We start from the raw sequence: 72,089 nt of genomic DNA, 5'->3' as shown, positions 1-72,089 counted from the left end.
TGTTCAGTGCAGGATTAAGAGTGGCTAAGTACAATTTCAAATAAGAGGCAAGCCAAGAGACTGCAAGATGATTGGCTCAGTGGGTTAAGGTGTTTCCAGGGCAAAAACTATTGTTGGAGACATAGCTCAATGACACATACTTGGCACCTGAAGGCTCTGTGTCCAGTCTTGGCACCACACTAGTGATGATGATGACAATGATGATGATAAATAACTATCATTTAACTTAACTTTAAAACTATAATTTTTTGATTGAGTATAGTGGCACACACCTGCAATCTCAGTATGTGTGAGGTAGAGACAGGAGGCCCAAAAAAGTAAGTTCATCTTCAATTACATATAGAGTTCGAAACCAACCTGAGCTACATACAACCCTAACTCAAGAAATCGAAACCTAAAACAAAATAAAAACAGAAATTTATATGCTAACTTTTAGTACAATCTATATGTTTATAAAAATTGTGATGTATGACAGGCAGATCTGGGCCCAGGGGTTCTGCTCAAACTTCTGCACCAACCAAGGACAATATGTGCAGTAAACATCGAACCCCCACTCAGATCTAGCCAATGGACAGGACACTCTCCACAGTTGAGTGGAGAGTGAGGACTGACTCTCACATGAACTCTAGTGCGCCATATTTGACCACGTCCCCTTGGTGGGGAGGCCTGGTGGCACTCAAAGAAAGAATAAGCAGGCTACCAAGATAAGACTTGATAGCCTATGACCATATAGTGGGGGAAGAGGTCCCCCTCAGTCACAGACCTAGGAGAGGGGAATGGGTGAAAGCAGGAGGGAGGTACGGGAGGATACCAGTGATGGGATAACAATTGAGTTGTAATCTGAATAAATTAATAAAATTAAAATAAAAATCATAATGTATCAAGTTAAACATGTGAGTAATTTATAGTAATATTTATTTTTTTAAAGTCATCCATACTAATTTTGAATCATTCAAATTGCATTTTTCAACAAAAGTAGAAGTATTTGGAAAAAATTAACTTCTTTTAGATTATGAGAATTACTTTCATTGAGCTTAACTTTTGATTTTTTTGCTCAATATGAGAAAATCTTTTAACATATTCAGCAGCTAGAAACCTATTCAGATATCGTTGACATTTTAAACATTTGACAAAACAATGAGCTAATTTCAACAAATTAACTATTGTATATAAAACATATCATTGTAGTTCTCAAAGCCCACTGTGGAAGTTTGGGGATTACACTGGGGATTTTTGTCCTCTTGGCATGCATCAGAATCCTTTGGGAAGAGGGAACCTTAAGCAAGAAGATGCCTCCACCAGACTGGCCCGTAAGTAAACCTGTGGGGCATTTTCTTGATGAACGATGGGTGTGGGTGGGTCCCGAAGGCAGTGCCTCCTCTGGGAAGGTGGTCCTGGCATTAAAAAGTGGGTTGAGTATTTCAGGAGAGGATGAGGAAGCAGTGTTCCTCAGTAGCGTCTCCTTCACTTCTTGCCTCCAGGCTACGGCCCTGCTTAAGTTTTTTGCTCCGACTCCCTCAGTAAAGGAGTATAACTTGAGAGCTATAAGATGAAACAAGTCCCTGTTTCCCCAGGTTGCTTTAGTCATGGTATTGTCTCACAGCCATAGAAACCCTAAGACAGGAATCATACAAAAGTATGGGGATCAAAACCCCCAGAGCAGCCAAGGCCGGGCCTGCAGCACGGTTTCACTGAAAGGTTAGGTCAGAGCTTGAGAACTTGTCTAGCATGCTTGAGACCCTGTGTTCAGTCCCCATCACTTGAGGAAAAAGAGTTAAATACTATGGAATGGCATCTTGGCATCAGTCAGGACGAAGTGAGCATTAAATGACTATAAAATAAGGTGAATAGCTAAGCTTGTTGTTGTTGTTGTTGTTGTTGTTTTCCTTCTTTTTCTCCTCCTCCTCCTCCTCCTCTTCACCCCCCCCCCCCATTCTCCTCCTCCTCCTCTTTCCTGTTTTGCTCTGTTGGGGGCGACTTCATCCTTCCTGAGACGTGATGGTTTATAGTCATCTGTATCATGCCTTTTCCTAAAATGATCCTCCCACAACTCTGCACGCCTTCTTGCCCCCTCTGATTGGCTGAAAATGCTGCCGAGAACGTCTCTGAACAAACCCAGGCACTCGCCTCCTTTCAGTGCTTTGAACTGCTCTCAAAATAAAAGAGTTACAGCGCTGATAAATCAACCTCAACCTAGTCCTTACTTTGCTGTCATCGCCTGAAACATACTCTAGTCCTCTCTGGAGCCCAGATGCCCGAGGCTTCCTCACACCAAATCATGCTGAGCCACGAGGATGCTACACCTGCAGTTCTGTTTAAATGCTTCTGGGTTTTCCTTGCTGACTTTAAAGTAGTTTCTTTAGACTTTTGCTGAACTAAATTTGCTTTTAATAAGCTGGTCTGGACCTGCCCTGCTTTTAGCAGCACTCATCACACTGACATTTACTATTTATTTGTGCTGCTTATTCATTCATCCGTTCCTTCACCTTCTGATTTTCTGAGACAGGGTCTCATGATGAGGCCCTAGCTAGCCTGGAATCCACAGTGCCCATATTCCTGCCTTCTACGTTTTTGAGAGCATAACACCCAGCTGTGCTTCAGAGAGCTGTAAACTTAGTCATTTCTTTTCTCACCCATGTCTCTTCACTGACTATCAAAAACTGCTACACAAAAGTGTCTACCGAATTTGCTGAATACAGGCAAAGTTGACTCATGACATTTTACATTACTCATTACATTACATTTTAAAGTGTCTGCTAATTCAAAGAAGTGAAATGTCAGTGGCAGCCGTACCATACCAACCAGCGTAGTAAACTAGCATAATCGGTAATACTACTAGACATTGTGTTTTCCTTAAATTGTTTTCCATTAATCTTAAAATGTCAATTTAACAAATTGTAGTTGACTGAGCGCTACCGCACTGTCACCTCAGAATGCTATCATGTGTAGGTGATGACAAAACTGCTCTGTGTAATTTCTCTCTGATATTTCATGATACATCATGGGAACTTGCAAGCCCTTAGAAACACCATTGGGACTCATATGCACAGTGCAATTCTGCGGTCCCAGACAACACAGGATTACTTGGTGGGTGCGGGGACCTGTAAAATGTGCTGTGCTGGCCTTTTGTTTCCCAGTCTCTGCTGTGCTGCAGGCTGTGGATAATGCCCTAGCACACAAGCATTGCAGGCAGGAGCAGACCCCACAAGCATGGGGTGTGAAAGCAACCACTAACTCTAGGCATGGGAAGTGGCCATCATGCCCTTACAGTTCAAGGGTTCTGTGCTGCCCAGGCTGAGGGCTACATAAAGTACCAAAGAATATTACAGGTTTCGGCCTGAAATTTGCAGCCTAACTCTGCTCCCATCATTAACCAATTGCATAACTTCAGAAAATGCATTTGCCATCCATCTTTAGACTAGACTAGATGAATGGGATTTGAAGAGTCCCACTGTTGCTTAGGGTATGACTGTGTAACATAGGGATAGAAGAGTGTGCAGAAATAAATATGGCCAAAATGTGGTGGAACATCGGTTGAGATTGCCAGCTTATTAACCTACTATTACTGTGATTATAAAGTACCTTAGGCTTGGTGTCTTACAACCACAAATGTGTCTTGTCTTTCAGTTTTGCTGGTCAGTTCAGTATGGCTCCACTTGGGCTAAAATTAAGCTGTTGGTTAGTCTGATGGCCTTTCTGGAGAGTCCGGAGAGATCTGTTTGAATCTCTTTTGGCTTCTAGAGATGATCTATGCTCCTAGGTTCATGGTCTCATTTATACACCAGTGGGTTGAGTTCTCACATGGAATCTTTCAGGGCCTCCCCTGGAAGTCAGATCTTCCTTTTGACCACTTCACCTGGGTGCTCTCTCTCTCTCTCTCTCTCTCTCTCTCTCTCTCTTTTTCTCTTCGCCCCACCCAGAATAGAAACTATAGCAGTGATTCTCAACTTGTGCGTCATGGCCTTTACCTCACATATCAGATGTTTACATTATAATTCATAACAGTAGCAAAATTACATTTATAAAGTATCAACAAAAAAAATTTTATGGTTGAATGTCACCACAACATGAGGAATTGTATTAAGGGGTTGCACCATTAGGAAGGTGGAGAACCACTGGCCTACAGTCTTGAGCATGCTAGGCAAATATTGTATTATTGATCTACATCCCCAGCCTCTAAGAATCTATCTTATTAGATTGGACTTTCTTGCATAATCCATGAAAATGCGCTGTCTTAGATCCTTACCTTAACCACACCTGCATAGCCCTTGTCTTCCACATGAACGTCCTGGAACCTAGGACATTTGGAGATAATTGTTCTGCCAACCACAGCTACTGTATTGCCACAACAGTTTCTTCTTCTTCTTCAAAAGTAGGATCTCAGTGTTATTTAGTTTCCTTTGATGAATTGGATGGAATGGAAGTGAAATGATAAAGTGTAGGCTCTGGGGCCTTCCATAAGGAGAGGAGGCATTGCTTCCCCTTTTACCCTTTTGCTGCCCCAAATGTGCATATGCAAGATGAAGATGGATCTAGCACTCAGCCCATGATCCAGAAGACAATGATGATGAGCGTGACCGGGTGATGAGAAGGCAGACTACCCCATTGGTGGTGGAACCAGTGTGTCAGCACTGTTCTAATGCTAGGAAGGAATCCAGCTCCCCTTCTCCTAGTCACAATGATCTGGGGATTAGAGTTTTCAGCCAAACTCAGTCTTCTCGAATGCGCAGACTGCGACGAAGCTGACAAACTAAAGTACAGACAGTAAGAAGAGTGAAGCGTCATGAGAAGAGACATGGGATCTCCCCAGTCTTAGGCCAGTTAATGAAGGAGAAGCCATGACTATGTGCATGGCCACATGCATGGCCTCAAGAAAGGTATGACTGAGCCAGATGGGTACATGAGGATTAGGGAATGGGCCTTCATCAGCCTTTCCCACAACGGAGGCTCTGGCATATCAAAGTTCTTTTCTGCAAGCATTAGAAGAACCAAGATTTAATTTAAAACATGAAAATAGTATTAGTTTTCACTGAAAATAAAACAGATAACCTCCCCCCCCCATCTCAATGGCTTAACATAAAAATTTCTTATTTTTCATTCAGCCTACATAAATCTCTTGGTTAAGCAGGGATCTCTGCCATTTCAGTCATGTGGGAACTTACCCTAGAAGATGCTCATCTCAGAATGTGCCTCCTTGCTCAAGGCAGCAAGCAATAGGAAATGGAGTATTGAGGTTTGAATGAGAAGTGCCCTCTATAAACCCAGGCATCTGGGTCCTTCTTTCCCAGTTGGTATCGGTGTTTGGAGAGGCTTGGGAAAAATAAAGCCTTAGTAAAGGAAGTATGTCTCTGGGGTGGACTTTGAGAGTTCACAGCCTCACCCCATTTCTAGTTTGTGCTCTCTGTTTTGTCCTTGCATTTGAAGATGTGAGTTCTCAGCTTCCTGTTTCTGCCATCGTGTCTGCCACCTGCTGCCATACTTCCCGGACATAAAGGACTTTATCCCCCTGGAGCCATAAAGCACAATAAATTCTTTCTTGCATAAGTTGCTTTTGGCATTTTTATCACAGCAACAGAAAAGTAACTAAAATATACAGTGATTGTACGGTGGCTCTCAGGGATTATGTCACCCAAGCAGTGCTGCTCGTAATAGCAAAGAGCTAGAAACGTGCCAAAAGTTTGCTTTTGGATAAGTGGATGATTACTACATAACATATTTTTATAACAGAATATTATTCAGTCTTAAACAGGAAGTAAACCCTGTGATGCACAACAGCATGGACAGACAGGAATACTGTGCTAAGTAAAATAAGACAGGAAAAACAGAAATAAATACTGTATGTCTCCATTTATACAGGCAACCTAGAGTATTACAATTTGTAGAGACAAAAGGTGGTTATCCAATGGATAGAATCATGATTACAGAGGACTAGGAGGTAGAGTGGGGACAGCTATTGTTTGGTTTCCATTTTGCAAGATGAAAACACTCTGGAGATTTTTTGTGAAAGCATGAAGCAGAGATATTTGGTGAATGGTAGGCACAATTATCAACCTTCTCTTTTGGGTACAAATACTTCTTTCTTTCTAGTACATAAAATATTGTCACTCATTCCTCTTACTTGGAGAGACAACTCACAAGTCCCAGACATGGGACAATGCACAGGTAGCTTCTACGACAGGCCTACGCATATCTTCACCCATTGACCCACAGTTCCGTATCTGACTGGCAAGGAGTTGCCGAATGCCAACTCTGGAGATGAAGAATGTTCCTGAATAGTCCACATATGTTCCTAGAAGGGGCTGGTCATCCACTGACCTCCAGGATTTTAGAGTCATCCCTTTGGCAAGGATTTAGTTTGTCCTTGCTTAAGGTGGTCATGGAGAACAGAGAATATGCCTGCCTTAAAGGTTGGACAGCTTTACCAATGTGTCAGGATGCCAGGTATCACTTTAAGTCTCAGAGAAGCATGGTCACATTTAGTCTTCTAATGGTGTAACTGTCCTACAAACTTATGCTTCCTTGACTCTTTACCCACTTTCTAGATATATTTTTATATTATTCTGCCCCAATGTCTGTGTTTAGTCTATTATGACATGCCCCTTCCCCCTGCCATCTCCAGCTCTCGTTCTTTTTATTAGCAATGGTACTCCTGAACCACTGTATGTAGTTTCAAGTCATCTGTCTCAACCGAATGGCATGGCAGTGCACCACAGCCCAACCTGTGATCATTGATCTGATTTTTGCTGAGTTTTAGCATTTGTTGCTCAAGCAGAAATTGTATCTTTGATCAATTGGGCATGAGAAGCAGTTGTCTTTTCCAACCCTATGAAGTCCCTGAATTTGCACTTTCTAGTCTCTTTCATCTCTCTCTCTCTCTCTCTCTCTCTCTCTCTCTCTCTCTCTCTCTCTTTCTCTCTTACTTTGCCCCTCCTACCCCTCTCTCCCTCCACCTAGGCTCTCCCACTGTCTATTCCTCTCCCTGTCTCAATCTCTCTCCACTTCCATACAATAAATCTCTTTATACCTGATCTGTTGATTGACATCCTTTATATTTTTATATAACACTCAGCCCATTGCAGGTAGTGCCACCTGTCAACAGGCAGTCCTGGAGTATAAGAAAGCTGGCTGAGCAAGCCTTGGGGAGCAAGCCAATAACCAGAACTCTCCCATGAGTTCTGTATCAGTTTGTCCCTGGAGCTCCCCCTGCCTTGACTTTCCTGGATAATGAACTGCAAGCTGTGAAATGAAATAACCCCACCTCCAAGTTGCTTTTGGTCATGGTGTTTATAAAAACAATAGAAACCCTAATTCAAACAAGTGGCTTTGTTTACCACAGGCACTCAAGGGCACACAAGCTAGAACATCTCTCTATATCATCTTCCACGGTCAAGGCTTCAGTGGGAAGGAGTGCAATCCATAGGGTGTAAATAATTGATAAAAAGTTCTATAACTCAGTGATCCACTCTATCCAATGGAAGGAGATGTTTAGAGAGCTATAGAATAGCTGGAAGACCTAAAGAAATAGACTCCAGATTAGAAGGAAGCAAAACCAAAGAAACAGATTGTAGGTAGCTGAAAACTCTCCCAAAGTTACATGTCAGATCTGATCGTCAAAGGAAGTTAGACCTCCTCTGCAGTCCTAACTTTACAAATCACAACACTGTCTCAATTAAGTCATGGTGGTGCATGCCTTTAATCCTAGCACTTGGGGAGGCAGAGGCAGGAGGATCTCTGTGAGTTCAAGGTCAGCCTAGTCTACAAAGCAAGTCCAAGACAGCCAAGGCTACGGAAAACCCTGTCTTGGGGGTTGGGGGGCGGCGGGAGACACTATCTCTGGCCTGTAACAGGCCTGCTATGCCTGCAGAGAGTGTTTGTTGGGAGAGCTGTGAGGCTAGTGCCTAGGATCTTTACTGACACAGGAAAGCATGAAGCAGTCAACATATAGATGGAGCAAAGGCAGCTGCCTATAACTTCCACTTTCTAATTCTCATGTAAGCGTGTCTGGTTATCCAAATGCAAATCACACGTGGAACCCAAGTTGCAATAAGGGACCCTAGCATCTGTGGTGTAACAAAGATGACAGCGAACAACTGTCCAACACCTTCACCATTTGAAACACAGCACTGGGCATCTATGAGTCCTGTTTGCAGACATCCATCATGTCTTTGCTTTTTTAAATTAACGAATTTACTTATCCACTTTACACCTCAGTCGTTATGTATTTGCACAAAAAAAGATCACATAATACCCCATCGTCCTGCATCATTTTGCTCTTCTATATTAGTTAAAAATAAATTAAACTTGTGTTTAGAAAAATAAAGAAATGCCTGTTTGCCATTTTACCCCTGTCTATTCTGACTTTAAAAAGAGTCCTGTTCAATATATAAAACCAGGCTCCCAGAAATTCAGGAAACATTAAAAGTTTCTGACTCTTTTTCGTAATCTAACGAAAAGTACAATATACTTTCTTCAACAAAATATGTAAAGTACTATGTTTCAGGCAAATTACATGCCCATCCCTTTCCGTCTTTCCTGTACATTATAATGTCATTGAGCAATTGTTTTCAGATATACACTTCGCTAACACCATGTACGTTTAGCAACTTTGATGAAGTAGGGTGTCCAGTTTCCATACACAGGAGGTGGTGCGCTCCTGGGTAGTGCAGAGCCGGGACAGAAACTCCGAACCACATCTTTCAGGACTTGCATTCTTAATCTGCAGTGCTCATCTCTTTGGACATCAGATGACTCCTCTACTTTCAGACACTGTTAGCAACTTCCAGGATGGAAAAAGCCACAGAACTAAGGGCACAGAACTAGCCAACTGCAGGCCGTGTTTACACTAAGGCCTCATGGCTTTTTGCATACATTTCATTACCACAAGCCTTGTCACTTAGCAACCTGTATTTGCAGTGGAGCTGGGGACAAAGGCCTTTGTTTTGTTTTGGCCAGAACAATTCCCAAATCAGACTTCATTTAGAAAAGAAGTTTATGTTGTGATAAACACTTTTCTTCATTTTGCAAAATAAAAGTGCCATGGAGATTGCCCAGCTCAACTCTTGCCATGGTATCTTCTGCTACTTCCTCCAATCCTTTATGAACAACACCAACTGATTTGTGGGCAGACACAGGCTCCCTGAGACCCAGGAAGGTCTTTAAGCCTACTGCAAGGTCAGATCTACTTATAAAGGAAAGACTCTTCACCCAATGAAACACCCTACAAAATGTCTTTTTAAAAAATAGCTTAAAATAAGTGGTTTTACTCACTGTACTCTGGTGTGTGTGTGTGTGTATGTGTGTGTGTGTGTGTGTGTGTGTGTGTGTGTGAAGCATGTGAAAGTTAATCTTTTAATTTAATTTTTGTCCATCTCAGTTATATCAACATGGCTTCAATTGACTTTTATTTTAAGGTCTTTCCCCACACACAACCCAATATGCTTTCACAGTTTGTTTTTGTTTAGGAAACTGGACCAATTATTAAGACAGTGACAAAACCAATGCTCTCCATTGTCACTTGGAAGCTTGGCTAAGTTCCCAACAACTGCTTCTGTTTTGTCATTGCTGTAAGGCCCACTTAGGTTCCAAGATGTTAACTAATACGATCTTAGTTAGTTAGTCAAGTTGGGACTTGAATTCACACTTGTGACTGCAGCCAATAAGAATTTTTATCAGCAGGCTTCCTGGCCAATGGGTTTGATATAATAAATTCAAATGCAATGTTCTACTATATTGCCAGCCCTGGAAACTGTGATATATTAATATTAGAGACGTTCATTTGATTACAATGCTACAACTTGGTTATTATGCCCTACGTACATTCTCAAAAGCTTAAAATTACTGCCTTATAAATATGTTTAGCCTTGTTTTCTGAATATGATGTTATTACTTTTATACTTTTATAAGCTATGAACTTTTTATAAACTAAATCATACAGGAAGCTTCTGTGTTCTCTCTTTATGGACTATGTTTATAATTTTTAAGGCTCCAACTTAACAGGGATGAAACCTAAAGTCCTATTCTTTAATGATTAAGATATTATAAATAATCAAATTCTTTAACATATTTTAATTCATGCTAAGAACCAATGTGATTGATTGAGCTTTATTTAGACTCTTAAACATATTTTCAAGGTCAAACATAAAATAAATTCATAACATTCTGCTTTGTGTTTATAAGGTATAGTTTAGAGCAGATAACTAAAGACAGACAAAGATTGCTTAACTCAAAATATACTAACCCTCAAGCTTGTAAGAGATATGTTGAATATGGCATTTAACATGTGTAAGTTTATTATTATAAACAGAGATTTCCAAATCCTAACAGTGGTTCCCCAAGGATTTCAAGAAGATTTGGACACAACAACAGATGGATTATAGTGTGCAAATCATTGGGCAAGACTGCCCCCAATGCCTGTGGACATGAACTGTGTGGACAAAGTGGACACATGGAGAGTTATTGTCTGACATTGGTGAAAGCAAGTTGAGGTCAGACTCTACCATGTTCTTCCACCAAAAGAGCCTCTCAACCTCTGTGCCTAATGGCCAAACTGCCTCTGTCCATGGCTCCATGAAAATCACAACAGCCTGGGGCAATTGTCAAGGTAGTGAACTGTGACTAGTCATCTCTGTCATTTTGATTGACAAATAGATTCATTTAGGACAGATTTATCCTTCTCAGGTCTCTGATAACATTGATGGACAAGCTAACGTTAGCTTGACAGCTAGAGAACAGGTAGTTAGCCCCTTAGTCTAAAGCAACCCATCATGTTACTTTATTAGTCAATTTATTAGCTAGCTAAAACTACTAGATACTAGATCTCTCAATTAAAAAGGCAAAAAGGTTTTCTTTATTCACAGACTTCAGGTTAAAGATACACAGGCTTCAGATGCCTTCTCAGTCCTCTTCAGATACAGGGGACCAGGACTTAAGTTTCACTTCTAGAGATACTATTGTCAGGTCTAGATAGTCTGCCTTGTCACCAGACTCAAACTCCAGGTCTCAGATATAACCTTTTACCATTATTTTGGCTAAAGGATGGTGACTTCTCATAGCAACTTCACCTATGTTTCATGGTAACTAATTAAATAGGGATACAGAAGTTTAAATGAAAAAGAAAGCTTCTAAGAAAGTATCTGAGGGTCTTAGAAGGCTTTTTAAGGTTAGTAAATGCAAGTTATGAATGTTAGAGGGTTTAAAAGATGATTTAAGGTATCCTGAATAGATAAATGATTCTGATTTCTTCCTGTTTCTATGTTACTGTTGTATTGAGACCGCCTAGATCTTTGATGTTAATCAGTGGAGCTCTTATTAATTACTCTATCTATGGTTAAAAAAAACATTTTACTATACGATCCACTATCATAGTTCCAAGCTTAAGATTTTTAATTTCCTTTGGTTTGTATTTTAAGTATATACTTAAAAATGGTTCTCATTGTGCTTGAATTATATATACCCAGTCTTCTAGAATGTGTACTGATGCTGAAAATTGAGATCAAGAGAGCCTTTGCCCTTCTGCTCTACAGGAGGTTTCTGTCCTCCCCATGTTACCATTCAACAAATGTAATATATATATATATATATATATATATATATATATATATATATATATATATATGCCTTCAGCCTTTTCTAAGCTCACCTCAAACAGTATTCATGCTTTCAACCCAAGGTTTCCCCCCCCAAGCCTCTCCTATGCTATAATAGAAAAATGTGTGTCTACTGCCTTTTCCACAATGTGTGTTTCAGCACAACTTGCAAACAATGGTGAGGCTAACATGTCTAAAATTTATCTCCCTTTGTAAACTTAAAATGAGTCTTGCAAGCTATAGAGCTAATGAGCTGCAGGAACAGAATGCACTAATTTCATCGAGTCAAACCTTGCTCTTGGGATACCTTGACTGGTCACTGACTCCACTCTCCCCATGGGAACAGTTCATTCACTGTCCCTCCAGGCTCCTCTCTGGGATGCTTTATGGAGAATTGCAAATCCCTACACCCACAGTCACTTACACATAGTAAAGGTTTAACTATGAAGTAAATAGTAAAAGGAAAAAAAAAACTTTATAAAATGAACTTTAAGGATTCTCAAGCTACCATTCACTGCTGGGTTAAAACATATGTGTGTATTATCTTATAGCTGGGATTTGTCCTAACCTGCAAAATCATTTTGTTGCCTGGATGGACTTTGGCCTAGCATTTCACAGTTAGAATAGCCTCTAACCAAGCTGAATACCATCTCTAGCTACCTTATGATACTTGGAGAATATTTTTTTTAATTCTCATGTCCTTAAGTTAGGTTTTCTTTTATCTTTTAAATTTAATTTAGCCCTCTTTGCTTATACGAAAAAACAGAAAATGGTGGGTTTGGTTTGAAAGGCAAGGTTCCTGCAGTAACAGGGATGCGCTGTTGGATGTCTTTTGCCAACTCCAAGGGATTCTGGCATTTAAAGCAATGCAGGAGATATCTGAAATGGGTAGGAATGCTCACCAGCTTACAGAACAGGGTGTGGTTCTGTTGAGAGTGGGCTGGCAGTGATAGCAGCCTCAAAGGATACGTAATTCAACCAGAGGTCTTGGCATCAACTCTTAACTAGTTTTTGGCACCTCTGGTCTTTCCTCTCAGGGAATGGGAGTCATATTTACTTGACTGTGTCCTCATCACAAACTTTGTGGTATTCTCTCTGCTAACTTTTTGCTCCTTTAACCAACTGGCTCTTTGCATAGTGCACGTAGAAGGCGATGTTTTAAAAATATACCTCAGTCCCTGGACTTGAACCCATATTTCTGTATGGGTTCCTTATATGAGAACCTAGCCACCAAGCATGTCTAGTTTATGTTCACATAGTCATTTGGGATCTACAAATTGCAAATTAATTACACCCCTGTGAGTTCAAGCAGCGTTAGGACCAAGGAAAAGTAAACATACAGAGATTGAACCCAAAAGGGCTTACGGGTGGGAGAGATATTTACAAACACATTTGAGAAGTTATCTACACATGTGTTAAATTGGCTCAAAGTCAGGGGTGAGGTTGGTTTCCTGTCACAGGGTCACAGAGAATCCTGGCCTCTCTTGCTATTAAGAGCTACATTTATTTCTATAATGGTTAACATAGTCACACTATGAAAAGATATGACTTGCAGGAATTTTGGGTTAGGAACCCTTTGAAGATGTGGGGTCAGTGAGTTGCCTGGAATGGTTACTGGGAAGACTAAGGCACTTTTAATTTGGGTGTGTACAGGTTTTAGTCACTCTTCAGGTAAGGAAGAGGAAGAATATGGAAAGAATGGGTACCAAGCAAAGTTGGAAAACATAACTCAAGATGAGGTCTACAAGGACAGCTTCACTCACAGAATTTTCTTCCCACTTTGCAAGGATACTAAAAAGTCAGAATGATTTGACATATACTCTTTCACTACCTATGATATCCTAAACAATCCCCGATAATGACTATTCTCAGAGTTTCCACATTGTATTAGTTCTAAGTCATTACCTGTAGATGACATGTAAGCCAGATGAGACATCATTTCATAAAGACATTCATAGGTATATGTGTATATATATATATATATATATATATATATATATATATATATATATATATATATAATTCTACATATCTCTATGAAACTTAGGAGCCAAACTATGTATTTGTCTGAGACTGGCTTAATTCACTTAATATAATTGTCCCCATCTGCATCCCCAAGTGTAAATATTCATTTTTCTAAAGCATTGCTTACTTTGACCAGGAGCAGCGCATTTATTTTCTGTTAAGGCCTTTCCTTCCTTTTCCCTTTCTCATCCTCTCTGCTTTTCCTTGATGACAATCATGGCACTACAAGTGGTTTTGTTTTGCTGTTTTAAGAAGGCTGATATAAGGATATTTACGATCTCAACAGATCTGAGTAGAACAGAACAAAAGGGGTGTGCAAAAATACAATTAAATTTGTTTTTTTTTAATTTCCCTTTCTTTCTTCTTTAGGCAGGAGCTCCCTTAATTCATCCATCATCTGTCTGAGCTCATGAAGTATCCACATCCTGTTGAGAAGCTTTTGCTGTCATAGAGGTTGATCATCCAGAAAAGCATTGGAAATGCTCTTTGCAATATACCCAAAGACACAGGAGTGCTTGCCTCTTCCCAGGATGATCACTTCTGCTATCCCACCTTTGGCAAGTTCTGCTCCCTGTATCTCTTAACCTGGAATTCTAGCTGCCTATCAAATCATTCCCTTTGCCTCTTTCTTTACCTTCTCACTCCTTTCCCCAGTCTCCACAGGTACTAAAGGCATAAGGTGTGGTGGCGAGGAGGGTACCAGTTCCCTTGTCCTGCTTACACAGGTGCCGTCCATCATCAAAGGGAAGACGGCCACTGTCACTTACAACTGAAGTTGTTATTTTCAGCACTTGTGAATGAACTAAGAGGCTCAAACACTCAAGGTTGTTCATAATCAATTTTTTAAAATTAGATGTATTTACTTTATGTTAGGTGTAAGTGTTTTGCCTGCATGTTTGTGTCTTGATGCCCTTGAAGTCTGAGAAAGGCATCTGATGTTCCCCCCCTCCCCCATGGATCTGGAATTATGAATGATTGTGAACCACCTACCACGTGATGCTTGGAATCAAACAACCCGAGTCCCTTGTAAGAGCAACCAGTGCTCTTAACCACCAAGCCATCTCTCCAGCCCCACCATCGGCTTCCCAGCAAGCAAGCTCCAATTACTTTGCAACTGTTTTAGTGTGAACACTAAAGAGTAATCATGATTTTGTATGCTCCTCTTAACTAAGTATTTGATCTTTAAGAATATTAATGAAAGCAACCAACTTTGTGAGTCACTCTTCATTACCTGAGGGGGAAACTCACCTTAACCCTAACATGGACTCCTTTAAGTCTCCATAACATAAAACAACAGGGCAGGGGGTGTGGCTCGGTGGTAAAGTGCTTGCCTACCCTGTCCACATCCTATGACAAATCAAAACAAAAGCACAATTCAACCCAGAATACATTCCTATGCTACCCAGCATCTTTCCCACACATTTTACCAAAAAATCTTTCCTGGCTTCTTTCCTCCTCCTCCTCCTCCTCCTCCTCCTCCTCCTCCTCCTCCTCCTCCTCCTCCTCCTCTTCTTCTTCTTCTTCTTCTTCTTTGTTTTCAACTATCAGGCACTTGGCAAGTTAACTTTCTTCCACGATGTATTCATTATGAAATATTAGTTTAATGGTAAAATTATGAACTTCTAGGTTTTCATGCAGTTCTAAAGTAATGAGTTGATCTTATCTTAGTTCTTTTGAACATGTTGCCATCCACTGAATGCCATCAAAGACACTGGGTACCATGTCGACCAGAAGACTTCTCTCTCACTGAAAATGGCCAACTATGAAGACTAATAAAACAAAAGCAGCAGGAAACTGAGGTGTCAGGAAAAGACAGACATACCATGAGTTTGTAAAGATGCACCAAAAAAAGAAATTTATTCATTACCTCTCAAGTTCGCAAAAATAATTCATTTATCCTAGATATTAATAAAGATGAAGTCTGCATTAAAATGAATTGCCCTCGTGATTTGGTTTGATATTTACTTGCAGCCTCGCAGCCAGTCTCCATGTGAGCAAAGTAGATCCCATCTGACATAATGTAAGGCTTCAGTGCACTTTCCTGTGATGTGCCTTTTGCCTTGTAAATGATTTGACATGCCAGCCCTGCTTAGTTTAGTTTGCTTTTTCTGTAATTTCATGTGAATTAAGTCACTGAGTCTAGTTTCTTGCCTTGACTTCCATTTAGCATTTTGCTTTTGTTAGGCATCTGATCAGGGACGGCTCGTTTCTTTTGTTGCAGAGTAATGCTTCCTTGTATGGTGTTCATGACTTGCTCACCCATTCACTAGTGTTTTCTCTGCAGCTGTCGAGATGATCACCTTCCTTATTATAGTAGCGTGCTGGTTACACTGATTATTTTCAACCATTGACTGAATTCTGTGTTCCCAAGGCTAACTCCGAGCCAAGCCCATTGCTGGAGCAGCTGCAGTGGTTATGGATTATCTTTTTAAATGTTGTTGAACTTGATTTGCCAATTTGTCTGTGTCTTTGTGCCTATGTTTATGAAGGGTGTTGACCTAAATCCCCGCCCCCTCTCTCTCTCGCTCTCTCTCTCTCTCATCTTTCATCAGCACAAAACTGGTCTTATAAAACAATTTTAGAGATGCATTTTGCAGTTCTTTGTGGAACTTTGAGAAACATTACACTATACATAAAAGGTGGCAGATGTCACTTCAATGTCCATACTTAAAATATAAAGCAATTTGTTCCTATCTTTCTAGACTTCCCCTTAATTTCTACAACAAACATATATCCATTTTCATATATAACTCAATAAGAGGCTGAATTTGTATGTGACTTGTAATCACGGGTTTGAAGAAAAAAAATAGGCCAAGGCATTTATTTTTACTAGAGGTGGGACTGAGACCCTTAGGAACTGTTAATACTGTGACTAGACAGAAGAGCATCCTACCCTGCATGAACACCCACTACAAGCTTTTATGAATAACAAATGTACAAAGTAGCCTGTCCCTATTTACATCATAAAGTTAACATGTCAATGCTTAGCTTCTTTTCTATACAGGTGCGCACTGCTCTAATCCAAAGAAGGCCCATGAAACAATAAAACTCCAGGATAGTGTGGCCTGAAGGATACTAGCTGAACTGGGCATGCTCAGTCGCCGGGCAGATATTTTTTTCCCCCAGTGAAGTGGAAACTACAACTGCGCGTACCGAGTGAACGGGGGTGGGCGTGCCCTCGTGGAATTTAGAAGGTTCCCTCAGCCAATGGAGCCTCGCAGCCGGCTGGCAGGGCTCGCCATTGGGGGACCTGGATGCGAGCGAGTGGAGCGCCGGGGGAGGAAGCGGAGGTGCAGGTCGGAGCCGAGCCCTTTGCAGAAGCAGCTGCAGCGGTCAGGCAGCATCCAGTGGCGTGCCAGGCGGCCCAGCCCGTTGCTTTACTTTTTGCTACACCAACGTAGTCATTATGCCGAAGAGAAAGGTAAGTCCTGCCGAAAAAACTGCTCGCAGGCCCTCGAGTGTGCTCGGAGTAAACCCTCTTCGCTGCGATGGAAGCGGCAGTGCGCATAGTAACTCAGGCACTGGGCACCACTGCTGCCCGCTCCTTTTGCAGATGCCTGTTGCAGACCTCACTGGCCACCCCTCGCCCCCCCTCACTGAGCTCCGAGTGTCACTTTCCCTCCAGGGACGTGTCCTCCCCTCTCTATCAACTCTTGGTTGGAATGGTTTCCACCTCTTGCCCGCAGCAGCCAGGAAGGTGTCCATCCCCCTCGTAGGAGTTTCCTCTTGGCAAACTCCAGGTTGTTCTCGGGGTGGAGGGGAAGTAGTGTAAGGAGTCTCCCAGGCTAGGGAAATCGAAAACCACAGAAGCAGTCAGAGGAGTCAGGCGGGGTCGGGAGTGTCCCTCGGGCCGTGCCCAGGGAGTGCGCGATGCTGGCATAAGGCCGGAGAGGGAAAGCCATGTTTCCCTACGCCAGCCCTACTGCGCCGCGGACCCGTATGTACCCACTTCAGTGTCAATCACCAGCCGCGAGGGCGGGCGGAGCAGTGCGCAGCGCCTAGTCGGCGGCAAGGAAGGGGACTGATGATAAGCTCGCTGACCCTGCCAAGGTCAGGGGCTACCAAGCGGAGGCCGCTATCCCACCCACCACCACACGCTTGGCCAGGCAGGGAACCCGGGTCATTTTAGTCTCTTTTTTCCTCTCTTCGTCGCCTCTTGTGGGTTGTGTCCCCTGAGCGCAGGGACATCATGAGTTAGACGTGGGGTGGCACAGCTCTCTCAGGGTGGGGCTTCGACTTATCATTGGACCGGTAAAGGAAGGGCGGATATTTTTTACCCCTCCCTGAGAGAACCGATGTGTGAGGACTGCTTCCTAAGAAAAAAAAACCTCATCACCTGCCCAGCTTGGCCATTAAAGTTGAAACTTGATTCCTATAACACCCCAAGATTGTGTGTGGTTGCAGTATTTAAAACTAAGCTGTAAATTTTTAGAAGCTTTTGTTTTCTTATATGTCGTCCCTAAGAAATTGATAGTACCTCCAGTCCTTTTAATTGATTTTTTATTACATTTATTTATTTTGTGTATTCATGGGAGACGCTGGCACCCACGTTGCAGTAGTGGGTGGGTTGTGGGTTGTGAGAATCGACAGCAAGTTGTCTTTACTCCTTGAGCCATCTCCTGAGCCCAAGCATTTCCATTCTTTAAGAGATAATCAATCATATTAATTAGAAGGTTTTTATTAGTGCTTAATGTGACCCTGCTCTGTGACTCATACTGGGTGGAGTCTGATGTCCGTTCTCTCGTTTAACCTTATAATCACAGAACTATTTTAGACTCACTAAGCGGGGTCTCAGACGCGTTACCCACCATTTCGTTAACTATTGGTTTATAGTGGAGCCGCTGTTGATCCCAAAGGCCGTACTTGCCACCGTTGTTAACGCTCTTCATTGGGAGACAGGGTAAGAGGAAGTTAGGAAACCCAAGGCCTTGATGTTGAAGAAGCTCAGGGCATGTTAAGAGTAGGAGCACTTGAGACTCGTTGTTCAAGCTTCATGCGGTGGCAGCATTGTTTTCCCAGTGCTGTGGTACTAAATGATGTCACTGTTTGCAGCCTTTCAGCTGAGGTTACTGACGAGTTGGGACTTCTGGCAGAATCAGAGGAACTCGTTATCCAGAAGTGAGCTACAGAGGGAGTCGGGGGTTAACTCTTTTCCTGGAAATTATTAACGTGTTTGGAGGAGCAACAGATCACATGGTCCCTTTATGAAGACCGGCTCCTAGGGTGGTGGATGGAACTTTCCCCAGTGAAACCATCACTCTTTCCATCACTATCCATCTATAAAGGGAAGGAAAGAATTAAGTAGAAAGTGGCATGATGTTTTACTTCTCTGGAAGGCAGGGCCTGTGTATGGAATTAGTGAACAGTCAACTCTTCAACTAGGGGCAAACCTGTGTACACACAGCTGTGGTGGGGTCCTTCAGAACATCTGAGAGAGCCTCCTTCATTAACAGGAAGTCATTTTACTGAGATCCGGAGGCCAAGCGCCTGCCTTGGTACCTGGGCAGGGACAGAAACACACACTGCGTGGCTGTGACAGCTATCTCATCTAGTAGTCGTGCCTTAGAGCTGCCTGGTGAAGTCGTGGGAGCTCCTTGAACTCATATTAGATACCACTGTCCCCAGATGAAGCCTCTACAGCTATGCAAGAAGGGATCTGGAGGGATCTATGCATAGTCCCTAGAGTTCTGTAGAGCCAGGTAATTGTGGAAGGATTTACATACTGTACCACTGTATTTCCTTAACTAAATAACTACCTGTTCTGCTTTGTAAATTAAATTGTGGGGGGAGGGGAGCGAGAAGAAGAGGAGGGAGGGAAGGAAGGGAGGGAGGGAAGGAGGGAGGGAAAGGAGACAAGCATAGGGGCAGTAATGAAAGTCAGAGGTCCAGTTGTCAGTCTTCCCCTGTTGCTCTCCACCTTAGTTTTGGAGACAGGGTCTTTCACTTAGCCTGGAGCTCATTGATTTGGAATGACGGACTTTCTCTAGCATTAGACACCTGTCTTATATGAGCGCTGCAGATCAAATTTGAGTCCTTATGCTTGACCCACTGAGCCATCTCCCCAACCCATTAATCAGCTTCAAAAGCACCCACATCATATTTTCCTTATCATCTCTGCTCCTTGTTTCATGGAAGGGTTGTTTAATGAGCTTCCAGGTTCTGCAGAGCAAGAAGTAGTACCGATAAAGTCAGTGGAACATCTGAAGACCTAGCATTGTTTAAATATTGTAGGGACACACTGTTTGTTCTCTGGGAGTTTATATTTAATTCAGTGAGGTAATAAGATTAGCAGACAAAAAGAAGTTGACTGATTTTTGGGCTTATATAGGTTACAGAATGTGCTGTTCAGAGTAAAAAACCATAGGATAGATAAAAACACAGATTGAATTTGTGCTAGCTGGTCTTGAAAAAGTGTGGGTAGGACTCAAGGGAAAAAATCAGAATCATTTTCTGTAACCAGGCATTTGAATGCCTCTTCTTATTATATCTTAACATGATTAGTCCTCAGCTGCTTCAAGGCCACATTATCATCCATATAATTATAAGCTATTTATCAGACATTTCTTTGTAAGGTTTATATATACATATATGTGTGCATATTTATTAGTAACATTGAACCAAGTTTAAATGATTGCTGGTTTGTTTGTTTAAGCTGCACAGTACTTAACATTGTAATGTCTTTCTATGATTTAAATAAAATTGTTTTCTGTATTATATAACGGGTGGTGAGTGAGCAAAATCTCACAGACACGAGTGGTATTGGGACAATGACTGACAGTTCTAGACTGTTCCGCCCAAACATTCACAAATGTCAGCAGCAGTCATGTTGGGATTGGATGATCTATATAGAAACATTACCAGCAAGGCCTGGATTCAGTCCTGGCCTGATCAGCAAACACATTTTCATGTCCTTTTAGTGTTTCCAATTCCGTATCCCTAGAATTACTGTTTCTGTAAGGCAATATCTACAAAATAGAGATGGAATGCACAGTGGCGTCTCTTTCCATTTGAGACTCAAGAAAGAAAAGTCTGTTCTTTACTTTGTTTATCTATGTGGGAGTTCCCTGGTATGTGGGGCACTTATGTATACTACCTATCGTATCATCTGCAAATAGTGATATTTTGACTTTTTCCTTTCCAATTTGAGTCCTCTTGATCACCTTTAGTTGTCTCATTGCTCTAGCTAGAACGTCAAGTACTATATTGAATAAATATGAAGAGAGTGGAAAAAGTTTTGCCTTGTTCCTGATTTCAGTGGAACTTCTTTGAATGCCTCATTTAATTTGGTGTTTACTATAGGCTTGCTATAAATTACCTTTATTATGTTTATGTATGTCTTTTGTATCCCTGATCTCTCCAAGACTTTAATCATGTAGGGGTATTAGATTTTTCCCACAGACTTTTTCAGCATTGAATGAGATGATCTTGTGGTTTCTTCTTTCAGTTTGTTTATATGGTGAATTACACTTACTGTTTTTTTGTATGTTGAGCCATCCTTGTTGCTCTAGGATAAAGCCTACCTGATCATGGTGGGTGATCTTTCTTATATTCTTGGATTCTGTTTTTGGTTTTGTTTTCTTCTAAAGTATTTTATTGAGTATGTTTGCATCTATGCCCATAAGGAAAATTGGCCTGTAATTCTCTTTCTTTGGAGCTTTTATGTGGTTTGGGTATCAGGGTAAGTGTGGCCTCATAAAATGAATTGGGTAATGTACCTTCTGCTTTTATTTTATGGAGTAACTTGGGGAGTATTGGTGTTAACTCTCTTTGAAATTTCTGGTAGGATTCTGTGCTAAAATAGCTGATCCCTGGAATCTTTTGAGTTGGGTGACTTTTAATGACTATTTTTATTTCACTAGGGATTATAGACCTATTTACATCATTTATCTGACCTTGATTTAACTTTGGTAAATGGTACCTATCAAGAAAATTATCACTTTCTTTTAGGTTTTCCAATTTTGCGGACTATAGGTTTTTAAATTATGTCCTTATGATTCTCTGGATTTCCTCAGTGTCTGTTTTTATGTCCCCATTTTCATTTCTGATTTTATTAATTTGGGTATTCTTTTCTTTGTCTTTTAGTTAGTTTGGGGAAGGATTTGTCTATATTGGTGATTTTCTAAAAGAATCAACTGTTTCCTTGATTCTTTGTTTTGTTTCCATTTTATTGATTTCAGCCGCTGGTTTCACTATTTCTTGTCCTCTATGTCTTGTCCTCTTGGGTGTGTTTGCTTCTTTTTGTTCTAGAGCTTTCGGGTGTGCTGTTAAATTGCTACTATGAAATCTCTACATTTTTTTTTTTACATATAAACATTTAGTGCTATGAACTGCCCTTTTAGCACTGCTTTTATTGTGTCCCATAAATATGGGTATTCTGTGTGTTCATTTTCATTGAATTCTAGAAAGTCTTTAATTCCTTTCTTTATTTCTATCTTGACCCCTTATTTCATTCAGTAGAGAATTGTTCAGTTTCCATTAATTTGTAAGCTTTCAGATACTTCTGCCATTGATGATACCCAGCTTTATTCCATTGTGGTCTGATAAAATGCAGGAAGTTATTTCAGTTTTCTTGTGTCTGTTGAGACTGCTTTGTGTCTAAGTATGTGGGCTATTTTAGAGAAAATTTTATGAGGTGCTGAGAAGAAGGCATATTCTTTTGTGTTTGGGTAAAATATTCTATAAATATCTGTTAAGTCTATTTGGTCTGTTAACTCCAGTTATTTCTGGGTAGCCTGTCCATTGGTGAGAGTTGGGTTTTGAAGTTTCCCACTATCAATGTATGAAGGTTAATATGTGACTTAAGCTGTAGTATTGTTTCTTTTACAAGAGTAGGTGCCCTTATGTTTGGGGCATAAGTATTAAAATTTGAAATATCATCTTGGTGGATTTATTTCCTTTCATGAGTATGAAGTGTCTTTTCTCATTTCTTTCAATTAGTTTTGGTTTGAAATCTGTTTTGTTAGATATTTAAATGACTACTCCTGCTTGCTGCTTAGGTCTTATCTGCTTGGTATATCTTTTTCCATCCCTTTACCCTAAGGTAATGTCTATCTTTGATGTTAATGTGTGTTTCTTGTATGCAGCAGAAGGATGGACTCTGTTTTCAAATCCATTCTGTTAGTCTGTATCTTTTTATTGGAGAATTGAGACCATTGATATTGAGAGCCATTCCATGATTTTATCTTCCCTTTGCATAAAGAGCCCAGTAGGAGAATGTGTTGAAGGTAAAAATAACTAAAATGCAACCAAGTTTAGGTTCCATTCAATGACTAATGATTGTTGATTCATACTATTTTATTGTTGCTGTTGATGTGGGAGGTGTGTGTGTGTGTGTGTGTGTGTGTGTGCGCGCGCACGTGTGTGTGTCCTAGTGCGCGTGCGCACACGCACATTCCACTTTTTTGGTTGTGAGATTATTTATTTTCTGTGTTTTTATGTGTGTAGTTAGCTTCCTTACATTGGAATTTTCCTTCTAGTACCTCTGTAGGGCAAGATTTGTAGATAGATATTGCTTAAATTTGGTTTTATCGTGAACATCTTATTTTCTCCATCTATGGTGATCGCAGTTTTTCTGGTTATAGAAGACTGGGCTGGTATCTGTGGTCTCTTAGCATCCCCAGGAAATCTGTCCAGGCCTTTCTGGCTTTTACAGTCTCAATCCCAATAGAGATTGAGAAGTCAGGTGTAATTCAAATAGGTCTGCTTTTATATATTACTTATTCTTTTTTTCTTGCAGCTTTTAATATGTTTTTTTTTTGTTCTATATGTTTATTGTTTTGATTATTATGTGGCAAAGAGACTTTCTTTTGTGGTCCACTATTTGGTGTTCTGTACGCTCCTTGTATCTTTATAGACATCTCTTTCTCTGGGTTAGGAAAACTTTTTTTTATGATTTTATTGAAAATATTTTCTGAGCCATTGGACTGGATTCTTATTCTTCCTTTATTCCTAGTCTTAAGTTTGATCATTTCATCCCATCCCAGATTTCCTGGATGTTTTATGTCATGGATTTTTAAGAGTTTGTGTCTTTTAACCATCTACCCATTTCTTCTACCACATTTTCAGTGCCTGAGATTCTCTATAACATTTCTTGTATTTTCTTGGTGAAGCTTGTCTCTGGAGTTTCTGTTCGCATTCCTAAACCTTTCATTTCCAGGTTTCCTTCAGTTTGTGTTTTCTTTATTGATTCTATTTCCATTTTTAGGTCTTGAGCAGTTTTATTCACTTCCTTCAACTGTGTTTTCTTGGCTTTCTTTGAGGGATTTATTCACTTCCTCCAGTTGTTTGTGTTTTCCTCCATTTCCTCAAGACATTTATTCATTTTACATTTAAGGACCTCTATCATCTTCCTATGGTTGGTTTTAAGGTCTTGTGTGTGTGTGTGTGTGTGTGTGTGTGTATGTGTGTGTGTGTGTGTGCGCGCGCGCACACGCTTCCGTTCTGTTAGGATATTCGGGCCTGCTGTGGTAGAATGGCTGGACTCTGGTAGAGACACATCGCCCTGGCTGCTGCTGATTGTGTTCTCACACTGGTGTCTAAACATCTGAGTTTGGGATGATTATAGGTCTATGATTTGCAGGGTTCGTCTTTGGTGGAAGAGTGTTTTGTTCCCTGGTTTCTGTTTCCTCTCTGGATTTTCAGAGTGTGATGGCTGTGTGTTACTGGCCCGCCAGGCTGGTGTGTTCAGAGGGAATGCCTGCTGGCATTGGAGGCTGACGGGGGGGTCAGGAGGAGATGGAAGACTGCTGTACTGTCGCAGTGCAAGGGATGACCCTAAGGACTAGGTCTACGGGAATGAGCAGCTGCTTTGAGATTTTAAATAGTTTTGTTTTGTTTTGTTTTTGGGGTTGTTGTTGTTCTTTAGTGGAAAAGCCTACTAGCATTGGGCTTGTCAGAGGGGAGGCATAATTAACAGAAATCAAGGTTTCAAAGTGTGTCTTTCAAAAGACTGTCACTATTATAACACCAAAGATGGAAACTATAGATAGAAAAGCGGGTCAATTTGACTACATAAGGAAATAATTTACTGGTATGAAAATTATTAAAAATTAAAAATTTGTGAAAAAAAAACCCCAGGAAAATATTTGTACCGGGTAGCACTGAAAGAAGTTTGCAACCTTTAAAAGAGAGTCCCTAACTTGTCTTTATAGAGAAGATAGGTATTGTTATAGGAAAAACAGGCTCAAACACAAATATTTACTCTGGAGGCTGTTCAGCAGTAAAGACAACTGCTCATGGGGAGGACCGAGTTTGCCTCCTAGACTCTGTGTCTGGCAGCTCACAACCACCTGTAACTCCAGCACCCACTGGTGCCCTCTCCTGCCCTCTGTGGATATCTGTACTCAACATGGGCACACACCCATATACACATAGTTAAAAATAAGTTAAGTCTTTAAAAATATACATTTACTTTGTAGCCTGGCAAGGCCACCCTGCCAGGGGGAAGTGATTGCCAGAGTACATGCCCGAAGTAGTCGCTACTCTCCACATTGTGGGACCCACAAGGTGACTGTGCTACTACATCTGAGCAGAGGGTCTAAGTCCACATCATACATGGTCCTTGGTTGATGTATCAGTCTCTGTATTGTAGTGTAACTATCCTGTATTATGTGGCTAATATCCACTTATGTGTGAGTTTACACCATTCATGTCTTTCTGAGTCTGGGTTAACTCACTCAGGATGATCTTTTCTAGTTCCATTTGCCTGAAATTTCAAGATTTCCTTGTTTTTAATAAATGAATAGTATTCCATTGTGTAAATGTACCAGTGTTTCTTTATCCATTCTTCAGTTGAGGGACACCTAGGTTGTTTCCAGATTCTGGCTATGACGAATAAAGCTGCTATGAACACAGTTGAGTAAATGTCCTTGTTGTATGGTGGAGCATCTTTGCAAAACAAGTTTAATTTTAGATATAATGGTATAGAATTCAAATGTAAGATTATTCTTCACACACATTATATATATTTCTACTCTAATGTGAGGTACTGTACCCATATAACTCAATTATAATACAAGGTTTACTTCCAATAATTTGCGAGTGCTGTTGCAGGCTGTTTTGGATAACTAAGTTATACAAGTTAGTGGTTAGTTGATCAAATCATGGTCATATCAATTACTAGTCTATTTTTATCACAAGAATATACATCTTAGGTGCAACAGATAGATATGACACTATAGAAAGATAAGGTAAAATAGTTAGATAAGGTCTTCAGAAACCTCAGAGACATACAGAATATGGCATTTTAAAAGGCCAACCTGGTCTACAAAGTGAGTCCAGGACAGCCGGGACTGCATGGAGAAACACTGTCTTGAAAAACCAAAAACCAAAAACCAAAAAAATTTTTTTATTATTTTAAAGGTTCATTGACAATGAGACAGGTTAACTCCTGGCAACACTCAGCATACCCCAAAGAGAATGATGAGCATCAAAGAACCTCCTCACGGAGATGGCTTTAAATGTGGCAAAGAAGCCACTGGGCAAAATATCCTCATTCCTACCACAGATAGAATTCTGTCTAAAAAAGGGCAAGCTTGGATGCAGGCAGAGTCAACAGCCAAGACAGGATAAGCAAGTCCTCAATAGTTCCTGCCTCACAAATATTGAAGGCTGAAAATGATGCTCCAATGTTATAGAGAGTTTTGTGTGACTGTTCAGGCCGTAAACTGTCTCTGTCATCTTCTCATTTTGTAATCTGTTGACCTGTACCCCCCTCTATACTCAAGTAATCAATATTATTCCTTCTCAAGTCTCTGATCAGGTTGAAGACCAGATAGCTTAATTTTACAATTAAGCTTAGTTGTTTAGGGGCTAAGATGTTTTTAGGTCTAGATAGATGTTTTAAGTTGATAATGACGAGATATGATAGAAATTGATTTACATTCAGAATTTTAAACACACCAAGATAGGAAAGATGTTTTCTTCAAGGCTGCCAAACTCTAAGAATGTAACATTTATATAATTTCTGATTATTTCATAATTCTTCTTGCTGCAGATAGTTTATTGTATATATGTGTAATAATATAAATGTACATTTAAAAAATAAACATTTAATTTAAAAATTATTCTTAATATATATTACATATATATCTATATATGTATATTATATACATTTATATTGTGTATGTATACATGTATTAGAAATCAGAGATATGGGTATGTTCTCAATTGAGGATGTAGTTTTCTTTACATAGTGTGCCTTTAAAAAGCATGATTCCCACTGCTGAGATAGTACAGATTCCTTACACAAAGATTTCTTGAAAATGGTTTCCTTACTATAGAGTCCATTCAACTGGCGTGCACAACTCAGTGATTTTTCAGTAAATTACAGAACTGAGCAATCGTTCCCATTACCCGATTCTGCAGCTCAAAAAAAAAGGGGGGGGGGGAATAACTCCTATGATCCCTGGGCAGCTGCTTTTTCTTTTATAGTTGCCTTTTCTGATACTTCATATGAAAGAAACTGTGCAGTATTTAGTGTTATGTTTCTGATTTGTTTAATATTTTTTTAGGTTTGTACATGTGGTAACACATATCAGGACTTCACTGTTGTTTTGGATACATTGCCTTTTTGCTCATCTTTCCAAAAGCTGAAAAGCATTAAGATTGTCCCAACTGTGTCTACTATAGATAATTCTGCATATATTTGTATATAAGTCATTGCATGGATACATAATTTTTATATTTATTTTGGGAGTATTTCAGAGAGTAGAAATAAATGCTGAGTGTTTTCAAAAAATCATATCTCATGTTTTAAGAACCATCCAGGTGGTTTTCCAAGTGAAGGGAGGGTCCCTTGGTGCTTATACTTAATACTGTGGGGCATTTACTTACGGATGGATAGTCTAATGAATTTTAATTTACACCTCTATAGCCAGAGATGATGAGCATCTTTTCATATGCTGAGTGCATTGCGTGCACATGTGTGTGCACACGTGCACATGTGTACGTATGTGTATGTGTGTGTGTGTCCTGTAGTGCTGCAAATCAAAACCAGGGCCTTGTACCTGTTAGTATTCTGCTTCTGAGCAACAGTGCCTGTTTATTAATTTGGGTTGTAACTCTGATTGCTTTTTATTTCTGTGAAGGAATACCATGACCAAAAGCCACTTTGAGGCAGGGCTATTTGGTTTACAGGTCACAGCCCTTCATCAGGAGGAGCCGAGGCAGGAACTCAGGGCAGGCACTGAGGCAGGCACCACTGCTCCCTGCCTTGCTTCCCACAGCTTGCTCACCTTGCTTTTTAACTCATCCCAAGACTACCTGCCTAGAACTTGCACCACGGACAGTGGGTTGTGCTCTCTTGCATTGATCACTAATCAATACAGTACCCCACAGAGTTGCCTCTGTCTTACGCAGGCAACTTCTCATTTAAGGGTTCCTCTTCCATAGAGCCCCAGTTTGTTTCAGATTGACTGGGAAGATAAAAGAAAAGAGAGCACAGTTTGTTTGTCATCTTATTGACTTGTAAGAATTCTTTATATAGTCTAAGTGTAAGCGCTTTACCAGCTTCTTGGCCATTGGCTACCAACTCAGGTTGTGAGGCTAACGGCACACGCCTAACCTCTGTGCTGTCTTACTAACCCTGCCCTCTTACTTTTTAAAGGCTGTTATCTAGCCTCATCTATCTAAAGCAACACATTATTTGATTGATTATTTTTTTAATTAACTTTGTTTTGTAATCCTTCTAATTTTACTGAGCCATGAAATCTCTTATTTCCCATAGCACCTAAGAGATGTGCTGTATGTGTTTCCTACACAAATGGATCAATTAATTGTTTTTAAAGGAGAAAAAAATGGTTGTTTAATTATTTCAGACTTTGGGGAAGAAGTGTCTAATGTGATGCTTATATTTATTGTTTCCTGGACAAATGCTTTAGTGCAGTTTATGTAACCCTTCTTTAGCGTCTTTGTTTCTGCCATTTTCTAGGACTCGGTTTCCTCTGGGACTCAGGATAATAATATGTTCTACCTCACTGGGAATTCACCGATATGGTGAAAGTGCTTAGTACTTAGCGCGATGCTGGTACAGGCGAAATGGTCATCACTGAGGTGGTGAGAGTACTTAGTACAGTGCTGGCATGGGCAGAGGAGTCCAATATGGGCACCATTAAGATGGTGACATTTTTAATTATTAAGAGAACCTTAATAAAATAATGGGCTTCTCATTGACCCCAGGCTTCCATTTTTGGGGACAGATGCCAGCTGCAGTCAACAGGAAGCAAGCAGTACTCACCGTAGATGGCCATTTAACTGCAGGTAGAGGTGGACATGCAATAAACAAATCACAAATGTATTGTTCTAATCACAGAAGCTTAAATCTTAGATGCTTTCCTGTGGCCGATTTTGCTCACAGAGGAAAAGTTTCAAAATCTGTTTATATAATATTAAATTTGTCTTAGCAGATCAGCTAACTAACTGACTCCCCTCTATACTTCTCCCCAAAAATGCTGTTTGTTGACACTAAAGTTAAACACTATTCCACTTTCCTGCAGGGTGCAATTTGGCATTGGTGACTGAAATAAATGCCACTGAGAGCGTCTGCTTTCACAGTACCTAGTTTGTTGAAATACAATGCTGCTCTCCTGAGTAATTTAAAAATCTGTGTGAAGATAAACCAAATCACAATGTTGAATTCTTTTCCTTTTCACCAGCAACTTATTGACTGTGCATTTCACAGTCTTGGAAGAATTCAGCCAACTCCTGCTGTAGTTGCTGATGAAGGTATCTCTTGAGTCCTGTTCTCTCACATCTTACAGGCTTGCTCAGGAGCAGCCCCGTAGGTGTGCCCAAGGAAAATGCACGCTTGGCCACACATACAGCGAAGGATGCATACATTCAGAAGTAAGGAAAAAGAGAAAATGGCTTTCAGCTTCAAAATGGGTTCCAACACTTAGTATGTTAGAAGAAATTGAATTGATATCAGGAATTAACATGGGCGCAAATATTATTGTTCAGAATTAAAATTAGTAACTTTATTGAATGCCTGGCTCTACGAGACCTGAGCTGTGTGTTTTATGTTCTCTGGGCTCTGTGGTTAAGCAAAGCTGTGTCATTTGAAGGAATAGAAGAAGTGCTGTCCTGCAGTTTCATGAACAACACACATGTTTACTGTTAGTGTGACATTTCAGGGGACATTCTGTGAATCAGGTACTTTTCTTCCACATTGCTTTAGTAAACTTACTCCCCCTCATCCCCCGCCCCCAGTCAAGTCCACTCATCTTTATTTTACACACGGAAGCACCAGAAGTTGACGTTTCCCCAGGGCCTTTGGGAGCTGAAACTTCACACCTAGAGGTCTGGCTCCAGAGCCTGTGTTCTCACCCACGAAAAGGGAATGTCAGGGTTCAGTGAGATGAGGGTCGCTCCTCGGGGTCTCACAGCTAGAAAGTGAGAGGACAGACAACATTCTAACCAACGATTTCCCTTTTAACCATTATATCATCAAATTTCTCACATCCATTTGTTTCTAATAACTTCAGTTTTGAAATTTTTAAGTTAAAGTGCATAAAAATGAAATGAGAATTAAGTTATGTAAATAAGTTACTGTCCATTTGTTTGAACTTTTTAGCTTTATTATGATAAAGACTGTTGTCATCGCATGTAGTCATGGAAGGTTACCAGGCAACTTGTGATTACCTCTGCCTGTATTCTAAGTCCTGCTTCAGAGTCCAGGCCTGAGCTTATTAGGGAAGGCACATCATCACCAAACCTAGACGTTTCAGTAACTAATGGTCTATGAGTAGAGTTATACACAAGATACATGCGTGTGCACACACACACGCACATGCACACGCGTACATGCACATGTCTCTATATTTTTTCATATTCCACTATGAACTATTTAATTTTATATTTTCAAGACACATTATTTGTTCTTTACATTGCTATATGTAGTAATAGAAGTGTTCCTCTATGGCTAGCAACAGGAAAATACACTTAATTAGTATACAGTAGAGTCAGAGATTGCAGGATAAGTACCCCTGCAAAGAAACACAAACTTTATACTGAAATGTGTTTGTTTTCTATGTTTCTTTTTTTTTTTTTCCTCTTTCCTTTTGAGGTATAAGTGTACTTTTAAAAACATTTTATTTTATTTATTGTTAATGTTACTATGGGTACATGCCACAACCTGTATGTAGATGTCAGAGAACAGTTTGGTGGAGTTGGTTCTTTCTCTTTACCTTTACATGGGCTCTGATGATCAAATTCACATCTCAGGCTAGCCAGTTAAACATTTTACCCATTGAGCCATCTTACAGGCCTCAGCCCTTTGGTGCTGCTGGTGGTACTGCTGCTGCAGAGGAAGGGAGAAGGAAGAGGAGGAAGAAGAGGAGAAGGAGGATGAAGAGGAGGAGGAAGAGGAGACTCTGCAGCTTCTTATTCCTCCTCTTTTTCCTCCTCCTCTTCTTCCTCCTCATCTTTCTTCTTTGAATTCTTCTCTTTAGGCACAATTATCTAAACTCTATAGTAGTCATGAACACTAGTCCCACTTCTTATTTATGTGGAAGATAAACACACTAAAGACTTGAAGTGATCAAATGTGTTAGGAACCGCCTCTGAGTGAGCACGGCAATACCCACCTGTAGTGGCAGCACTCAGGAGGTGGGCGCAGGAGGGTACCAAGTTCAGGACCTGCTGTAGCTTCATTAAAACCACAGTTCCCCAAACAACAACAAAGCCCCCAACAAGTCCACTCATTCCCTCTCCAGGTCTGTGTGTACTCAGTAGGTACATTCTTAAAACTATATTTCAGTCTACTTTTGCTTTATTACCTCCCAGTGACACGTTTAGCCTAGTAACTCTCCCTTAGCAGTCATGTATAGATTTCACCATAGCTAGCTGACTGGTTTTTTAAAAATCAATGGGAGATTTTAACTATTCACTCTTTTCTAAAAGTTGGTTCATATCTGGGCAAAGGAGAAAATAGACTGGGCTGTCTGGTAGCATCTCTGAGAGCCCTGGTGTAAGAGTTCAAAGATTGCCGCTCTACCTGGACAAGGCTGCTCAACCTCTTTGAAGCTCTTAGTCAGCTTTAAAATGAAAATAGCAAGGCTTCTCCTGTTTGGTTAATATTATTGAAAGGCTCAAACACAATAGTGCAAACACACACTAAAACTGTTAAGTGCTATAAAATGATAGAACGGTGCTGGAGTGTGGCTCAGTCAGTAGAGTGCTTACCTAGCATGCACAAAGCCCTGTGTTCAATCCCCAGCACTGCGTAAACTAGACATAGTGGCACATACATGTCTGCAATCTCTGCACTCTGGAGATGGTGATAGGAGAGCTGAGCGTTCAATGTCATCCTCAGCCACATGGGAGTTCAAGGCCAGCTTGAGATATAGGAGAGCCTTCTCAAAAACACAAACAAGAAGTGATGATTTATAGCTTGTTCTTTAGGTATCATAATGAGTTTTTTTTAAAAAAAAAAAAACAAAAATGTATTATCTATGTGTATGATCATTAATTTGGGGCATTTGGAAGGTGGAACCAGGAGAATCAATAGTTGGAGGCAAGCCTTGCAGTATGGTGAGTTCATGGTGTGCCTGGGAGTCTCAAACAAAACAAAATATTGTTTGAACACCTCAACATATATACTGTTGGATAGGTGCCTAGAAGCTGGAAAGACTTAAGGAATGCACAGTGTGTTCCTTGCAGTGTACTATAGGTCAGAACCCAGACATCGTTTGAGAACTCTTAGTCAGTGGCTAGAGGTGGCATTGCTCCCTCTGTGAGCTCCTCACACCCTAGCTGGAGAAGAATCCAGTTTCTTCCTTTCCTACAAGTGAAGAAATGATACGTGTTAAACAGAAAGCAGTAACTAAACCAGACTGATAACACATGGAGAAATACAGAAAATGCTGGCTGCCATCAGGGAATTTGTGTCAAGGAAGAGGCATGGTCTTGTTAAATGGGGTTTGATATAGCAAATTTGTTTTTAATTTTTCTTCCCAATATGAGCAGCAGTTTTTATTAGAAACATTTTAAGTCAGGAATCCAGGAAATGATAGAGCACACTATTTATTTGCTGCCCAGATTTCACAAATTAGCATTTGTCTATTTTAAACTATTTTAAAATAATCTATTTGCTTCGGAGCCACATCCTTAAAAAGTGATTGTATACAGAAAAAAAAACTTCCTTTGAAAACTCCCTTTGTCCCCCTGGCTCTGTGGACCTCCCTAGAGATAACTCTTACTATGAATTTGCAGTACGGTCTCCTTGTACAAGTATTAAGCTTTAAAATTTGTTTATATCTATGTTCCCAGTATTAATCTGGACATGTAAAATTTTCAAAGAGGGTATACTTTGCTCAAATACATAGTGGTTACTGATATATCGGACTTTTTCTAAGGACATGATGTTTGTTTTCTGTTTGTTGTGTAATTTCGATTGATTTTCTTTTCTCTTCTGCCTTCCCAGTCAGATTGGCCTCATTCACCTTCCTGGTGTGGATATTCATAGACTGAAACTTTAAGATAATAATCACTACATCTTATTATAAAAGAGTCAAAATCTTATGGTGTCTGTCATCTTCTAAATCAAAGCCAGGTCCTAGCTGATTGAATCCTTCCCACCCTCCCACTCCCACTTAATGAGACTGTAACTGCCCCAAGACACCCCCGACTCCTCCCCCACACCTCCTCCTTTATCCTGTGTGGTAGCTCCTGGCTGGAGGAGGTTCCTGAGCATTCAAAAGGGAAAAGGACAGAAATTTCTAGTTCTGGTTAAGCTTAGTCAACGTATATTTCAAAACTGAAAAGATCCCATTATTGGAACAATTTTAAGTGTTTTTGGGATAATCTGGGTAAAAGCATAATTTGAATTCTAAACACACATTTATTTGCAATGAAAATTTAGTAGAGCTGATCTGTTCATTGTAAAATACGCAACAGACATAAAGGGTTTAATACAAAAAATGTGCAGTGCCACATTAATAACTTGTATATTCACTACATAATAAAGTGACATAATTTTATACATTCAGTTGGCTAAAGCATTATACATAGTCCTACCTGTTTCTTTCTGCTTGTTAATGTGACTCTCAGAAACTCTGAAATTACATATGCCATATGTAACATGATATAGGTTGGCACTGGGCCCAGATTTCCCTTAAAAACAGATTTAAAAAACAAAACAAAAAATGAGTACTATTATCTGTATACAATAATTACATTTACCAGGCTACTTTAAAAAAATTTTTTTTTCTTATCTGCCTGCCTTCCATGTAGACTCATTTTTTCTGTTTCTGAATTTGACCCATTAGTCACAGAGCCACTCTAAAAGAAAGGCTTTGTTGGTGGTGAATTCTTTGTTTATAATCTGAACCAGGTCTGGGACGGCAACGAGGCGTGGAATTCTAGATTGACACTTGGCCTAGACTACGGACAATATTGACTGATACTTATAATTACTAGGGAGGAGTGATTATCTGCAGGTAGCCTGCCTTTTAACTCCGATAACCTTTTTCTGCAGTTTTCCTTGCTTCGCTGTACATCTGTCATAGTTGGCCTTATGCTCAGCCATTCTGTCTTTGCTGTATTACTGGTACCACGTTTTTCAGCTTCTGAGCTGCCTCTCAGAGAGATTTGAAGTTTCTCAAGTAGCCGCTTGTCTCTTCATTTCCCTCTGTACTGTTGTCCGTCTCCTTATCATTCTTACTGCATTCTGGGATAATTGGTCAGTGGCCATCAGCCATTTCTCTTGTTGACCCTCTAAGCTCATGCTTTGACTTTTTTTTTTTTTTAATTTTCGGAGTTTATAAACTGTATTTCTTTTTCGAAATTTGTAATTAAAAGAGAATAAGATTTGGTTTTCCTTCTTGCCTATTTGGTTCAGAACTTCTTGCAGTTTTACAAATCAAAGACAGTTTAATATAGAATATTTACATATACAATATCTATCTCTATATGATTTAAGTAAGAATAGTAAGTTAATGTTGTCACCATCCATCTTAAAAAAATATATTTGCATTGAGTTGGTTTTTCCCACTTTCCTAGGAGTAACCTGTTCTAAGTAACCTGCTTGTGGTTTTCTTCTTTGCTGTTTTTTGTTTTTGTTTTTTTTAGATTTTTTTTTTTTTGAGATAGGGTTTCTCTGTGTAACAGTCCTGGCTCTCCTGGACTTGCTTTTGTACAACAGGCTGGCCTCGAACTGACAGTGACCCACCTGCCTCTGCCTCCTGAGTGCTGGGATTAAAGGTGTGGCACAGCCAAGCCTGGCCTTCTTTGCTGTTCTTACAGCTTAAGCACTTACATGTAGTTTGAAACTTTGGTTAGAATCACTTGATACCTTTTTTTTAGTTCACGGCTGTTGTGAGATTTATACACGATTACATACCTAACATATAGTTTGTTGTCACTGCTCCATATTGTTTTATTGTGTACTCTCCTGATGGAGGTTGGCTCTAGCTTTTGCTTACAAACAGCTATGTTTGTGCTTATTTGATAGTCCCTCCTTGTTACTGCAGAAAATGAAGTCTGTTTGGGGACACAGAATTGTTTGTAGTCTTTACATATTTTATACATCATTTATCTTCATACCTTCTGTAGTCTTGACTGTGTGTGTGTGTGTGTGTGTGTGTGTGTGTTTCTCTTTTTGGAGGTGGATGGTATGCAAGTCAACATAAGTGTTAATTACATCTAAATTGTTTGTTTTATTATTTCTAAGCCTTTAAATCTGACTGAGCAAGCAAAGGCTCCTCTAGCCCTATCCCATTTGTTTTCCTTTTTGAGAACTGATAGAGCTTCCTGGAAACAGAGGCCAGGGCTCGTCTGGGGTGAAAGCATAGAGGTGCTATGTTTATAGGCACAAGAACGTAGCACCCTTTGCAGAGAAGAAGATGGGGGAATGCCCATGCTAGCCTTAGCACTGAGTATTGGGTGAAAAGAGGTTTTAGCCCTGATATGTGGCCATACAGCACACCATTGCTGTGCTGGAAAATTGTAACCCTGGGCTCTAACAGTAGTAGCAAAGGGGGGCACAGTGATGAGAAAGTCAGTCTTCAGTTAAGACGTCAGCCTCCCCCCCTCCCCCCCCCACTGTTAGATGGTAGAGCCTCCTGTGACATTTGCTCTTTAGACTCCTTAGTACTTCTTAGGGCATGGAACAAATGTGTAAACCTGAATCTGAGATTAACACAGCTCAGAGGCACATGCCAGTGCTCATCAGAATCCTTATGAGCTCATCTTGTAGAGAGTGACGCTACTGAGCTCCAAGTCATACAGCAAGTGTCTGGCTTGTCTCTGACCAAAGGTACCTGCTCTTCTTTTAAGATTGCTTTCGATGAGCTGTGCTTCCTTAAAATGTTTCTATGCTTCCTATCTGAGTCTGTGTCCTGATCCAGTCACTGGGAATTCAGTGATCCCCCCACCCCCAGCCCACCCCAGCTGCCTCTGATTTAACATGAAATCAACTCTCACTGGTGCTTTGACCTGTCAGACTCTCTGTTGTACGCACCTCCTAGCCATCTTGCCTGTCTTCCACCTTCCTAGCTAGCACTAGGGCAGCTGGGATCTGAAGGACGCTCCTGGATGTGCATGAGACCTTTGTTTGCCCAAGGTTCCCAGGCTCTTGGGTGTTCTTGGTTCCCACCAGATTCATACAAACCTGGTGTACACCAGGCAATGAAGCAAGAACCTACTTGCTTCCGTATTCCGTGTAGGCCGTGCAAAGCTCCTCGCACCCGAGTATTCTCTGAACTTCTGCCTACTCCTTTTTTTTTTTTTTTTTTTCGTCCTTATTTGACACAGTGCCTTCATGCAGCCAGCGTCAATTCCTTCACAGCATATCCTCCTCCTTTTGAGCCAGTCTCACGGCCAAGTCACAGTGGTGAAGTGTGCTGGTAAGATGTTCAGGAATGAAGGTCTTCCCAAAACAGTACACCTACCTGGTCATTGTGAGCAACAACATGACCACCAGCTGCAGAGAAGCTGGATGTTGGGAAAGGTGTGCAACTCTGAGGCTCCATTGACTGTCACTTCACGTTTTGTTACTCAAAAGGCTCTTTAAGATCGCCTGTACCTTGTATTGTATAACATAGTAGTTGAGTTCACAAGCTGCTTTCTCTTAACGTCTGGCTTAGTCATAATAAGCATGAACCTTTAAGTTAGGAGTCACTGTTAAAGCACTCATGGATGTGGAGACTAAGCCTCTGGTTGAGTTAGGACACAGCTCTTGGAGCCAAGATTCAAGGCAGAGTTTTGAGCCCATAGCCCTGTATTCAGGCCACTGAAGCACACTGACCCCAGAGAAAACATCAGCTGCTCCTAACTGGAACTATGTCTGAGCGTGATCATAGAAACCCCTGTGGAGAGACTGCCAGAGCAGTCAGCCTTGTCTGGAGTAGTAGTTTGTCACATCTCTAGTCATACAGTTTACTCATGGGATGACATTAACATTTTCATTCTTCATGCCTTCTTAATACAGTGTCTTTTGTTGCGGCAAATACAAACATCATTAGATCTGTATTTAAAGATTGATCTCTTGGTAATATTGGTTGCTAGTAACCCATGGCATATAATATTGAAAGTAATATTAACATTGAGTTTATATAGTAATATATATTATACATGTTTTCATTATATATTATATATGCTATTGTCACACACACACACACACACACACACACACACACACACACACACACACACATATGGTTTTTGTTGCTGTGATTAACACCATGACCAGAAGTAACTTGGGGAGGAAAAGGCTTATTTCACCTTACAACCCTCAGATCACTCATCACTCAGAGAAGTCAGGGCCAGGGCAGGAGCCTGGAGGCAGGAACTGAAGGCAGAAGCCATAGCAGATGCTGCTTACAGGTTTCCTCCAAAGAACTGCTCAACCTGCTTTCTTATACAACTCAAAATGTTTTGCCCTGGGTTGGCACTGCCCATGCCAACCGTTAATCACATCAACTGTGAAAATACCCCCATGGGCTTGCCCATAAGACAGTCTTGTGGGGGCATTTTCTCAACAGAAGCATCCTCTTTTCTAATGACTCCTACCTGTGACAAGTAGAAAAAACCTAACCAGGTATGTTAATATATAATATACATTTCTATAATAGCGGCATAATGCTTTCTTGCCTATTTACCACTTACACGTAGAGAACATCCCTGAGTGACCCAACAGAAAATCTGGATGGACAGACGGATCGAGTTTGTAACCTAGGATGTCATGAAAACCAGTGACCCCTGTAGAAACTGTCAATATGTTCTCAGACTCGCTGTGATGTTGCTCTCTAGAACTCAGTTAACATAAGGGTGGGGAAGCTGCCATTCCTGTGCAAGAGTGGAGGACAGAAAAGAGAAAGTTTTGTCTCCCTTCTGGACAGGGGAGGCTCTGTTTGGAGGAGAGAACAATTAGTCAGTTGTGGGAAACAGGCTATAGCCTTGTGGGCAAGGAAGCTTCTGGGAAATGGGAGCTGGTAAATCATATGTAACAGAGAGATCAGGGACAGAGTCTCTGTGACCTTTGCCTTGAAACATTCTGTTTTTCTCAAAGACTACCATTTCCTACATTTTACTTACTATTTTATCATCTAAGTTTATAAAAGTTTATTATTATTATATGTAGATCTTTATTTTATTTTATGGTTATTTTAGTCTTGCTGTATTAATATTTACATAGTTTATTTTTTAGATTTATTTTATTTATTATGTTTGATTGTATATTTTTTAAAAGATTTATTTATTTATTTATTTATTTATTATGTGTACAGTGCTCTGCCTGCATGTACACCTGCAGGCCAGAAGAGGGCATCAGATCACATTATAGATGAGTGTGAGCCACCATGTGGTTGCTGGGAATTGAACTCAGGACCTCCGGAGAAGCACTCAATATCCTTAACCTCTGAGCCATCTCTCTAGCCCTTGAGTGTATATTTATACACATGTGTGCATATGGCTGTGGAGGCCAGAAGAGGAGATTGGATCTTCTGGACCTGGAGTTGCAGGTGGTTCTGAGTCACTTAGCATGGATTCTGGGAACTGAACTTGGATTCTTTGGAAGAGCAGCAAGTGCTCTTAGCCACCAAGTCATCTCCCTAGCCCCAGTTACATAGTTTAAATAGCTCCCTGTTATTTATTGAACATGCATATTATTTCCAACTGTGCCATATTAGGTATAATAGAAATGCAACAATTTTTTTTTTTACAAAAAATTATTGGATTATCAGCTTTTTCCAAGTTGTTCTGTGAGAAGTTCACACTAGTTTACAGCATGGCAAGTTCTGCTAAGCAGTGGGCTATATGGTCCTATGAATTTTGTTCTCATTTTTCAGATGAGGCATGAATATAGCTGTTTTATTATGCTAAGCCAAACATGGTGATAAACGTCAGTTTGCTATTTCTGTGGGGGTTTTCTTTCATTTTATTTTTTTTATTATTTGTGTGTATGTGTGTGCATGCAATGTGTGTGTGTGAAAGAACACATGCACATGTGTGTACCATGGTTCTTATGTGAAGATGAGAGAACAGCTTTTAGGACTTGGTTCTCTTTTCAGTATAGGTTGTCAGGCTTGTGTGACAAGTATTCCTCACCCACTGGGCATCTCACCAACCCTCTGTGTGTATTTTCTAATGGCTCTCCAGTCATCATGGCCACCTATTAGTGCCATAGTTTTTTACCTTCTAGCGTCACACAGTTGTGCAATCTAAGTTTGTTCAATTTCCTAATTAGCCTTTTTGTCTTTAAGCTTGATTTTTTTTTTATTTATGTCTCCCTGTGTGCATGTCTCAGTGTGACTTTGGGAATGTGAATATGGATGCACAGAGGGGTCAGGAAGAGCCTCCGTTTCAGGAAGTGGAGGTACAGGCAGTCATGAGCCGCTGAGGTGGGTGGCCAGGTGTGAATTGTCACAGGAGTGTGAAGAGCTGCCTCAAGAGGAGGATTAAAATCTGGAGACAAACTATCTGGGGAGCACCAGGACACTTGCCTTTCATGCTAGGAGTTTAGTAAAGTTGTTAGAACTGTTGATGGGGGAAAAAACATATAAATTTACCAAAACGTATCAAGGAATGATCTAGAGGTCAAAGCAAAGCAAATATAGGATGAGAATATGTTGCTGTGGTTGTCCAGGGCCTTGCTGAGCGTACTGCCTTCTTTTCATTATTATTTTCTTGAGAACTTCATACATAAGTACTGTATTTACATAATTTCTATCGCTCTCTGTCCCCCTCCAACTTTTCCTGTGTCTTCGCCATTCCCTCTCAAATTTATTTCATTATCATATATGTGTATGTATAATATTGTGTATTATACATACATAACACATGTATATGTCATATATATATACCTATATATGTAAATACAACCTGCTAAGTTCATTCAGTATTGCTCATGTGTGTAATGTGTTTATGTAGTTAATAATCTGCCAAAGGATTCAACCCTAGGGATAAATGAATCTTCTGTGTTTTGTCAGCCATTAATTGCCTGTAGTACTTCATTGGTAGGGCGGGGAAGCTTGTATGATCTCTTCCATCCATGTTGACATGCCAACAAAGAGGTAAAAAAGACAGTAGGTTCCAGGTACTTCCCACCACTGACTAATGAGTTCTAGATTCATTAAGGACAAATGAACGTTGCTTAAGGTGTACGTATATTGCAAAGAAGGGTGCATAGCAATTCTTTTCCTATTTTAAAACTAGGAGAGGAGGTAGGGAGATGGCTCAACAGTTACAAGCACTTGCTATTCTTCCAGAGGAACAGAGTTCAATTCCCAGCACCCATGGGTGGCTTCACAATCTCCTGGAATGCTGCCTTCAGTGGCCTCCTTGGGAAGTTGCCTGCAGGCTCACCCACAATTTTAAAAAGTAGGAGTGTGTGTGTGTGTGTGTGTGTGTGTGTGTGTGTGTGTGTGTGTGCGTGCGCGCGCACACGTGCTCACGTGCATGCACACACATGCGCGCGTGCGCATGCACATGTGTCTGTGTGAAATGTACACCTTGGTGCTACAGAAACAGCCAAGTGGCTATAGTGATTACTATAAAAGTGTGAAGATTTGCATTTGAATCACCAGCACCCACAGAAAAGCCAGGCGCTGCAGCCTATGTCTGCAATCCCAGCCCGGGGTCAGAAATAGGCATCCCCAGAAGCTGGTTAGGCAGCCAGTCTCATAGAAGCAACTTGCTCTGCATTCATGGAGAGACCCTGTCTCACAAAAAATGTGGAAGTCAATAGAGGAAGGTACTCACTGTTGACCCCTGGCTTTGATATATGCACACAGAGTGAGAGTACACATGCAAACACACACACATACATACACACTGTACATTGTCTTAAAGTATATACTTAGTACATTTATTTTTCTGGTCCTAGGAGTCATATTATCTATGTATATTTTAATAATTTCTGTGTGATTTCAAATTTAATATGATATGATTCAATGAAATATTTTCTTTCTAGTCTCCAGAGAATACAGAGGGCAAAGATGGGATCAAACTAACTAAACAAGAGGTAAGCATGGCTTTGACGTCCCTAGATAAGTCTTAGTGTTGAAATGTTTTGTGGGGTGTGTGTGTGTGTGTGTGTGTGTGTGTGTGTGTGTGTGTGTGTGTGTGTAGGAATACCATTGCAAACAAGTCTGCTTAGGCTAAAAGCCAGAGGTAAGAGTCTGTGTGTAGTTCCACTTGGCTTAGGCATGTTTCATTGAGTACGTTGATGAGGTATTTTCCAACACTGTTTGTGTTTCTGCCTGTTGGTCCTGCTGTCTGTCAAAGTGGGTATTGAGAATTCCTTCTGGGCAGAGAGCAAGATAATAGGTAAATTCATCAAGGAGAACAGAGGCCGCCTTTCATAACAAGAAAATGAAAGGTTGTTGATTTCATAAATTTTCTGCTCCAATGAGTGAATTATGAATTCCTTTTTTGATTCTGAGTATTTGCCTAAGAGGATTCATCTCTAAAGACAAAACTATCGAAAGCTTCATAATACATCAAAATACTAAAGTTTTTTTAATTAGGAAAATTCTTAAATTACTCAGATAACCAGTTAGTCTGTGACTCAAAGATGCTTTGTGTTAAAATACAGAAACCTGGAAAAGGGTTAAGAACTTGGAAGACATGCCTGTGTCTGCCCCTTGATGGAGATACTGAAGATGTCTCTAAAGTCAGAAATGAGATATATGTGTGATGACAGCTTCTTCCTTTTGCACAGAGCTTTTCTGTGTATGGGAAACTTCAGCTTTTACACTTGAACTTACAAACTAAAAGGGGTCACAAGAGAGCAAAAACAATATCCAGTTACAGGTTCTTTGATGGGGTGATTCATATCATGGTTAATAATTCAGAGGAATTCATCATGATACCCAAACCCTACATAAGCTTTGTACACGGAAATTCATTCTGAAAGGAGAAAAATCTTTAACAGACATAATGTAACAACAAACCCGCCTGCCCTTGTCATCCGTGTACCAACAGTGAACTGTGTTGGAGATAGTGATGAAATCAGAAATCTACATTAAAGTCACCACACACATACTAGAGCTAACAACAACAAAAACGACACTTAGAAACTGACAAAACATAATTTTTAGAACGATTGGTGAAGTGTAACCTCAATGTTTTTGGATTTAGGTAGTGCGTGCACGTGCACACACACGCACGCGCGCGCGCGCACATTTAGGCTTCTCTCTGAGGGCTGACAATTTCACTTGATCAGTCAGAAAGCCTTAAAGCCATTGTTCAGAGGAGACACTTGACTGCAGAAAGCCTTCCTACTCCTTCTGTGCCAGAAACAAATGCTGGCTTGGGTGCACATAAAAGATAAGCAGGAGTTTTGTGTATATAACTTAGATATGTTAATTAGCCCAAAGATTCTTATTCTTTATGCTTTTCTGGATTGTTATTTTCCATTATGTATTTTTATATTATTCCTAACAAAAGTATTTTGTAGATAGTGCTTTTTCTTTTTCTTTTTTCAACCTGCAACTCAAGCCAAGGCCAGATTAAAACTCATCACATGTCTTCGGACATTAACAGTCATTTGAAAGTAAAGGTCAGCGGTTAGCTTGAGTGCTGACTAGTTCTCAGAACTGCCGGAAGTATGCTGATTGATCTTTTTCTTTCCCCTAAGAGAATTGAAATTCAGTTCAAGCTGAATTTTTCCAGTTATGTCATTTTGTATGTCAACCAGGATGAACAGATACCGGTTACAAAGGGGGCTCTTCCTTTGAAGATTTCCCACCGTGGCTGTGGTATTTGGAGGACATTGTACAGAGCTGTGCCCCTCAGGAGACTTGGACAATAAATGACCTGAACAGTATACCGTGCTCATCACCCAATGCCAATCACAAAGCCTTTTCATTTCCATTCTTGTTTCTGACCTGCTCAATAAACCCTCAGAAGCAGTCTTTTCTCTTATTCTCCATGTGGTGGGAGAGCTGGGAGCCAGAACCTTGGAAAACCATGCTTAACTTTACCACTGTGCTGCACTCCTGGCCAAGAAGCATTCCTATCAAAAACTACATGAGCACCTGTAAAAGCTCCCAGCATGGTTCCAGGCCCTGTGGGTCTAACGGGGGAAAAACCAGGAAAACTTTGCCATCCTAAAGACTCCATTTTAGTATGGAAGAGGGAGTAAAGCAAAATAATAGCACATTTGCTATTTGAAAAAAAAAAAAAAAAAAAAAAGTAAAGAGCCAGGAGAAGGAATAGGCTGCGTCCGAGCAGTGTTGGCTTTGATAGCAGCCGGGCGCACGCAATGATCCCTATCTTATGTCAAGGAGAAGGGCTCTTAGCGCAATACGATTTTTCTCCCAATGTCCCAACTTGTAATTAGCAGAACCAGGGGAGACACCTGAGGCCCCAATCTCCAGCCCTCGTCCACCATCCACCTTTCATGCGGTGACCCAGTTCCTACTTCTTTCAGCTTCTCCGTTGCCCAGCCGAGGCCGTCCGTCGGTCTTTCTCTGACTCCCTGTTCTGAAAAGGAGGGAGGCCGCTCCTGCTGGACTTCTCCTTTGTTTTGTTTCTGAGGATCAAAAGCAACTCCACTTTTAAGTTTTGCTCTAAAAGAGCATGCCAGGCCTTAGAAGCAAAGGGGCATCTTGTGAAAACTAAGCTTGAAGCAATGATCAGCAAAGACCAGTGATTCTACTTGGATCTCTCTCTCCCTTTGAACTTTGTGAGAGTAGACGTACGTGCTGCGATTGCGGCCAGGGTGTTGAAACAGACCCTATGTCTTTCAGTTGGGGGCAGTCAGCCAATCAGTAGTGCTTACTGGATAACTCTGACATCTCACTGACATGAGCCACAGTGACCCAGCATCCTAAAACCCCTCGTTCCCTCTCCCAGTGTCATTCCTCAGACTACTTTTCCTATGATTTCTCACTCAATTGACAAATTAAGAGAAATTCCTTAACAGCGCCCCCACCCACCCAGTTCTACCAAGTAAAGCTGATCCCTAAATGAATATTTCAAATGCTTTAAATGTTTTAAAGGGGAATAAACAGCAGTCTAATCTGTTTTGCATCCAATAAATTCAGGGCAATCATTTATAGATGTTAAGGCCATGGAAGCTGACGGGACTTTCCAGGAAGGTATCCACACTTGCATGCGTAAGCGGTACTGCTGACTGAGTGAAAGGGGAATCTCAGCCTTCACTGCAGTGAAAAAAATCAAATCCCCTATGGTAATAACTGGAAAGGGAGTTTTAAAAGTTTTTTTTTTTTTTATGACACAGAAGAGCTGGTAAATTTTAGGTAGGAAGTCATAAAATGATTTTATGGTAAAACATCTACTTTTCAGAGTCTGGCTCTGTTAGACAGCCTATAGAGACTGTTGTGGTTTCAATTTCCCAAGCTTTTCTTTTGGAGTGCTTATCCGGAACCTAAATGAAGTGTGTGTTTCAGTCAGCTGGAGGCCTGCGCTGTAAAGCAGCACTGCTCTGTCATGAGTCCATCCCTCAGGAATGGTTCAAAGGTTGGCATGGAGAGGCAGGGTTTTGCAGTTGGGAAATCCTTCACATGATTTTTTTTAATACCTCTTTTTAATAAGATTTTGCAAACAGCAACTGGTTGGGCAGCTATGTATAATGGCTTACATAGTTGGGCTCCTTTCCGTAAATGAATAATCTACGGTTTTTCTGGTGCTTATCTCTTCCATTTGTCTCAGCCCTTACTAAGGATCCCTGCTAGGCACTGGCAACACTGGAGGACAAAATCATGGTGCTTTGGGGGTAGGAGAATGGCGTGACTGGTGAAGTGAAGGCAGCAGAAAGCTTGTAGGGTGACAGCCAAGCAGGAAGGGGTTTGGGTCAGTCAAGTTTCAACAAGGAGGCCGCCACTCTTCGCCACGGACAGAGTTAATTTTGCAAGCCATACATATTAGATGGTAGATAAGTAGGAGCCTGTTTTGAGGCCACACGGAAGCTTCAGAGATGAGCTCTATAGTAATGGGGGGTGGGGGTGGGGGAGACCCTTCTGTTTTCCATATTCAGAAACCTTGTTGAAGAAGCACAGGGCACACATGTTTTGCACAGCTTAAGTGGGAATGCTGTCTTTTCCTCAGCGGTACTCAATGTGGTTGGCCTGAGAAAGGCATTGCAGGATTTGGGACCTGTCTCCTAAAGGTCTGTGGGTGTGATGTCCCAGAGGCACCCAAGAGAATCCCAGCAGGTACCTTAGTGTTTCCTGTGGCAAATCCCTTGTGCATTCTTCTCTCCTGACTGCAGCTGTGCCTCCAGCCGTGTGGTGACCATTACGTCCTATCCTGGGTGGTGACTGTGCCCCAGGCCACAGTTTAACCCGCATGGCTTCTCACTCCTTGTCCATTCTATTATCTGGACTTAGGTCCAGCTCTGATCGTTCCTTGAGACCCCAACGTTAAAATTATTCATGGGGGCTCTGGCCCTTCATTTCCTTCTGTGGCTTCAAGAAAGATGAGCTTAGCTCCTCTTGGGACTTTCAGCCAGAAGGTTTTTGATGCAGTGATGTCAAGAACTATTTATTCCAGTGTAACCTGACCCACTGACCTAGACTGACTTCTGCACAGATTCTAGAATTTTCTCCATGACACAAGATCCCACTGACTGCTTTTTGCTGACCCACTTAAAGAAAAATTTTGAAGCATGTAAACTTAACATAATGAGTCAGGGTCTTCATAAAGCCACGTGAGTCAGGAAGAGCTTGAATTCGTTTATTCAGCAGATGTTCATGGATGTGTTAGGCAGCATCTGGGTTCTATTAGAGATAGAGACGTGAGTAAAACGAACAGAAAGCATGCTGTGAGACCTGCAGAGAAAGCCAATTTTAGTTTTAGAAAGTTAAATGCCTTCACCCTGGACAAGTAGGTTCTTCTGGGTAGTGAAGAGGTCAGTTTTGTGTGCTGGGGTGCTTGGGTTATTTTGTGCACTCTTTGGGGTATCAGAGGCTATTAACTGGTGCAATCCTTCAAAAGATTTTCTGGAAAAAAAAAGCTAAATTCAGTTCATATCTATCTAATCAATTTTCTAAACTTTTGAAATTAAAGAGATTCGTGAAACCTGGTTTTAGTAGATAATTGTGTTGATTTTGTTCTGGGTTTGAGAAAACAAAAAAACGAAAACCTTTCATACCTGTATAGGATTTACAGTCATTGCTTTCCCAGCATAGCAGAGACAGAAAAGTACTATGTGGGCTTCGGTGTAATTACTTAAGTCTCCTTCTAGCTTAAAGATTTTGGTTCCATTTTAAAGAGCCCACTTTTTGAGACACTGTGAGGTTCTGATGTCAGTTTTATCACAAAAGAAACAATTGTGGCTTAGAGTAGAGCCAGGATTCCTCTCTTTTCCCAGCACCCTTACCTGGGAGAAGCCACCTGATGAAAGGTGAGCCTGTTTCTTGTAGCAATGCTTTCTCTAGAGTGCCCAATGGGCTTGGCATGTTTCGTTGTGCTAACCTGTAGAGGATGATAGGTGTCATCCATTTTACTCTTTCAGCAATGTATAATATATCAAGAGTGAATTTTAAAACCAGCCTGGATGTTTATAATTACCAAAAAAAAATTTTTTTCCCCATTCTTTTGTAGCCCACAAGACGGTCGGCGCGATTGTCAGCGGTAAGTTCTCAGAGCCCCTCCCTCTAGCTTCTTAGGAATGTGTGCTCCCTTGTCTAAGGCCAAAGGACGATTAGCTGGCATTTTCCTCCAGTTTCTTTTCCTTTGGGAAAGTACTTCAGGGTCTCAATTCTCTTAAATCTGACCCACATCATCAAGCAACTCCACATCAGTGGAAAACAGTAGCCAGGTCCCTTATCAGGTATATAAGGCCCCTGCAGACTGGAACTGCTGAAGACAAGCAAGTACATTAAGCAAATTCTGGTCTCAAAATTCTACACGAGTTCATGTTGAAGTGGATCCAGAGTGTGTACCCTCTGCCAATACTGTTGAACATTTTATTCCTGGGCAGGAGTGTTCCTAAAGGTAACTAATGCATACACTTTAGCTACATTGCAGACCTGGGACATCTTTGGAAGAGATGTACTTCATCTCCTTCGGTAGGCCATGCCCAGGGAGAGGATGAGGATTAGAACAGAGCTCGGATGGACCAGTGAGACTAAACCTGGGCTCCAGCTTGCTGCAGCCTGTATATGCTGCTCTTTGGCTCATGCGCTCCTCCCTGCAGTCTGCTTATCCATTCTCCCTTTCTACAAACAAAGAAACCAGCCTGACTCTGGATTTCTTGAGGATTTTTCCCCCAATTCCTGTAGTCTGAGCTATTGTCTAAAAAAGGGCGGGGGGGGGGGGGGTAGGAAGGCTCACTGACGGCGATCCATTCCCACACTGAATGCTGAAACAAATGAGGAAGTGGATGTTAGCCCCACATAGAAGTTGAAAGTGTTTCACACGAGTCCCCGTAGGGCCGTAGTATCAGTCACCAGAAAGACAGAGGACTGTTGCAAATCTCATGCCAGTTAAGAGGATAACCCTTGAAAGTCAAAGAAAACCAAAATTTAAAGGGGGCTTTTTCTGAGACCCAGGAGCCATCAGTATAAGAAGTCCCTGTCACTGAGATCATGGCGGGGGGGGGGGGGGGGTTAACAGTGTTGCTCCAGACTATAAAGCTCCTCTGAAGGCTGCGGAGGTGGCTCACTGGGTAAGGTGTTTGTCATGCATGCATGAGAGCTGTGTCTGGATTTCCAGGCCCCACAAAGAGCCAGGTGTAGCCGTGTGTACCTTGCATCTCAGCACTGGAAAGCAGACGCAAGCTGCTCAGCGAGGCTAGCCCTTCAGTGAACTTAGTTCAATGAGAGACAGTGACTCAAGATATTAAGCAGAGATTGGTTGAGGAATACACCTGATGTGGATTTTGTGCCTCCGCAGGTGCTCTCTCTCTTTCTCTCTTCTCTCTCTCTCTCTCTCTCTCTCTCTCTCTCTCTCTCTCTCTCTCTCTCTCTCTCTCCTCTCTCTCTCTCTCCCTCCTCTCTCTCTCCTCTCTCTCTCTCCCTCCTCTCTCCTCTCTCTCTCTCTCTCTCTCTTCTCTCTCCCTCTCTCTCTCTTTCTCTCTCCCCTCCCCTCCTCCCTCCCCTCCCCCTCCTCATCGCCCTCTTCCCCTCTCTCTCCCTCCCTCTCCCCCCTCCACTCTCTCAACATTAGTTTCTTGGTACTATTTTGATATTACTGAATGCTGACCAAGATGAAAATGATTTAAGTGGAAACAAGATTTAGGCGCCATGAAAGCTTCTGTACTTGCGAAGCAGACTAAAGATTTGGAGGGATACTAACACTAAAATTTTTTTCTACCTTTTGAGTTCAACCCTTTAAATTTTTTTCTTTTTCTTTTCCTTTTAATATTGTTGTTACATTTATTTCCTTGTGTGTGAGAAGAAAACTTGCAGGGGTTGGTTCTCTCTTTCTGTTATGTGTGCCCCAGGGGTAGAACTCAGGTTATGAGGCTTGACAGCAAGCACCTTTACCCACTGAGCCACTCGCTGCCCCTCCTTTTTGGTTTTTGAGGTTGTATCACTATGTAGCCGAGGCTAGCCTCATGCTGGCAGCTCTTTCCTGCCTCAGTGTGCTGAGTGCTGGGATCACCGAGTGAGTCACCAGGTGTACCTTTTTTTCCCCTCTAGAAGCTGGCCCTTTGGAACTAACTGTTACCAATTAAATTTCACACATAAAGGCTATAGTCAATGTGAATTCTAAATCTTTTACAGCTGCTAGGGGAAAAGGCACATTTTCTTCCCAGGGAACACCCTGGACAGTGTTTTCTATCTTTAAAACATTTCTTTAGTGCTCAGAGAGATGTACATATTTTAAACCTTTACTAGAGAAATATCTGACCTAAAGTACCCACAAAGAAAATTTCTTAACTTATAATAGCCAGACAGGTCGCCATAGTTATAGTCTGAATAAAAAGCTCCAGAGACAAATGAGCCCAATGTCTTGTGTTAGATTCTTATCTTAACACTGACATCGGAGAGGATGAAACAGGAAGAGGGTTGGCCACAGAACCTGAAATCTGTGTCACCTGGAGGGATTTAGATATGTCTTTGAAGAACTTTACCAGGTCTCAGCCTTGGTGACCAGTGGACGGTAGACTTTGCCTATGATGTGCTGTGGTTTCTAGTCTGTTGGGCAGGTCACCAAGGGTGAATTCACCAAGCCATTTAGCCAAGGGTCAGAGCCTCTCCTCTTGCTGTGGTGTTGTGAAAAAAAAAAAAAAAGAAAAAAAAAAAAAAAGGAAGTAGAGAGATATCAGAAAGAGAAACTTAAACCTGCCCCCAGAGAGCTCTACTGGACCAGAGCCTAATGAGTCAGCTTTTCCTTCTCATGTGCCCATCACTTGCAAACCCAGAATGAAAATAGTCCCCGATACTGAAAAGACCAGTTTGGAACGGGCAGAGGCACAGTCAGAACCAATGGCTGTCGTTTCAGCACATTTGTCTTCTTTCTTTGGTTCTAATGATGTCAGTTTCGGTATTTGTATAATTTAAATTATTTCTACAGAAACCGGTGCCACCAAAACCTGAGCCTAAACCAAGAAAAACATCTGCTAAGGTAAGAGACAGTCCCCTCTTCCCTCCCTTGGCTTTCTAAGCACTGAGTAAATTATAACTCCATGCCTAAAAAATCATCTGAGGAGAGATCCCGTTTAATGAGTAGGCTAAAATGTACAGGCCAGAAAGTCGTCCCCATCACTGTGGGCTTTTCTTTAAAGACACAGGGTGCCATTTTACGTGTCAGCAGGAATATGGTTTCCATTTGGTCAGTGAGGTGCAGGAAGCATAGCAAGTTGGTCCTAACAGCCTCCTGTGAGAAGGGGCCTGGCAGCCGCCTCAGAACAACACGCAGTCAATCATACGGTGGACTGGTGAGGTTAGAGCTGGCTCTGGACCCCACCACTGCTATCAGCACCAGATGTCAGAGAAGGGCTCAGTCTTACATAACTGTTCACGGGTACATAGCCAGTCCCATAACTAGCAATAAAAACATGATTATTTACTCTAGCAAGTAGTGAACATTAGCCTGACACTGTGAGGCACATTCTAAGCTTTACTTAGTCACCCTCAGCTCACTCTAGTCTATTGAAATAGATGTGACAGTCCTGTTTAGCAGATGTAGAGGACTAAAGTATATGAATGCCAATGAATCTTTAGGCCCAGGGACTGTCCTGCACTGGACCCCTCAAAGCACCAAAAAAACAAAACAAAACAAAACAAAACAAAACAAAAAAACAGTTTGAACTTGTGTGTGGTAATGGAAACAGTTTCCCAAAGCAGAGCAGTCATAAGAGTAGCAGCATTTCTTCATCTGGGCCTTTATTTTCAACACCTTTCTAGTTGTGTAAGATGTGTAGCTCCACATGACTGCTCATGTGGGAGAGCAACAGGAAAAGCTGTGGTCCCTGGTGGGTGGGTTTTCCCCCTCCCCAGGCTTTTCCCTTTTTCCCCAGGCCCTATGGTTTCCCTCTCCACACCAAAGCCACTCACAGTAGAAATGTCCCTGAGTGATACTTGGGCCAGTCATCATTTTCCCACAGAAGAGCAGTGCTGGTGGGCTCAACAAGCGGCCATTTACACTGTCGTGTAGCTACAGTGTAGTTGAGGTGAAACAGCAAAGTTGAGTCCCTACTTTCTGCTAAGACCATTATGGTAGCCGCCATTGTACCTAGCTGGGTCCCGGCAGGGGCTCCTTGACGTTCGCTGACGTCGCTCTGCGCGTCTAACACGTTCTGTTTCCCTGTGCTTCGATCCGTTAGAAAGAACCTGGAACAAAGATTAGCAGAGGCGCTAAGGGGAAGAAGGAAGAAAAGCAGGAAGCTGGAAAGGAAGGTACTGCACCATCTGCAAATGGTGACACTAAAGCGGAAGAGGTACTTTCCACGACCACCTCCCACTGATGGAACCAGTCTTAAAAGAAACTTCTCAGCCCTTCAGCTCTGGATAGCACACTTATCATGTCTCTCTTTATTGCCTGTAATGTTATTGCAGATCCACATCTCTCGCTCAACTGTTAATGTCTCAGCCTGCAGAAGCCCCCCACCCAGCACTCTGTCAGTAAAGGGGCAGATTGAAACAGTGAGAGTTAAGGGTACAGTAGACATTCTGCACGTTTGCAGTGACTAGAATCAGGTAGTAGCGTGCTGTTTCTTATTATGTACACTGGAGCCCACAGGTAAGGCTTCTGTGGTGGTTTAAAGTAGCAGAAAGCAATAAATGCCGCAGCCCAAGTGTTGGCATAATGCATTCCTGCCTTGTCTGTTTTCCGCCCAGAGTTGAAGTGTGTTTTGAAGTAGACCTCGAAGGAAAACAAGAGGCCAAATGCGCAAAAGTGTGTTTCTTGGTGGGTGGACTTTCCTTTGGTTATACTTGGTTTTGTTGGTGACTATATATTGTTTTTCTTTTTATTCACAGGCACAGAGAACTAAATCTATAGATAAAGAGGGAGAATGACTTGTCGTGGAAAACAGGGGTTCATTTCACGTACCTCTTGGGACAACTTTTAAACGCTATTTTTACCAAGTATTTTGTAAATGCTAATTTTTTAGGACTCTATTAGTTGGCATAAAATATATATATGAAGATGGACATTTTATCCTCTTATGGTGATTTTTTTTTTTTTTTTTTGGAAATTTCCATCATTTTCAAGTCATATAAATACCAGTTTGATATCAGAAGCTGTGTGTCATAAGGATTCAGCATTTTATGCCCTTGCATTAAAAATGTAGTCCTGTGCATATTGTGGTGTTTTTACCGTGCATATTTGAAACTTTCATGCAATTTTTCTAGAGCAATAATCAGTGGTGCTTTTGTGCCTAGGTTTTATGTGATTTTCACGAAGTGTGGATAGTTGTAGCCACCTGCTGACTATTTGTGGTTTAAAATAAAAAGGTTTTCTTGTCTGCAAAATACATACCTGTGTGGGTCTTTATTAAATTGAGGAAGTGATTCATTTGATTGATGCAGACGATGCAAAGACTATGCACAGTTGGTACCATGATGTTATCTCTAAGAAATCAGGCAGCACTGTCTCACAGTTTTCTGGACCTTCTAACATTATTATTTTAATAAAACCTGTAATGACTGCTGGAGTAGAAGAATTACATCTACCTCACTTTGTAGCAGGCATGGCCAGTATGGATGCCGTGGATAATAGGCCTTAACATAATACTGTAGAGTCCTTAAAAACAAGATAGGGTTCTGCTAAACCATAAGTAGAAAAAAATAAATAAAACAAACTGAGTGGGCGTGGGGGGTGTAACTTGGGAAACAGAAACAGGTGGATCTCTGTGAGTTGGAGGCCAACCTGTTCTACATAGCTAGTCCCAGGCCAGTCAAGAGATACATAGTGAGACCTTGTCTTGAATGAAATACATACATACATATATACACACATACATACGTGCCTACATACATACACACATACATAAATCCGGCTCAACTTTTGATGTCTCCCACTTTCGAAATAGTCCCAAGCCAGGTTTTCATGGAAGTTCTTTCCCATTTGTGAGGATATCAGGGCTGTGAATGGTCTTTGGCCCCATACAGCCACACTGCAGCCTGTGGCAGCCTGAGAGCAACACTGCCCAGGATGGTATTAGAGTTCCTCTGTAGGTGAGGAAATGGGACTGTGTGGCATTGTGGAAGTGTCGAATCCAGGCTTGACTCGCTGATTCTTAAATAATGTCTTTCTGTCTGTGGAAGGGCATAGCTATGTGAAGAACGAAGCAATTATTCTAAATGTAACTCGTATCCCCCCAAATGTGAGTGCCCGCCCCCTGGAAAGCTGAAGGCTCAGGATTCAGCTTAGATGGAAACATCTTGCAAAATGGAAAATAGTGGCTGTGTTGCTCAGAGGTGTGTGCCAAGAGACTCTTGGTCCTCAACAGCTTTCATGTCCATAAAACAAGGTCCTTTCTCCGGCATGCATTGTGTCATTCCTTGTCCTAGGTCTGTCACTGGTATCCACCACATTCTGTTAAGGATGATCTCGGATCCAGTATTACTTGACTTTTTATTATGCTTTAGTTCATGAGTTTGGGTTGTGCTGAAAGCCACTTTCCCCTCAGGGAAAAACATCTGCTACCCCGTGGGGACTTCACATACACACACAAAAATGTGCTCAGGGTTCTGTAAGGCACAGCTGAAGCACTTGGCTGGCTCTTGTCCAATTCAGAACTGGATTAGAATGGCCACAAGTTTACTTTCTAAGAATCATAGGGTGATACAGATGATTTTAAAAAAATACTAGACCCTACAGTAATACATGGAGAAGTGAATGTGTGTTATTCTTTACCTGTTTTTGCATCTCACAGGCAATCACTGTGCATTTGTAATATATATTGTTGCTTTTAAAGTGGGATTCTTACGAGGTTTAATTTATTCAGCTAGTGAAGTATAATTGAAGGTAGGTATCTCCGGCTCTGTTTCTAAGGTTGTAGGCATGCGCTCTGCGCTAATACCCTAGACACAGAATGTTTAAATGAAAGAAGATAAACATTTGACATTTTAGACTGTTGCCAAAAAAAATGACACTAATTACCACTCCTGCCAACAGCATATGAATGCCATCACTCTTTGCTTTGCCAGCATCTTACTTTGTCCAATCTAGTAAACAAAAATTATCATCTACTGTTTTAACTTCTTGATGTTTAATATTCATTTAAATCACTTCTGAAAACACCATCTTTTGTCTGTCTTTCTGTTGAGACCTTGGTGGATTCTAAGTCATCACTCACAGTAATCTCCGGTGGTGTGTATCTCAGCGTGCGAGGTGCCCACCCACCACTTTCACAACTTCTGTGGATATAGTGGGGCTAATAGCTGCCAGGTTAACTTCAGAGCCACAGATCGGTTCCCTAGCACCTGAAGACTCATGCGCACTGTGGCACAGGAAGGACACACCGCCTGAGGACACATGCCACACATAGGAATGCCGCCTCACCGCCCATTACCACCCCTTAGGCTAGTTGATACACTTTAGAAAAGAGTTCCCCTTCTTCAGGATGCTGTGTGTCAGTCTGCTTGAAATGGCAACAACTCTGTGAATCTTTAATAACTGAGTCAAACAGTGCCCGGTTCAGTCGAATTGCATTACACATACAATCATGAGCGGCAATCTGCACACTTAGAACTCTCCCTGGAGGGTGTCCAGGGGACTCTAATGGAGTTAGAGAGGCCTTTAGAGGCACATGGCCCTGAAATTCCAGGTTACTTGTTCTGTGATGAGGCAACTCATACACCAGGGTCTAACAATAGGTAAACACTCTTGAGTATACTTTAACATAAATAATACGTTTGAAATTATGAAAAAATGATTTCTTTTTGTTCCCAAGTTTTGCAAGGCTTTGCTTTCTTGCCTGCAGGTAGAAGGCTACTCTTCTTAAAAATTCATTTTATTATTTTTAACTTCTTTTTAAAATATTTTATTAATTTATTCATATTATATCTCAATTGTTATCCCATCTCTTATATCCTCCCATTCCTCCCTCCCTCCTGCTTTCCCCCTACTCCCTTCCCTATGTCTGTGACTGAGGGGGATCTCCTCCCCCTGTATGTGCTCATAGGGTATCAAGTCTCTTCTTGGTAGCCTGCTATCTAGAAGGCTATTCTTAACTTTGTTAGCTGACCAGGCTTAGGGAAGCCACCTCACCTAAGCTATTCATATGTTAAATGTCTTTGAATGTTTTTCTCTTAAACATAAATTCCAGACTTTTATTATTTTCTATTAGTTTATTCAGAACATTGACTTTTGAATCTCAGAATTATAGTGTTTAAGATAATAGCCAGAATTTATTCAATGTCCTGTAATAAGCATTGCATATACATTATTAATTTGAGCGATAATTTATGAGTTCGTTAATATCATGTCTGTCTTCCCCATTTCCAGCATTAAATGGAGGTTCTGGCTCACTTCAAGCTGCATAGTGAATCTCACTCCTCATCAGGGAAGAGGAGGTTTAAGAAAGTCCAGTTTAAAATGATGTTTATATGTCAAATTTTCTGCCCTTTAAATGGGTAAGATTTTTTTGAGTGTGAAACCAAAAGTACAAGAAATCAAATAAAAGGTAATTTCGATGACATCTAAATTTAAAACTTTTAGTATAATGAGTACAACCCACAGTGTTGGAGGAAAACATTTCAAATTATCTGTATCATGGGTCTGAGTTCCAAGATACCTTAATAATCTTAAATTCCAAGATACATTTTAAAAAACTTTTGTAGAAATCCTAACAATGCAAGTGGGCCTGTCCCTCACTCTGCCTACTTTGGGAACCATTTTCCTCTTACTAGCTTGTCTGGTCCAGCCTTGTTGTGATGGTATGTGCCTGGTCTTGTTGTAGCTTGTCATGCTACAAGTGTTTGGTTGGTGTCCCTAGGAGGCCTTCTCTTTTCTGAGGGAAGGGTAGGGGAGGGGTGGATCTTGGGGAGGGGGGAGGCAGGGTAGGAAGAAGATGGGGGGAGTAGACAGAAGGGGGGGACTATGGACTGGGATGAAATACATGAGAGAAGAATATAAAAAGATTTTTAAAAGCCCACTTTAAAAAATGAAGAGATGATCTAAATATACATTTCTTAGAACATACAAATAGTCATAGGCCTTGAAGGGATGGTCAGTTCCTAGTTGGAGTTTCTATTGCTGCGATGAAATGCCATGACCATAGCAACTTGGGAAGAGAAGGGTTTATTTGGTTTGCATTCCCTTACAATCACTGTTCATCGATATAGGAATTCAGGACAGGAACTCAAACAGGGCAAGAATCTGGAGTTAAGAGCTGAACCATAGTCCGTGGAGGAGTGCTGCTTACTGGCTTGCTCGTTTACGGCTTGTTTAGCCTGATTTCTTACAGAACCCTCAACCACTAGCTCAGGAAAGGCACCACCTACAATGGGCTAGGCCTTCCTACATCAATCACTAATTAAGAAAATGACTTACAGGCTTGCCTGCAGCCTGGGCTTATGGAGGCATCTTCTCAGTCGAGGCTCCAGGCCTTTCAGATGACTCTAGCTTGTGGCAAGTTGACATAAAACTAACCAGGACAGTCACCATCATTATTCACTAGGGAAATGCAGCTCTGGACCACAATGTCATCCAGCAAGAAAAGAAATAAGTACTGGAGAGAGTATGGAGAAATGTGAACATTCCCTGCTGAGTAAAACATAAAAATGTCACAAGCATTTGGGAAGAAGAGTTTGGTCACTCCTCAGAAACCTCAACATGGAGCTATCACACATCAGTTCCACTTCTAGGGCTTAACCGAAGAGGACTTAAAACATGGTTAGACAAAAACTTGTGTCTGAATTTTCATAGAAGAATATTTCCTAATAACTCCCAAGTGGAAGAATCCACATGTCTGTCAATTTACAAAGAGATAAAAAACAAAGATTGTGAAACATGATATACCCAGTTGTAAAGAGGATGACCCTATCCCACAATAAACCTGGAAACATTATGCCACGTTAAGACACGCGTGAAAGGCTATGTATTTTTTCCATTTATGTGAGACCCTGAGGGTAGAGGGATCCAAAGGAACACAGAATAGACTAACTTCTAGAAGCTAGGGAGGAACAGAGTGGGCTGTGACTGCTAGTGGGTGCAGGGATCTGTGGGGCATGATGAAACACAAAGCTGATGTTAGCACAACCTTTAAGTATACTAGTAGCCACTGGCTTAAAGTTTACAGAAAAAAAAATATAATTTACAAGGCTAATGAAAGTGTATGCCTTAGAATCAGAAGACATGGGTTTAAAACATTTTTAGATGTATTTGTTTAATTTTTACGTGTATGAGTGTTTGGCCTGCATGTAGGTATGTCTACCACATGCGTACAGTGGTCTCTATTGGAGTCAGAGGAGGATGTCAGATCCCCTGGAACCGGAGTTACAGATGGTTGTAAGCTGCCATTTGGGCGCTGGGAACTGAGCCTGGGTCCTTTGCAAGACCAAGGGCTCTTAGCCACTGAGCCAACTCTCCAGCCTCTAAGATCTGGGTTTTCAATCCCAACGTTACTCTTTAGGAATTGTGTTAACTTAGGTGATTTAACATCTACCTGTCAGTTTACTTACCTCTGTAACAGAGATGGGATCTGCTTGACAAAGATAAAATGAAAGTCACTGTGAAATCAGCTAGTACAGGCGCCTAAACTACGATCAATCATAACTATCAGCTGAACTAGAATTGCACAAGCACACATAGCCTTTGTAAGCTGGCTCGGGTAAAAAGAAGCTTCAGGCTTACCCAAAAGGCACATGCTATAACAGTCAGGCTGAGCTCCGCCGAAGCCATGCTGCGTCATGCAGGCTGTTTTCCTGATGTACTGCCTATGTGTCAGTGGACAGTCAGCCCTTCTCCACTTTAGTGTTTCCATCGATAAATGGAAATAAAAATCATTTTTCTCTATAGGACATTATAAACCAGTGACTGAGTGACCTCGATACTGCTAATTGAAATGAGAAGTGAACCACTAGCTCCTGGATGGTAGGCAAGCAGAATTTGTCCCTGAGTTTTCTGTGCTTGACACATTGCCGAGTTAAAGCATGCAGAACTGGGTGTCATCTTCAATGGACAGGGAAGAGGCAAGCTTATTACCGTTGCTGTATTCATCTCATGCAGTTTCTGTGTGTATAAAGGCCTTTAAAACATCAATGCCTTAGGAACCTTAGGAACATCTTTCTGTTGGTTGTCATCCTATTCTTATGACAATATTTATTTAGCATGTGTACTTATACATTTACTTTAGATCTAGCTCAAATTTTTCTACAAATATATACTGTGATTTATGATACCTTTCATTTTGGGTCATAAAGTACTAACTAGTGAACAGAAGCTATTCCCTTAGAGATACCCTAACTGGACCTAGATTCATGGGCCTTGTGAGTTCCTTGAAGCCTGGCCATAAACTTGGAAGATGGGGAGAAGCCCTGAGGTCATCTGGCCCCTCTCTGATGTGCCTTAAATCCCCCCTAAAAATAGGACTAAACAAGAGCTTCTCAGAGTGACAAAAGGAGTTGTTACCCAAGAGCCAGCGGTGCTAGTACATGACCAAAATACTACTTGGAAGATAGAGACAGGAGAATTGAAGACTCAAGGCCAGTCTACATGGCATGTGCACACACACACACACAAACAAACACAGCTATCACTGGAACAACTAGGAAAGTTACAAAGTACTTCAAAAATACATTTATTTCAATCTCAACTTTTTAAAGATTTATTTATTTTTGTGTGTGTGTGTGTGTGTGTGTGTGTGTGTGTGTGATAGGTGCCCACATAGGTCAGGAGAGGCCATCATATCTTGTAGAGCTGGACTTACAAGCAGTAATGAGCCACATAAGGATGCTCACAGCTGAACCTGGGTCTTCTGTAAGAGCATCAAGCACACTTAGTCACTGCATCATCTCTCCAGTGTCACAAAGTGCTTTTTAACTGCTGAATCACTTCCAGGTATCAGTCCCAGTTTTGTTTGGATTCAGGCATATGAATTAAGTCAATTCTGCCTTCTCAAGCATCTGAAAATGTTACCATCCTATCTGAAAGCCTGCCACTCTCCTATCCTCCGAGATTACATAGCACATGCAGGTCTCTTTTTAAATGTGCTATATTTAAACTCGAGGAATGAGAGAAGGTTTTCTTTTCTTAAAAAAACAAACAAACAACCACACTCAGGTCAAACACAAGAAATTACTATTATTTTGAGTCTGAAAAACTGGCTTCAAGTGCATATACACACACTTTCCTCCACCTCATCCCACCCCAGACACAGTTGTATCTTATCTTCTGTGAGTTCATCCCAAATTCTAGCTAAAATATATTTTACTGGGCAGGGCACTCCAGAATTACATCACAATCTTTCATATTGTTAATAAAAATTTTTCCAAATATCAGGCATTTTGCCTGATACCAGGGATACATATAGTACTGAGACCAGTCTCCCTGCACTTATGGGACTTAAGATTCCAGTGGGGAAGCCGACATTCATTGCCCAGTAACACAAATAATGCACATTTGCAGGAGCCATTATAGAATCCTAACCTCGTCCATGCTAAACTGTGTCATTCCCCAAATGGGTTTTATTTCCAAGACTATAGCTCATGGCCCTAACAAGATGTTAGCCATAAACAAGCCCGCAGAAACTAAGTTAACTTTTTGAATAACATTTTTGAAGTGTTATTCATCTGGTTTCTGCAAAGTACCTGCCCTCAAAAAATGACAATTTGGCCTTGGCATGATAAAGCTTTAGTTACACTTCCAATAAATAATTAGCCCTGTTTCTCATGGCTTGTCCATTGATGTCTTTTGGACTGGAAGATTACAGTCTGACACACAAAAGACAATGGGAATTTGAATGGCTGAACAGGTGAAATAGAGATTTTTGGTGAGTGGAGGGTAGGAGGAAGGTGGCTTCATGTATAGAAATCATGTATAGAGCTAGGGCTAACCGTGGAGATGATGGGATGTATTTTTGTTTTTCGAGATGAGTCTTCTTTGGACTCCTCTTTCTGAGACATTTGTAAGGTCCCCTAAAGTACGAGTTAAGTTAGAACAAGGTGATTTTAAAACAATCTTTCAGTTGGGCAGAGTGGCACAGTCTCTCTATAGCACAGCACAGCACTGCACATGGAAGATTGAGGCAGGAAGATGAGAAATCTAAGAACACCCGTAGCTGCAGAGAGAATCCCAGGCCAACCCAGACTACAAGAGACTCTGCCTTGTTGTTGGTAATGATTGATGATGATCATGATGATAATGATGACTATGACGATGATGATGGTTAAAAAATTACTCTTTCAGTCTACTGGAATTTAGTGTGAGAAACTGGAAAGGAGTGATATGATAAAAAACTTTTTTACACTTTGGACCCATTGGCATATTCCTATAATCCCAGCTATTCTGAACACTAAGGCAGGAAAATACAATATAGTATCACCCAGGAACTTAGACAGACCCTGTTCCAAATGAAAATTGCATGTTAAGTCCTAGGTTCAATCTCCTATTGCGTAAAAACAAACAAGCAAACAAACAAAAAGTAAAAATAGTTAGGCCATCAATCCATAAAGCCACAGCTAGGTTGAGTCCTATACTCTAGAGAAACCACAACTCTAAGAGACATAATTCTTTGGCTTTGCTCTTAGGAGGCAAGACAAGTCTTTGGTCATGGACCCTCCTGCAATGCTTTTTATAGTAAAGCTTAATATTAAATCACTAAAACTGAAATGGTACAAAATCCCCCATCAATCAACAAGTGCCTAAAGTGGACAAGGGCAAACCGTAAGCATTTCCATCAACCACAGTGAGGGACTTTGCCCTCTCAGTCTCCTTCTCACACTCCTGTAGACTCGTTGGCCAGAAGCAACAGAGGCCAGGATTTCAGCCTGAAATCTCAGAAATTGTGAGTCAGAAGCTTTCCTCCCTGTAGATGCTGAAGTCAGATATATTGTCATGGCAATAAGAAAAGTCATTGTAGACCCTATGACTCATGCCCCTAGCCATCATCTCACCCTTGAGGTGAGAGATCCCTGGAGCTCATTGGCTGAATCCAAACTGCATACATACTGAAAACTGTTGAGCCAGGGGACCATCATCAGGAGATCATGGCTCAGGGTGACAGAGGAGCTCTTCTCAACAAGAGTGCACAATCTGATGAGAAAACCACAGAGATACCATGACCGGAATGGAGGTGGGGTGTGTTAATGTGGAAAAGCAATGGAAATGGAGGCTCTCAGTATTCCTTGCCAGACAGGCACACATCACAACTTTGGAACTACTACAAAAGCACATGTGTAGGAATGTTGAAAAAGGTGTGAGGCATACACAGTCCTAGACAACCCATAGTGTTTGGACTTGATTGAGCAAGACATAAGAATTCCAGTTTCTTCCACTTGAGAAAAGGAATCTAGCAACAAACCAGGCCCCTCAGTTAGCTCTATTTTCCTCTTCGTTTAGCATATAAACTGTCCAGACTATTGCATATTAGGATATTATTGTTATCTGTCCAATTGAGAGCATTGTAGTTATTAATATTAAATGCATACTAAATGCATGTTAAATGATGGAGTTATTCAAAAGATTAATGGTTGTAATACATTTTATTTATTTTCAAATAGTTTACTAAATGAATATATATGCATACATATATACATAAAGAAGTTTGGCATAATGTTGTTAGACCTAATGATAGGTGAGTAGGTATTTCTTACACTATTTTCTGTGTACATGTATAGTGCCATAATGAAAATTAATCTGAATAAAAGTTATGCTTTGCTCTTAAACAAGGATAAAGACAAAAAACTAAACTGAGAAATAATGACACTAACCAATGTCATGAATCAAATGGACCTAACAGATATCTACAGAACTTTTCACCCAAACACAAAGGATTATACCTTCTTCTCAACTCCCCATGGAACCTTCTCCAAAATTGATCATATAGTAGGTCACAAAGCAAACCTTGACAGATACAAGAAGATTGAAATAATACCTTGTATCCTATCAGATAGCCATGGTCTAAAGCTGGACTTCAACAACAACAGAAATAATAAAAAGCCTACACACACATGGAAACTAAACAACTCTCTAACTAATGATACCTGGATCAGGGAAGAAATAAAGAAAGAAATTAAAAACTTCCTGAAATTCACTGAAAATGAAAGAACAACTACCCAAATTTGTGGGACACATTGAAAGCAGTACTAAGAGGAAAATTCATAGCATTAAGTGCCTTTATAAAGAAATTTAAAACATCCCATATAAGCAACGTAATGACACATCTGGAAGCCCCAGGAAAAAAGAAACACCCAAGAGGAGTAGATATCTGGGAATAATCAAACTCAGGGCTGAAATCAATAAACTAGAAACAAAGAGAACAATTCACAGAATTAACAAAACCAGGAGCTAGTTCTTTGAAAAAATCAACAAGATAGACAAACCATTGGCCAAACTAACTAAAAGGCAGAGAGACACTATCCAAATCAACAAAATCAGAAATGAAAAGGGAAACATAACAACAGACACTAAAGAAATACAAAGAATCATAAAATCCTAAAAATATGCCACAAATTTTGAAAATCTAAGGGAAATTGACAATTTTCTTGATCTATTCCACTTGCCAAAATTGAATCAAGATCAAATAAACAAACTAAGTAGTCCTATTTCTCCTACAGAAATAGAAGCAGTCATTAATAGTCTCACAACAACAACAACAACAAAAAGCCCAGGGCCAGATGGTTTCAGCACGGAATTCTACCACACCATCAAAGAAGCACTAATACCAACACTCTTCAAACTAATCCAAAAGATAGAAATGGATGGAACACTACCAAACTTATTCTATGAGGCCACAGTCACTTTGATACCTAAGCCTCACAAAGACCCAACAAAGAAAGAGAACTTCAGGCCAATTCCTGTTATGAACATTGATTCAAAAATACACAATAAAAGACTCACAAACTGACTACAAGAACACATCAAAGATATCATTCACCATGACCAGGTAGGCTTCCAGGCATGCGGGCATGGTTTAATATACAGAAATCCATCAATGTAATCCACCATATAAACAAACTGAAAAAAAAAAAAACACATGATCATCTCTTTAGATGAAGAAAAAGCATTTGACAAAATCCAACACCAATTCATGTTTAAAGTTCTGGAGAGATCAGGGATACAAGGCACATACCTCAATATAATAAAGGCTATATACAGCAAGCCAATAGCAAAAATCAAATTAAATGGAGAGATACTCAAGGAAATTCCTCTAAAACTGGGGCAAAGGTGCCCACTTCCTCCATATCTCTTCAATATAGTCCTTAAAGGTCTAGCTAGAACAATAAGACAACAAAATGGGATCAAGGGGATCCAAATGGGAAAGGAGGAGGTCAAATTATCCCTACTTGCAGATGATATGATAGTGTACATAAATGACCCTCAAAATTCCACCAGAGAACTCCTACAGCTGATAAACACCTTCAGTGAATTGGCTGGATAAAAAATTAACTAAAAAAAAGTCAGTAGCCTTCCTATATAGAAAGGACAATCATGCAGAGGAAGAAATTAGGGAAACTACACCCTTCACAATAGCCACAAACAATATAAAATATCTACGAGTAACTCTAACCAAGCAAGTGAAAGATTTGTTTGAAAAAAACCTTCAAATCTCTTAAGAAAGATAATTAAGATGACATCAGAAGATGAAAAGATCTCCCTTGTTCCTGGATTAGGAAAATTAGCATAGTAAAAATGGCCATCTTACCAAAAGCAATTTACAGATTCAATGCAATCCCTATCAAAATACCCACACAATTTTTTAAAGACATTGAAAGATCAATTCTCAACTTCATACGGAAAAACAAAAAAACCTGGAATAGTTAAAACAATCCTGTACAATAAAAGATCCTCCGGAGGAATCTCCATACCAGATCTCAAGCTGTGCTATAGAGCAACAGTAATTAAAACAGCATGGTACTACCACAACAATAGGCTAGTTGATCAATGGAATTGAATTGAAGACCCAGAAATAAATCCGCACACATATGGACACTTGATTTATGACAAATGAGCCAAGTCTATTCAATGGAAAAAGGATAGCATCTTCAACAAATGTTGCTGGTTGAACTGGATGTCTACATGTAGAAAAATGCAATTAGACCCATATTTATCACCATGCACAAGTCCAGATGAATTAAAGATCTCAACATAAAACTAGAGACACTAAGTCAGTTAGAAGAAAAAGTAGGGAAGAGCCTGGGACTCATTGGCACAGGAGACAACTTCCTGAACAGAAACACCTTAAGGTCAACAATTAATAAATGGGACCTCATGAGGCTGAGAAGCTTCTGTAAGGCAGAAGACACTGTCAACAGAACAAAGTGACAGCCTACAGGCTGGGAAAAGATCTTCACCAACCCTACATCTGACAAAGGTCTAATATCCAAAATAAATAAAGAGTTCAAGAAATTAAACACAACCAAACCAAATAACCCAATTAAGAAATGGGGCTCAGAATGAAACAGAGAATTCTCAACAAAGGAATATTGAATGGCTGAGAAACACTTAAAGAAATGCTCAAAGTCCTTAGTCATCAGAGAAATGCAAATCAAAATGATGCTGAGATTCCATCTTACACCCATCAGAATGGCCAAGATCAAAAACTCAAGTGACAGCACATGCTGGCGAGGATGTGGAGAAAAGAGAACACTCCTTCATTGCTTGTGGGAGTGCAAACTTGTACAACCATTTTGGAAATCAATCTGGCACTTTCTCAGAAAACTAGGAATAGGGCTTCCTCAAGACCCAGCTATTCCACTTCTTGGGATACACCAGAAGATACTCCACCACACAACAAGGACATATGCTCAACCATGTTCATAGCAGCCTTATTCGTGATAGCCAGAACCTAGAAACAACCTAAATGTCTGTCACTTGAAGAATGGACAAAGAAACTGTGGTTTGTTTACACTATGGAATAATACTCAGCTATTAAAAAATAGGAAATCCAAAAATTTGTGGACAAATGGATGGAACTAGAAATGATCATAATGAGTGAGTTAACCAAGACTGAAAAAGATTCACATGGTATATACTCACTTATAATTGAGCACTAGCCCAACAGGAATGTCCCTGAAAGTCTTCACTTACCAGGAGATTGAGACAGATGCAGGGACCTCCTATTGGGACTCTAGGTGAGAGAATAGGGAAATAGAAGGATCCAGAGGGTCCTAGAAACCTACAAGAAGAACAGCATGATGAGCATATCTGGACCCAGGAATGTCTGCTCAAACTACTGCACCAACCAAGGACAATACATGCAGTAAATGTTGAACCCCTACTCAGATCTAGCCAATGGACAGGACACTTCCCACAGTTGTGTGGAGAGTGGGGACTGACTCTGACATGAACTCTGGTGTCCCATATTTGACCACTTTCCCTTGGTGGGGAGGTCTGGTGGCACTCAGAGAAAGAATAGGCAGGCTATCAAGATGAGACTTGATAGGCTGTGACCATATGGGGTAGAGGAGGTCCTCTTATGTCACAGACCTAGGAGAGGGGAAAAGGATGAAAGAGGGAGGGAGGGAGGAATGGGAGGAGACAAGCAAGGGGATAACAATTGAGGTGTAATCTTAATAAATTAATACAAAAGAGAAAATTGACAAAAGCAATATTTTAGCCAACCATTGAGGAAAGAAGAAGAAGAAGGAGAAGGAGAAGAAGAAGAAGAAGAAGAAGAAGAAGAAGAAGAAGAAGAAGAAGAAGAAGAAGAAGAAGAAGAAGAAGAAGAAGAAGAAGAAGAAGAAGAAGAAGAAGAAGAAGAAAGAAGAAGAAGAAGAAGAAGAAGAAGAAAGAAGAAAGAAGAAGAAGAAGAAGAAAGAAGAAGACAATAGAAACAGCCACAAACAATACCAGAGTCCTTACTCTGTACCAACTGTGTGCTAACTGTTTTGGCCTGCCTCAGGTTAGGGGTGTAGCTCAGTTGGTAGAGTGCTTGCCTAGCATGAATGAAGCCATGGGTTTGATTCTCAGCACTGCAAGGTGTGGTAGTGAGCACCTATAATCGTAACATTCAAAGGGCGGAGACAAAAGGATTATAAATTCAATGTCCTTCTTGGATATATAGGGAATTTGAAGCCTCACCTATGTGAGACCTTATATGAAGAAGAAAGAGGAGGAGAGGAAGAAGAGAAGGGCCGGCGATAGGTGTGGCCTGAAAGAGCTGTCTAGTTTGCTGTCTGGTCTTTGTTTATATCTGAGCGTTTAGGTGCATCGTTAGTGCCGTAGGTAGCATGTCTGACAGTTTGTGCTAACACAGTTACACATGGGCAGCTCCTGGGATCACGTACTATTGGCTTTGCCTCAGGGAAGAGGAGGTATTCAGTGAACAAAGACTGTGTTTCTGAATTAAAAACGGTAAACACTGAGGCTCAGATGAGCATTCCAAGTTGCCACACCCCCACACATATTACCACACACTGGTATTCCCACAGGCGAAGTCTTGAGAACAAGAGAACCTTCAGGATTGGAAGCCTCGTCAGTCCTGCCCTGTGTCCCCACCTTTGCTGAGTTCTTATTGTAGTGACATCAGTTCACGTATGGAAACGGAGTAGCTTTAGCCGAGTTCTGCGTCCCAGGAAATTTTCAAAATTGTGAGTGGTTTGGAAAACCTTTAGCTTGCAGAGGCTGTCAGAGACTGCTCTTAGGACAGTAAGGGGGACTGTGTCCTCGATCCCTTGTAGGTTGAGGGATTCACTTTGATGTCTTGGAATGAATAACGAATATGTATCACATGAAAGTTAACAGTCATGATAAATCTTACTGAAGAGACCTGGAAACAGAACTAACTGTATTGCCCAACGTTATTCAGTGACTAAATGGTGGAGCTACAATGTGAAACTCTGACAGGCTCCTGCAGAACCTGTGTAGTTAATAAGAAATGTAGTTTGGGAATACAAGTGAAGAACGCTCCTTGGTAGGCCCATTCAGGGAGTGTTGGAGGTTTGGCCCAGTCTCTTTTGCCCTCTAACTAGCGTTCTGTGTAATAACACACTTTCAGAAAGAGACACTGAGCACAGCAATACCTTGCTCTCTGGAAGAGAGAGTCAGTGGTATTAGCAGTACACACACTGTTTTCCGAGGAGGCCGTTAAGTGGACTGATTACTTTTTACAAAGAAACCCAAGAGCTCGGAGGCCTCTTCATTAACTCTTCCCTTACCCCAGTAGCCAGACCTCGACAGTGTCTGAACATGCTAGTTTCATAGCAAGCTTGCTCTAAAATTCCAGTGGCCTGGGAAAGCAGCCCTGCACCTCTCTCCACTAATTGACAGTTGACAATAGTCCAAATCTAAACGGCATGGGCTTCAGAATTTCAAAACAGCGTGGTAAAATTGTCATGCCTGAAAGAAATTATGAGGTAAGACCCATCCAATTATCACAGTTTCTATTTTCTTCTCTTTGTGAATTCCTAAGCGCTTCAGCCGGAGAGTTCTCAATTTAAACAGACAGCAGGTTCCAAGACTCTGCAAGCAGTTTGATAATCTCTTAAACTGACTAGCTGAATCTGGATTGCATAATAATATAACCAAAATCTACACAAAAGCATATAGATGGAGGGCGCCACGCAGATGCAAGCAGGGAGTGTGAACGGCCCAGTGCAGTAGTCACCAGGGCTGGGCATTGCTCTCTGACAGTGTGCAATGATATGTGAACAAGACCCTCACCCAGGTTGAGGGGGCCACTCTTCTCTTGCCATGATCCAAACCCTGGAGGTAAACAATTCACCACAGAGAAGAAATTTACCAATGCCAGAAGCACATGAAAACAAGAGAAATTCAAGACCCCCAAACCACCGGTGTCACTTTATTCTGCTAAGGTAAGCCTAATGCCTAAATATATTATTACTAAACAATTTTAGTCTGTGCCTTACTGTGAGGTTCCTCAGCGGTCTCACATCTCACCTCCAACAATATCCAAAAGGCGTAACTCTAAACACGGTGCTTTGAGATGTTCTTTGCTCTGGCCCCCACCAGGGTTTTTTCAACCATTAGAGAACTTGATTGTAAAAACACAATTACATATTGTCCCAAAAACCTGCTATAAGTGGGGGGGGGGGGGGGGGGGGGGCGGGAATCTACAATTTTTTTTTTTAAATCAAGGAAGGAAAACAGTTAACAATACCTCCGTGTTTCTCCATCCGTGAAATGAGAGTGATTAAACCATATAAGAAGCATGTGGAGGGAATGCAGTCAGTCCATTACCACCACGCCAGCTCTGTCTCCCCGACAAGAGAGACATACCGCAAGGCCATTCTGGAGACAGAGTGGCTGACTGGCGCTTCCAGCAAGTCCCAGCTAAAGCGCGGTATCCCTCGGCTTGTTTTCATTCTATGAGTTTTTGATTCTTGCATACTTTGAAGTTTGCCTCAAGGGGAAAAGTTGAATCGGGACTCTGTGACTAGAATCTTTGGCCTGGAAGGCTGGCGCCTTCAGCTACTTCTCACGCCAAGCTTTTGAGATTCCATTCCCGTTCCAAATGCTGACAGGAGCTTCCTTGCAAAGTTCCTCTGAAAGAAATGAATGAGACAAAAGTCTAACAGATTTCTGCCTTGATTGGCCCTTAACTAGCTTAATTGGCTTGGTGAATTAGCAGCGCGGAGGGTAGAATGCGAGTGCACAGAGCCCGGTTCTCAGAGGCGAAGAAGGCACAAGGGGCCCCAAAGCTCATGCGCTCGCTAGGCAGGATGGATGAGTCACCCAGCTAGTGCAACTGCCACAGGCAGAGTGCAGAAAAGCTGCTGTCGTCCTCTGCCTCGGTCCGCAGGAAGTGTGGAGGTTTTGAACTTTAAGACAGGCAAAATTCTATTTCTTCCCAGAAAAGACTTAACGATACCAAAACTAGTGGGCAAAGGATGTTACATCATGACACCCTTGGATCCAAAAGAAGGAAAACTTTAAGGTGGTTTTCCAACTCCAAAGAGAAGTCAGAAAAACAATGACTGAAAACTGCAAATGGTATTAATTAATGCAGGCAAGACCCGGATGGACAGGAGGATTCCCAGATCTTCTGACAAGAGGTGTCATCCCTATCAGAGGTGCCCACGAATGTGGAAAATATCTGTTCACTTCTTCTTCCTCTTCTTCTTCTTCTTCTTCTTCTTCTTCTTCTTCTTCTTCTTCTTCTTCTTTTTCTTCGTCTTCTTCTTTTTTTTAACCATTCAGGTATACAACTCCTAGATACACACCGACTTCCATGCAGAATTTCACAACCTCGATGCTCTGTGTTAAATGTAAACGAACGTATAATAACCCATGTACACACATGTTTGTGCATGGCTTCACCAGAGGGGACCCTGGAGCAGAAAAGATTTGGACTTAAGAAAAAGAATAGTCTATAAATTATTAATATATTTCCATTCTGCTTGAAGCTCTGAATTAGTGATGCAAATGGCTGCTGTTGTACCGGAAACCTGAACATTACAAACAGCATAGCTGGTGGCAGCGTGAGTTTTCAGGAAAGTGCATGGTGCAAGTTAAAGTTCCAAATTAAACAGAGTCTAAAAGTGAAAAAAAAAAAATCCAGACTATTCAATAAGTCTATCTTTTTTTAAATTTAGGCTCTAGACTTAGATACTATAAATGGGATATATTTTTAAATCTACATGAATGCGCAGTAGGATATGATGTCATGGGAACTGCAGGGCAGTCACACGTCTGCGTAGGGTGCTTTGCACATTGCTGGGTGGGATGCCTGGTGTGTGCCTAGGAAATGCCAGTCCCTCATCCCAGAGTCTCCCTCCCTCCTTCACGTCTGTGCTGGATCGCTGTGATAGCTAGCAGTGGATGATGACTTCTCAGAGAGCTGAGATGCCTCTTGAAGACAGGAGCCTCCTCCACTCAGAATCAGCACCGTAGAATCTCAGTTTCCCCTCCCGTCTCAAGCTCAGAGGAATTTAAGGTCGGCTCCAAGATACAGAATCTGGGTCTCGTGTGGGATATAATGCAACAATGGACACTCAAAGTCACAAATAAACATCCTTCTCTTCCCTTCTTTTACTTTTGATCGAATTTTACTTGCTTTAAAGAAAAACTTTAAAAAATGCCCAGATTTCCTGTGTGTGTGTGTGTGTGTGTGTGTGTGTGTGTACTCTGCATGCACACACTAAAACAAATAAAATTGTTTAAAAAGAAATACACTTGTTTGTGTGTGATAAGCAAGAAGAAGTGGGATTTAGAAGTAAAGTCGTGGGATCAAAGGGAGTTCAGGAGCATGAGGAAATGAAGTGCTGCTAAGAGAGTATGGAGAAAGACGGAGATGGGTTGGAGGCAGAGAGTAAATCTGCCACAGGCGACTGAGAAGCAACGGGCATGAACACACAGCAGGTACTGCAGCACGGGAGCGCAGGCCATTTCCGTGAGTGCCACCAAAGGGTATTGGAACCAGCAGCCTCCCACCTGCTTTGTTCTCTAATCTGGGGACTGTGGTACTCGTGAATGACCGTAGTTGTAAAGAAATAAGTATAAGTGTATAAATACAATGTACAATTGTAACCATAAAACTAAATTAGCCAATAACTATGAAGAGGCAACCTGTTTCTGAAACCAAGGAACTCTTGCCACGTGGACAACCAGATAAGCTGTACAGGCTAAGACCAGAGTCTCTGCCCAGTGTTTTCTTCTCCCGAAGGGAACAGATTTGAAGAGTTACCAAGAGGCGAACCTTTCTTGCCCTCAGACAACAGCATCTTATTTATAGAACACATTAAGGTATAGACACACAGGAAGAAAAGCTTTAACAACTACATTTTTCAAAATTCAGTAGGAGGCCAGCATCTAATATGTTAAAGATCAACTGTATTTCACCAGATGGTGGTGGGACATGCCTTTAATCCCAGTACTTGGGAGGCAGAGGCAAGCAGATCTCTGTGGGTTTGAAGCCTGGCCTACAAGGCAACTCTGGGACAGTCAGGGCTACACAGAGAAACTTTGTCCCAAAAAAAACCAAAAAACAAAACAAAAACAAAAAAAGAAAAAAGAAAAGAAAAGAAAGAAAAGATCAATTGTATTTCAACATGCTAGCAATGTACATTCCAAAATGTTCCAAATCTGTACTTTGGTAGGAATATATCTTGGCAAATTTACCTACAAAGTGTCTGAATTTTACTTTGAAAAATACATATTTGTATGTATATTGTGTTATGAACATTATTTCTATATAAAGTCTTTTTTAATACATATGAGTGTATGCATGCTCATGCTCACATGAAGGTCTGTGTAGGTCAGAAGAGAGCGTTGGACCCCCTGGAGCTGGGATTAGAGGCAGTTGTAGGCTCTCTGGTTTCGGTGCTGAGAACTGAACTCGGGTCCTCTACAAGAGCAATATGCCCCCTTACCAGACAACCAATATCTCCAGTCCTTCACAAAGTCTTTTAAAAATTGAGAGTCTTTGTGGTTGTTGTTTTTGGTTTGGTTTTTTTTTTTTTTTTTTTAAATAAAATGATGAATCTCTTTTCCACAGAAGAAGGATTTTACTCAACACATATGCCCATGTCTGTGTTGTAATCTCTGGTGTCAAACACTTTGACCTTAATAATTTTCAGGAAGAGATCACTCGGTTGGGGTATTTCCAGACCTTTTGCAGACTGAAGTCAAACGTCCTATTGGTAAACCTACCCACCCCCCTCCCCCAACTTTGACAATCACATTTGATTACTGTGTAACTAGGGGAGCATCAAGCCAGAGGAGTCGGCTGTCATCCAAGAGGAAGTAGGAGGGATTGGACCATCACTGGCAGTCAGGAGCAAGCAAAGTCTTCATTCCCTGAACCAGGGACATCTCAGCTCCTGGGATCTAGGCAGTATCTTCAACCTGCCTTTGGGTACTCGCAACCAGCAGAACACCTGGAACTCTGCCTACTCCAAATCCCTTAGCTTCTCCTCAGACACAGACAATAACACAATCCCAGGATCTGTACACAGACACTGTAGAAACTTCTAGAGTGTCATTCCTACCTTGACCCTCCTTGGCTTTTTAAGTGCCACCTTCCCCCATTATAATTTAAGTTACATAACCATAAGTCATTTTCAGTAAAAACTATAAAACATTTAATACTTTAGGTTCTGGGCTCAGAATCCAACCTTCTAGACTCGGGTGACCAAAATAAACAGGTAGTCAGGAGGAAAGAGTTTTTTTTCAGTGACCATACCATCTTGAATGTTCTGGATGTTGTTGGATCTCAGAAACTTGGGAGAATGTCTTGGTGGGAAGGCAGGGTGCTATACACTTTAAAAGGTTTTGTTTTTTCCTCCCTTTTAAGGCACAGTGGAACTTATGAGATGATTCTGTAGGAATTAGGCCTGTAGCCATTTTAACTTAACCTTCATTTTGTTATTTTTAATCTACTGATTTTCAGAAATATTTGGAGACTTGTGAAAACAGAGTAGTCTTTTGTTATTCTAGGAACCCTAAGCCAAGACTTCTAGTTTAAAAAAGAACTGACTGCTGGTGAAGACGAGTCAATGCAAAGGGAATGAGACTTGGTTTATTCTGAACCAGATATGAGTGACCATGGCCCAGGAA

At 41.0% G+C, this 72,089-nt stretch overlaps 1 protein-coding gene across 2 annotated transcripts; it reads left to right on the top strand.

Annotated features, from left to right (window-relative positions):
• The first annotated feature begins 16,916 nt into the window (after positions 1–16,916).
• On the top strand, positions 16,917–51,646 carry Hmgn3 (high mobility group nucleosomal binding domain 3). Of its 2 annotated transcripts, XM_051140447.1 has the most exons (7): positions 16,917–17,031; positions 41,017–41,067; positions 46,617–46,646; positions 49,536–49,586; positions 50,788–50,901; positions 51,020–51,119; positions 51,443–51,646. In XM_051140447.1, exons 1-7 carry the CDS (start codon positions 17,017–17,019, stop codon positions 51,454–51,456), a joined length of 375 nt encoding a protein of 124 aa, XP_050996404.1. In that variant the 5' UTR covers positions 16,917–17,016; the 3' UTR covers positions 51,457–51,646. The 2 variants fall into 2 exon arrangements, with proteins under 2 accessions (XP_050996404.1, XP_050996406.1); XM_051140449.1 differs by lacking the exon at positions 51,020–51,119.
• The last annotated feature ends 20,443 nt before the right edge of the window (positions 51,647–72,089 follow it).

Source organism: Acomys russatus, chromosome 32, assembly GCF_903995435.1.
Source record: "Acomys russatus chromosome 32, mAcoRus1.1, whole genome shotgun sequence".
NCBI lineage: Eukaryota > Metazoa > Chordata > Mammalia > Rodentia > Muridae > Acomys > Acomys russatus.
Note: the sequence above shows the minus strand (reverse complement) of the source record. Positions and strands in the feature narration are given on the sequence as shown.

Excerpts from the sequence above, each read along its gene's own strand:
- Hmgn3 (XM_051140447.1), top strand. Across the intron at positions 46,647-49,535 it reads GGTCGGCGCGATTGTCAGCG|AAACCGGTGCCACCAAAACC; the intron begins GTAAGTTCTCAG and ends TTATTTCTACAG. Across the intron at positions 50,902-51,019 it reads GTGACACTAAAGCGGAAGAG|ATCCACATCTCTCGCTCAAC; the intron begins GTACTTTCCACG and ends ATGTTATTGCAG.